At 43.4% G+C, this 72,089-nt stretch overlaps 3 protein-coding genes across 9 annotated transcripts in view; all 3 read right to left on the reverse strand.

The window, feature by feature from the left end:
• Window positions 1-2,612, reverse strand: part of ralbp1 (ralA binding protein 1) — a 23,505-nt gene extending 20,893 nt beyond the window's left edge. The window contains exon 1 of the mRNA XM_029705988.1: window positions 2,258-2,612. Within this exon, the coding sequence (XP_029561848.1) occupies window positions 2,258-2,507 (250 nt within the window). The 5' untranslated portion in view covers window positions 2,508-2,612. The remainder of the gene's footprint in view (window positions 1-2,257) is intronic.
• A 4,243-nt stretch (window positions 2,613-6,855) lies between these two features.
• LOC115157603 (twisted gastrulation protein homolog 1-A-like) lies at window positions 6,856-50,397 on the reverse strand. Of its 2 annotated transcripts, XM_029705990.1 has the most exons (6): window positions 50,086-50,397; window positions 44,824-45,087; window positions 16,995-17,094; window positions 12,280-12,540; window positions 10,564-10,626; window positions 6,856-7,674 (listed from the first exon to the last, which is right to left on the reverse strand). In XM_029705990.1, the coding sequence occupies exons 2-6, from the start codon at window positions 44,974-44,976 to the stop codon at window positions 7,667-7,669; spliced, it is 585 nt and encodes a 194-aa protein (XP_029561850.1). In that variant the 5' UTR covers window positions 44,977-45,087; window positions 50,086-50,397; the 3' UTR covers window positions 6,856-7,666. The 2 variants fall into 2 exon arrangements, with proteins under 2 accessions (XP_029561850.1, XP_029561849.1); XM_029705989.1 differs by lacking the exon at window positions 6,856-7,674 and having other exon boundaries at window positions 9,865-10,626.
• Window positions 50,398-57,807: 7,410 nt separating this feature from the next.
• The window catches only part of LOC115157604 (ankyrin repeat domain-containing protein 12), a 48,930-nt gene continuing 34,648 nt past the window's right edge, over window positions 57,808-72,089 (reverse strand). For all 6 annotated transcript variants that reach the window (XM_029705995.1, XM_029705991.1, XM_029705993.1 and 3 more), the window contains 6 exons: window positions 67,335-71,866; window positions 66,751-66,984; window positions 66,256-66,354; window positions 61,682-61,858; window positions 61,017-61,115; window positions 57,808-58,104 (listed from right to left, as the gene is read on the reverse strand). In XM_029705995.1, coding sequence (XP_029561855.1) covers window positions 57,919-58,104; window positions 61,017-61,115; window positions 61,682-61,858; window positions 66,256-66,354; window positions 66,751-66,984; window positions 67,335-71,866 — 5,327 coding nt within the window. In that variant the 3' untranslated portion in view covers window positions 57,808-57,918. The remainder of the gene's footprint in view (window positions 58,105-61,016; window positions 61,116-61,681; window positions 61,859-66,255; window positions 66,355-66,750; window positions 66,985-67,334; window positions 71,867-72,089) is intronic.

A 72,089-nucleotide genomic window follows, 5' to 3' on the forward strand; every position in this document is an offset into this window, starting at 1 on the left:
CTCTCCCTCTCCAATGAGATGTTTGATCTAATCCTTCCTAGGATAGCTCTCCCTCTCCAATGAGATGTTTGATCTAATCCTTCCTAGGATAGCTCTACCCCTCCAAAAGAGATATTTGATCTAATTTACATTTACATTTTAGTCATTTAGCAGACGCTCTTATCCAGAGCAACTTACAGTAGTGAATGCATACATTTCATACATTTTCATTTCATTTCATGCATTTTTTTTTTGTACTGGCCCCCCGTGGGAATCGAACCCACAACCCTGGCGTTGCAAACACCATGCTCTACCAACTGAGCCACAGGGAAGACTTAGGATAGCTCTCCCTCTCCAAAAGAGATATTTGATCTAATCCTTCCTAGGATAGCTCTCCCTCTCCAAAAGAGATGTTTGATCTAACCCTTCCTAGGATAGCTCTCCCTCTCCAAAATAGATGTTTGATCTAACCCTTCCTAGGATAGCTCTCCCTCTCCAATGATGTTTGATCTAACCCTTCCTAGGATAGCTCTCACTCTCCAAAAGAGATGTTTGATCTAACCCTTCCTAGGATAGCTCTCTCTCTCCAAAAGAGATGTTTGATCTAACCCTTCCTAGGATAGCTCTCATTCTCGAATCTTAAAAGTCGACTTTAGGTACAAAAAAAAAAAAACAGTCTAACTCAATTGTTCATTCAAACAGAAATGGGATGTACTTTTGGTGGTTCATCAATGTGTCATTCTAGTCATGTGCATCGTGAATGATATAGCTAGTTCGTTAGCTAACTGAGCCCACTGTAGCTAGTTCGTTAGCTAACTGTAGCCCACTGTAGCTAGTTCGTTAGCTAACTGAGCCCACTGTAGCTAGTTCGTTAGCTAACTGTAGCCCACTGTAGCTAGTTCGTTAGCTAACTGAGCCCACTGTAGCTAGTTCGTTAGCTAACTGAGCCCACTGTAGCTAGTTCGTTAGCTAACTGTAGCCCACTGTAGCTAGTTCGTTAGCTAACTGTAGCCCACTGTAGCTAGTTCGTTAGCTAACTGTAGCCCACTGTAGCTAGATCGTTAGCTAACTGTAGCCCACTGTAGCTAGTTCGTTAGCTAACTGTAGCCCACTGTAGCTAGTTCGTTAGCTAACTGTAGCCCACTGTAGCTAGATCGTTAGCTAACTGTAGCCCACTGTAGCTAGTTCGTTAGCTAACTGTAGCCCACTGTAGCTAGATCGTTAGCTAACTGTAGCCCACTGTAGCTAAATCGTTAGCTAACTGTAGCCCACTGTAGCTAGATCGTTAGCTAACTGTAGCCCACTGTAGCTAGATCGTTAGCTAACTGTAGCCCACTGTAGCTAGTTCGTTAGCTAACTGTAGCCCACTGTAGCTAGTTCGTTAGCTAACTGTAGCCCACTGTAGCTAGTTCGTTAGCTAACTGTAGCCCACTGTAGCTAGTTCGTTAGCTAACTGTAGCCCACTGTAGCTAGATCGTTAGCTAACTGTAGCCCACTGTAGCTAGTTCGTTAGCTAACTGTAGCCCACTGTAGCTAGATCATTAGCTAACTGTAGCCCACTGTAGCTAGTTCATTAGCTAACTGTAGCCCACTGTAGCTAGATCATTAGCTAACTGTAGCCCACTGTAGCTAGTTCATTAGCTAACTGTAGCCCACTGTATCCCACTGTAGCTAGTTCATTAGCTAACTGTAGCCCACTGTAGCTAGTTCGTTAGCTAACTGTAGCCCACTGTAGCTAGTTCGTTAGCTAACTGTAGCCCACTGTAGCTAGTTCGTTAGCTAACTGTAGCCCACTGTAGCTAGATCGTTAGCTAACTGTAGCCCACTGTAGCTAGTTCGTTAGCTAACTGTAGCCCACTGTAGCTAGTTCGTTAGCTAACTGTAGCCCACTGTAGCTAGTTCGTTAGCTAACTGTAGCCCACTGTAGCTAGATCATTAGCTAACTGTATCCCACTGTAGCTAGTTCATTAGCTAACTGTAGCCCACTGTAGCTAGCCAGTAACTCCTCCAATATGTGTTGACGTCATTTCACAGGATTTGTTTTTGGACGGAAGCTGTAGAGATTGTCAAGAAATGGCACTTCTGTAGACAGATATCTTATTCAGCCATCTTGTTTTGTTTTTAAGTATTAAATGACCTGGTATGATGGTGCTTTGATCAGTTATACAGTTTAAAGTTAGTTTTTTTTAACGTTTTTTTTTGCCTAAAGTCGACTTTTAATAAGAACGACTTGTATAAATCCCAGATAAATAAACAGTAATAAGGTATCGTCTCTTACTCCTCTTCTCCTTCTTCTTGAACTTGTTCTTCTTCTTCCCGTGTTCTTTATCATCATCCGACACGGCGTCGATGACCTCATGGTGGTGGTGTCCGTCATGGGGGGGCGAGGGCTCGCCCGTCCTGTACAGTCCGGGGAACTTGGTGGGGCTGATCTCCTCCGAGCTGGGGGTACGAGCCACCCCTCCTGGGTGCTCTGCCCGACGAACCTCCGCTGGGCTGCAACTGGGGGGCAGGAAGCACTCTGTCATGGCTGGGCTAGGTCTCTCTGCCCTGGGTCTCTCTCTGCCCTGGGTCTCTCTCTGCCCTGGGTCTCTCTCTGCCCTGGGTCTCTCTCTGCCCTGGGTCTCTCTCTGCCCTGGGTCTCTCTCTGCCCTGGGTCTCTCTCTGCCCTGGGCACAGAGTCCTGGGTCTCTCTGCCCTGGGTCTCTCTGCCCTGGGTCTCTCTGCCCTGGGCACTGCTCTTGACACAGAGTCCTGGGTGTCTCTTCACTCCTCGGGTCAGGGACACATCACCGGGCCATTACACCTACAGGGGGGGGGACACGCACACACTTAGTTCATACTTAGTCAAACATTACATTCACATTATCGGATCGTTTTAGTGTACAGCTGCTGCATCAATTTGTAACCAGCAGATGGGGCTCTGTTATAGTAGATATCTCTTGGAGTCCAGCTCAACCCAGCTATACTACTGCAGAGGGGGATTATTAGACGTAGGAAACAGAGGACTGTTAGACGTAGGAAACAGAGAGGGACTACTAGACGTAGGAAACAGAGTAGGACTACTAGACGTAGGAAACAGAGTAGGACTGTTAGACGTAGGAAACAGAGTAGGACTGTTAGACGTAGGAAACAGAGGACTGTTAGACGTAGGAAACAGAGGACTGTTAGACGTAGGAAACAGAGGACTGTTAGACGTAGGAAACAGAGGACTGTTAGACGTAGGAAACAGAGGACTGTTAGACGTAGGAAACAGAGGACTGTTAGACGTAGGAAACAGAGGACTGTTAGACGTAGGAAACAGAGGACTGTTAGACGTAGGAAACAGAGAGGGACTACTAGACGTGATGGCAGTACACACACATTTAGTTAAACGGTAATGTTCTGTCTCCGTCTTAATGAGTAACTAGACGGACTGAATTAAATCATTAATTAATTAAATAAGACACAGACAGACCACATGACTGCATGGCACACAATGTACACATTTTCCATAGTCCCAGAATATAACTCATTAAAATAGTAACGGCATACGTTAAGGATGCCCACAGGGGTCAAATCCAAACCCAGTACATGACTACAGACTACAGCTGGACTAATCCAAGCCACCAGATGGGGCTCAAAAAATATTTTGGACCTCGTCAACTCATCCACGCAAAACCCATACCAGCCCGCAGAAACAGAAAAACAGTCACACAGACACCAATAAATGAATCTCAAAATCACCTAAGCAGGTTGTTCTCTCCTACAGTTTGATAATGCTACCTAACCATTTAAAGATCACTTTTTGGTCACTTTTTTAAAAAAAATTGTTTTATTAAACTTAACTATAAAAAGGTGATGAACTGGATCTACTGGTGCCTTCTCCCTTTGACTGACACACCTCCAGCTCCACACATTTCTAATATCTAAAATTGTTAGATACCTAGTCCAATGTATTGTTTAAAAAATAAACTCACATTAACTCATACAGGCTTTAAACACTAGATGTGCATCAAGATACAGGCCTTAGCAAAATAATAATAATAATAATAATAATAATATGTAGATAAAAATCGAATGTGGTTCCTTCCCCAACTATCAGTGGGGTCAGTCTGTGATCTTTATCATGGCTGTCCTATGGCGATAAACCGTGTCGATGATAAAGCGTTATGACTCCCGTTCAATACAACTACCACAAGTAGTTGACCTAAGGCACAGCCAGGAGCAAGCGAACGGAAAACAACCGACTCAAACGGATGTGTACAAACTACCAAAGTTGTAGTTAGCCACTAGGCTTTGAATGGAGGCCCAGATGCTAACTGCTGTTGTTACTGTACAGCTGATTCGTTAGCTAGCTAGCCACATAGCTACCTAGCTAGCTTACGTTAGCTATAAGCCACCCGCGGGTAATATTGCTCACAGATTCATGAGAATAAATCGATACGAGGCAGCTATAAGTACTTCAACTTATATAACCGCATTTTTTAAAATTAAAATTCGACTTTGAGATAGGATCAGATATATTACTTTGCCAACTAACCTGTTCTGGTCAATTCCTTAACGGAGCTTCCTGCTAGCTGTTTGAGTACCAAATAAACAGACCTGAGTGTGCGCAGTGAGGCCACAGGTGCTTTATGGGAGTTGTAGTTTAGAGTGCAATCCTATGGAAACTTCAACTACAAGTCCAGTTTGACCAACTTTATCAACTTAAAAAATAGTATTCAACTATATACGTATGAATAGCTAAAAACATTTATATTTGATCAGATACATTATGAAATGATGGACAACTTTCACACAAAGGTTGTCGTCATTGTGTTTTCTGTTGTCTGTTTGGCACTACTTCCACAGATCTAACAGCCTCTACCAGCTGTAACAGGGTCGTGTGACTCAATAACAATAAAGATGAACAAATCGTCATTGTTTTGTTGGCAGATTCACAGACTACTGTTTGTTCCTCGCCAATTGGGCACAGCATCAGTGGCAGGCAGGCAGGACACTCAACCATCTGCAAACATCACTGGTGCTAAAAATAGAAGATGGAAAGGGAGAGAGAGGAGGAGAAAGAGAAAAAGACAGAGAGAGGGTGTGTGTTTGGTTTTACTATCCTTGTAGAGACAAGAAGTCCTCACAAGGATAGTAAAAACAAAGACAATTCTGACAAGTGGGAACATTTCGCCAGTCCCCACAAGGAAAGGGGCTATTTTAAATTTAGGGGTTAGGGTTAAGGTTTAAGGTTTAGGGTTAGGTTTAAGGTTTAGGGTTAGGTTTAAGGTTTAGGGGTTAGGATTAAGGTTTAGGGTTAGGATTAAGGTTTAGGGGTTAGGATTAAGGTTTAGGGTTAGGTTGAGGGTTTAGGGAAAATAGGATTTTAAAGGTGAATTGTTTGGTCCCTACAACAATAGTCAAACAAACGCGCGCGTGTGTGTGTGTGTGTGTGTAGTTAAGTGCAGCGGTAAAAACATTGGCATCAGTCAGTTAAACCCCTACCCCTCTTTCCCTCTCTCCCCTAGAAAGACTCAGTACACCCTGGTTCACTTACTGAAACACCTGTGTATCAGAATGCTGTAATAAGAACTGTTTCTCGAGGAACTGATGTGCTTCCAGTCACAGTAAAACTCAGATTAGATTAGCAGACTGGATTCCTGTCACAGTAAAACTCAGATTAGATTAGCAGACTGGATTCCTGTCACAGTAAAACTCAGATTAGAGTGGGAGACTGGATTTCCTGTCACAATTAAACTAAAATTAGATTAGCAGACTGGATTCCTGTCACAGTTAAACTCAGATTAGAATGGGAGACTGGATTCCTGTCACAATTAAACTAAAATTAGATTAGCAGACTGGATTCCTGTCACAGTTAAACTCAGATTAGAGTGGGAGACTGGATTCCTGTCACAGTTAAACTAAGATTAGATTACATTAGAGTGGGAGACTGGATTCCTGTCACAATTAAACTAAAATTAGATTAGCAGACTGGATTCCTGTCACAGTTAAACTAAGATTAGATTACATTAGAGTGGGAGGCTGGATGTCCAAGCAGGGACACTATAGTCTACTACGATAGCTAGTCAGTCCCCAGCCTTTCCCAGTCATGCTACACACATTTTAGGACTGTTAGACGTAGGAAACAGAGGACTACTAGACGTATGAAACAGGAGGACTATTAGACGTAGGAAACAGAGGAGGACTATTAGACGTAGGAAACAGAGTAGGATTATTAGACGTAGGAAACAGAGGAGGACTATTAGACGTAGGAAACAGAGGAAGATTATTAGACGTAGGAAACAGGAGGACTACTAGACGTAGGAAACAGAGTAGGACTATTAGACGTAGGAAACAGGGGACTATTAGACGTAGGAAACAGGGGACTATTAGACGTAGGAAACAGGGGACTATTAGACGTAGGAAACAGAGAGGGACTATTAGACGTAGGAAACAGAGGGGCATTATTAGACATAGGCAGCAGGTGTTGATGAGATGTCATTTTAAGTGATTGGAGCGCCCTTCGTGATGCTGATAGGACAGCGCCAGGATGGCGCAATGATGTTACAGAAGTTGAACCAACTTGTGGTGCTGACGGATGGCTGAAGGATGGCTGAAGGATGGTTCTGCCATTCGGACAGTTCAGGAACAAACAACAATAATTTGCAGTAGGCCTATAATCTAATAAACCCAAGACTATGGGATATAGATATTTTGTTAACTATAGCCTAGTGTATATACTAATACATATGCTGTAGTTTAACTATGGCCCTGTTTGCGAGGATTGTGAGAAGGTATTTCATTGCATTGTGTAGTTTACACATAAATACAGTTTTGAGTTGATTAGCTTCAACACATGGTTACAATATACCCTATTACAGAATCAAAGAAAACAGAGGTGAACTATTCATCGATTTCATATCATTTATTTGCATAGATCAAAACATGCTATCAAATCAATTGATCAAGTAGTGGACATAAATCATGACAACATAAAATTGCAGGTAATTCGTTTTAAAACAGCCATTAAAAAAAAAAAAAATCAAGCTTTTGGTGATGTATATTCATGCATGTCAATATTAACTATAACTTTACATGCATTATTACCTCCAACTTGGCCCAATTCACATTTCCAATTTCCCACCCCGACATACCAAGCTAGAACGGGCACTGCGTCTCAACCAATAGCCAATATAGGATAAATATCCCAAGCAAGGCTACAGAAACTTCCAGAGAGGGTCAGGTTCCCTGGGTGCTTTGTGGTGACCACTCTGGATTTGGGTGTCCTCGGCAGAACTGTCGCCGTACCAAATGGTCACATGTCGTTCTGGGTTCCACTGTGCAACAGGGGATTCTGTGGAATTTTTATGAACATCAAGGAAGACACAGGGTGAATTTTACTTCACATAGCCTATAGTTGTTTATCATTCTGTCCCCCACCAGGGAGAAGACAGGCAAGAAACCACCATTTATTTATTTATTTATTTATCTATAGACTGCTGCTATACATATTGATTTGGTTTGTCATTCTATCATTTTTTTCCCCCATGGAATTTTAGTAGTAATTAAATATAATTTACTTAGAAGTTATCAGAATGAATTTTTCATAAATAGTTTTTATCAGATCTGTGTATTCTCCTCCGTGCTCCTGCAGCTCCGTGCTCCTGCAGCTCCGTGCTCCTGCAGCTCCGTGCTCCTGCAGCTCCGTGCTCCGGCAGAACTACATCCCTAATTATAGGTGTCGTGTCATTTGGTGAGAAGTAGAAGTGACACTTAAAATGTTGAAAGTAGACTGTGTACAAAAGCTTTGTTCTGACAATTCCAAACAACTCCATTTTGGTTACTAGTGTATTATAAATGTATAAATGTTTCATATTGTCAGAATAGAAAGGGTTCACTTAACCACAAGACAACAAATATGATGGGAAGTGGACCATTATTGTAAAAAAATACATTATCATTATAAAGTACATATGTAAATATGAAACTTACAGTAGCAACACAATATAATAATACAAAATAATCCGTGGGAAGAAAATATTTTACATTCAGAGACACATGAAAGAGATCAGTGATAGTCAGATAGATTCCTCTCAGTCAGCTACGCACAATCATTAACATATAGGTCCAACTAGTCAGTCAGGTTTGGTCAGTGATGACACCAGAAACGTTTCACTGAGGTGGCTAAGGGGTAGGTTGTTGTGTACTGGTGCTTGTAATATACAGAGCATTTGGAAAGTATTCAGACCCCTTGACTTTTTCTACATTTTGTTACGTTACAGCCTTATTCTAAAATGTATTACATAGTTTTTCCCCCCATCAATCTACACGCAATACCCCATAATGACATCACAATACCCCATAATGACGTCACAATACCCCATAATGACGTCACAATACCCCATAATGACATCACAATAGCCCATAATGACATCACAATACCCCATAATGACAGGTTTTTAGCCATTTTTGCAAACTTCAATATTACATTTCCATAAGTATTCAGATCCTTTACTCAGTACTTTGTTGAAGCACCTTTGGCAGTGATTACAGCCTCAAGTCTTCTTGGGTATGACGCTAAAAGCTTGGCACACCTGTATTTGGGGAGTTTCTCCCATTCTTCTCTGCAGATCCTCTCAAGCTCTGTCAGGTTGGATGGGGAGCATCGCTGCACTGCTATTTTCAGGTCTCTCTAGAGATGTTCGATCGGGTTCAAGTCCGGGTTCTGGCTGGGCCATTCAAGGACATTCAGAGACTTGTCCCGAAGCCACTCCTGTGTTGTCTTGGCTGTGTGCTTAGGATCGTTGTCCTGTTAGAAGGTGAACCTTCGACCCAGTCTGAGGTCCTGAGCGCTCTGGAGCAGGTTTTCATGTTTAGCATTGGTATTGCTATCATTTTATTTTACGGATTTAAATTGAAAATAAGTGATACAAAATTGTATCACATTACATTTTTTGTCATCTTTGAATATGTTTTAGTTTACTTTGCTCTGTTCATCTTTCCCTTGATCCGGACTAATCTCCCAGTCCCTGCCGCTGAAAAAATACCAACAGCATGATGCTGCAACCACCATGCTTCACCGTAGGGATGGTGCCAGGTTTCCTCCAGAAGAGTTCAATCTTGGTTTCATCAGACCAAAGAATCTTGTTTCTCATGGTCTGAGTCCTTTAGGTGTCTTTTGGTAAACTCCAAGCAGGCTGTCATGTGCCTTTTACTGAGGAGTGGCTTCCGTCTGGCCACTCTACCATAAAGGCCTGATTGGTGGAGTGCTGCAGAGATATTTGTCCTTCTGGAAGGTTCTCCCATCTCCACAGAGGAACTCTGGAGCTCTGTCAGAGTGACCATCAGGTCCTTGCTCACCTCCCTGACCAAGGCACTTCTCCCCCGATTACTCAGTTTGTCCGGTCAGCCAGCTCTAGGAAGAGTCTTGGTGGTTCCAAACTTCGTCCATTTAAAAATAATGGAGGCCACTGTGTTCTTGGGGATCATCAATGCTGCAGAAATGTTTTGGTACCCTTCCCCAGATCTGTGCCTCGGCACAATCCTGTCTCTGAGCTCTACGGACAATTCCTTTGACCTCATGGCTTGGTTTTTACTCTGACATGCACTGTCAACTGTGGGACCTTATATAGACAGGTGTGTGCCTTTCCAAATCATGTCCAATCAATTGAATTTACCACAGGTGGACTCCAATCAAGTTGTAGAAACATCTCAAGAATGATCAATGGAAACAGGATAAACCTGAGCTCAATTTTGAGTCTCATAGTAAAGGGTCTGAATACTTACGTAAATAAGGTATTTCTATTTTATGTTTTTGCAAAAATGTATAGAAACCTGTTTTTCGCTTTGTCATTATGGGGTATTGTGTGTAGATTGATGTGGGGAAAAAAATATTTAATCAATTTTAGAATAAGTCTGTAACGTAACAAAATGTGGAAAAAGTGAAGGGGTCTGAATACTTTCCGATGGGCGCTGTATGGGGTAAATGCGTTCATATATTAATCAAATATTTATTGGGGTTACTAATGGGGTGATAGGCTATTGTTGAGAAAAGGCTTCCGCATCGTCTAGCCCCTCCCTCGAGCCGCCCATGGGTTCGGTCGATATATATGGTACCAGTCTCCACCCCCATGGAGACGTCAGTCTTCAACAACAGACAGTTCATGGATCCATCCACCGTCAGTCTTCAGAACAAACAGTTCATGGATCCATCCACCGTCAGTCTTCAGAACAGACAGTTCATGGATCCATCCACCGTCAGTCTTCAGAACAAACAGTTCATGGATCCATCCACCGTCAGTCTTCAGAACAAACAGTTCATGGATCCATCCACCGTCAGTCTTCAGAACAGACAGTTCATGGATCCATCCACCGTCAGTCTTCAGAACAGACAGTTCATGGATCCATCCACCGTCAGTCTTCAGAACAGACAGTTCATGGATCCATCCACCGTCAGTCTTCAGAACAAACAGTTCATGGATCCATCCACCGTCAGTCTTCAGAACAAACAGTTCATGCACTTAACAGCCTTGCTGCCGTAGTCCAGACACTCCGGGCCGATGCACTGACAACAGGCGTTGTGAAACCAGCGGTACTTCGACCCTCCCATCGACTCACAGTATAGTTTACACTGGCGGATGGATACGCAGTCGTCAAAGTAGACCACCGTACACATGTTTTCTGGGGGAGAAGGGGAGGAGGGATACAGAGAGAAAATAGGACACAGGTCAGTTATCTTAGTAACTGCATCTTTAACACAGAACTAGTATTCCTGTAATCCCATGTAGACATATTTAAAGCCGTTCCAGTAATCCCATGTAGACATATTTAAAGCCGTTCCAGTAATCCCATGTAGACATATTTAAAGCCGTTCCAGTAATCCCATGTAGACATATTTAAAGCCGTTCCAGTAATCCCATGTAGACATATTTAAAGCCGTTCCAGTAATCCCATGTAGACATATTTAAAGCCGTTCCAGTAATCCCATGTAGACATATTTAAAGCCGTTCCAGTAATCCCATGTAGACATATTTAAAGCCGTTCCAGTAATCCCATGTAGACATATTTAAAGCCGTTCCAGTAATCCCATGTAGACATATTTAACGTCGTAGTTAGTAGCTACCTGCAAAAAGCAGTCATATTTAACCCTCAATGTTTTCATTACTGAGGACAATGGGTGTTCTGGGGTACATCCCACATGGCACCCACTCTGGTGTATATATATATATATATATATATATATATATATATATATATATATATATATATATATATATATATATATATATATATATATATATATAGATATATATATAGATATATGTGTGTAGGTAGGTAGATATGTGTGTGTAGGTAGGTAGGTAGGTAGGTAGGTAGGTAGGTAGGTAGGTAGGTAGGTAGGTAGATAGGTAGATAGGTAGATAGGTAGATAGGTAGATAGGTAGATAGATAGATAGATAGATAGATACTGTAGATACTGTAGAGAGACACAGAGATAGATAGATACTGTAGATACTGTAGAGAGAGATAGATAGATAGATAGATAGATAGATAGATAGATAGATAGATAGATAGATAGATAGATACTGTAGATACTGTAGATACTGTAGAGAGAGAGAAGGTCAAGCGTTTAGCATCACCACAGACTGAACACACCATCCTCTCAGATGTATCAGACATGGTGTTTGTTCTATAGTGGGAACTAACAGCTCTTCTATTTTGCCTTCGTGTGTTTTACTAGCACAGTTACAACGTGGTCTAAACAGACAGTTGTACTTTGACATACATGTCTCTCCTTGGATCTACCACTGAAAGGAACACCAGCAGTCTCTGTTACGTCATACTGTTCACAGTCTAATCTTTCTATTTCTATGGTTCTACAGTCTAATTAATATATTTATGTGGTTCTACAGTCTAATTAATATATTTCTGTGGTTCTACAGTCTAATTAATATATTTCTATGGTTCCACAGTCTAATTAATATATTTCTATGGTTCCACAGTCTAATCTTTCTATTTCTATGGTTCTACAGTCTAATTAATATATTTCTATGGTTCCACAGTCTAATTAATACATTTCTGTGGTTCCACAGTCTAATCTTTCTATTTCTATGGTGCCACAGTCTAATTAATATATTTCTATGGTTCCACAGTCTAATTAATATATTTCTATGGTTCCACAGTCTAATCTTTCTATTTCTATGGTTCCACAGTCTAATTAATATATTTCTGTGGTTCTACAGTCTAATTAATATATTTCTGTGGTTCTAAAGTCTAATTAATATATTTCTGTGGTTCCACAGTCTAATCAATCTATTTCTACGGTTCCTCTACCGTGAGTGTCGTATCTTGCGTGAATGCTGTTGCCAGGGATTGACATGTTCTGATGCTGGTCTTCAAGCGTCTCCAGCAAGGAGACCAGGTTCTCGTGGTGAGATAGTTCCTCGGCAACGGGGAAGGACACCACCATCATGTTGATAGGGGCGTCACCCTCCGTGAGGGCTCGGAACAACGAGGGGATTGGTCGATGGAGTTCCTCCACTGTGCTCTTAGAGGTGGCTGGAGTATCACTGTAGTTCTTAGGGTTACACATCCCTGAGGGAGGGAGGGAGGGAGGGAGGGAGGGAGGGAGGGAGGGAGCGAAAGAGGGAGGGGAGAGAGACACAGAGAGAGAGAGAGAGAGAGAGAGAGAGAGAGAGAGAGTGTGAGAGAGAGAGTGTGAGAGGGAGGGAGGGAGGGAGGGAGGGAGGGAGGGAGGGAGGGAGAAAGAGGGAGGGAGGGGAGAAAGACAGAGAGAGAGAAAGATGGAGGAGTGAAAAAAAAGAGAGAAAGGGAGGGAGGTAGAGAAAGACAGACAGAGAGAGAGAGAGAATGATAATACATTTTAAAAGGTTTAGTGGTTTCTATGCAAGTAGTTCTGACCAAAATGATTTGATTAAAATTACAATTGTTTTATCTTTATGATATAGAGTAGCTGTTACTTCAGAGAAGCATCAGATATGATTAGCCTAACATTGTAATGAGTCTAAGTGAATTAGATAAATCATTCAATGAGCAGCAGAGTTTGATGGAGGAATATTGGATTACAAACCAACCAATGCTAAAGACAGAGCCAAGACAGCTGTTTCAGAAAAACCACCAAACACATTACCTCCCTCCCTCCCTTCCTCCCTCCACTCTCTCTCCTTCCCTCTCTCCACTCCTCCATCCCTCAATCCCTCTACTCCTCCCTCCCTCCCTCTACTCCTCCCTCCCTCCCTCCACTCCTCCCTCCCTCCCTCCACTCCTCCCTCCCTCCACTCCTCCCTCCCTCCACTCCTCCCTCCACTCCTCCCTCCCTCCCTCCCTCCACTCCTCCCTCCCTCCACTCCTCCCTCCCTCCCTCCACTCCTCCCTCCCTCCCTCCACTCCTCCCTCCACTCCTCCCTCCCTCCACTCCTCCCTCCCTCCCTCCCTCCCTCCCTCCACTCCTCCCTCCCTCCCTCCCTCCCTCCACTCCTCCCTCCCTCCCTCCACTCCTCCCTCCACTCCTCCCTCCCTCCACTCCTCCCTCCCTCCACTCCTCCCTCCCTCCCTCCACTCCTCCCTCTCTCCCTCCACTCCTCCCTCCCTCCACTCCTCCCTCCCTCCCTCCCTCCACTCCACTCCTCCCTCCCTCCCTCCCTCCCTCCCTCCACTCCTCCCTCCCTCCCTCCCTCCCTCGCTCCACTCCTCCCTCCCTCCACTCTCCCTCTCTCCCTCCACTCCTCCCTCCCTCCCTCCACTCCTCCCTCCCTCCACTCTCCCTCTCTCCCTCCACTCCTCCCTCCCTCCCTCCCTCCCTCCACTCCTCCCTCCCTCCCTCCACCCCAAATACAAACTTTGCTTCCCCTCTACCTCACCCTCGTCAGTCAGCCCAAACCACTCACAGACACTGTCACACGCACACAGAATTACACCCACATCAAAAACAGGTGCTGTTTTCGCACTAGACTGGAAACATATTGGGAATGGACTCTCTCTCTCCATCCCTCCAAGGGGTTTTATCTATTAGCATGGGAAACATATGTAAACATTGCCAAAGCAAGTGAAACCATCATAATCTCTCTCTCACACAGCAATGCTCTCACAGGACTAAGATCAAATCGTATTACACCGGCTCTGATGCTCGTTGGATGTGGAAGGGCCTGCAAACTATTACAGACTACAAAGGGAAGCACAGCCAAGAGCTGCCCAGTGACACGAGCCTACCAGATGAGCTAAACTACTTCTATGCTCGCTTCGAGGCAAATAACACTGAAACATGCATGAGAGCACCAGCTGTTCCGGAAGACTGTGTGATCACGCTCTCCGCAGCCGATGTGAGTAAGACCTTTAAACAGGTCAACATTCACAAGGCCGCAGGGCCAGACGGATTACCAAAAGACAAAACAGTTCTCTATGGGAGTACATGGCAGTATATCTAGTTTACTTTATCAGAGTGGCTGCGGATTTGACTTTTTCGGGATATTTAGTCCACCACACTAAACAATGCGTATTCTCTACTTTACTCGCGGAGAACAGGCTACTCAGGCCAATGGTTGTCGTTTAGTAAAATGTGATTAAAGCTCAATTAATGTCGGCAAGATCACATTATGATCACAATATTCTACATAACACAACATCAAAGAATACTGTAAGACAAAACAACACCGCATCCAATCGTCTGTGATCGTTCTTCAAAAACAAATGAACCATCTGATGTCAGTCAGTTTCATGGATATGAATTCAGACGTTGTTGAGCTACACAGTGTCCAAGTAGCCTACAGTGTCGAAGTAGCCTACAGTGTCGAAGTATCCTACAATGTTGAAGTAGCCTACAATGTTGTGTCCAAGTATCCTACAGTGTTGAAGTAGCCTACAATGTTGAAGTAGCCTACAGTGTTGATTCAACAGTGTCCACGTATCCTACAGTGTTGAAGTAGCCTAAGGTGTCGAAGTATCCTACAGTGTCCAAGTAGCCTACAATGTTGAAGTAGCCTACAATGTTGAAGTAGCCTACAATGTTGTGTTGAAGTATCCTACAGTGTTGAAGTAGGCTACAGTGTTGAAGTATCCTACAGTGTTGAAGTAGCCTACAATGTTGTGTCCAAGTAGACTACAGTGTTGAAGTATCCTACAGTGTCGAAGTAGCCTACAGTGTTGAAGTATCCTACAGTGTTGAAGGATTTTACAGTATTGTGTTGAAGTATCTTTCAGTGTTGTGTTGAAGAATAGTACAGTCTTGTGTTAAAGTAGCCTACAGTGTTGTGTTGAAGGATCCTACAGTGTTGTGTTGAAGGATCCTACAGTGTTGTGTTGAAGAATACTACAGTCTTGTGTTAAAGTAGCCAACAGTGTTTTGTTGAAGTATCTTACAGTGTTGTGTTGAAGTAGCCTACAGTGTTGAAGTATCTTTCAGTGTTGTGTTGAAGGATCCTACAGTGTTGTGTTGAAGGACCCTACGGTGTTGTGTTGAAGGATCCTACAGTGTTGTGTTGAAGGATCCTACAGTGTTGTGTTGAAGGACCCTACGGTGTTGTGTTGAAGGATCCTACAGTGTTGTGTTGAAGGACCCTACGGTGTTGTGTTGAAGGATCCTAGTGTTGTGTTGAAGGATCCTACAGTGTTGTGTTGAAGGATGGAGTGAACGAATATTAGAGCAGATGGTCTTAGCCTAGCTGTGTATTTTTCCAAGTGGCACGCGCTGTTGAGTTTTGGCCACATGAGAAAAAACAATGTGCTGTCTTACAGTAACATTATACTATGCCATTATATTCGGTTCTGTTATGTAGAATACTGAGATCATTATGTGATCTTTGATTCAGCTATGATCTAACTTTATTGCAATGTGAATAGAAAATATCCAAGCAATCTCAGTACAGTATAATTCAGCTCAGTGCAATAGATAGTGTGAACAGGTAGAACTCCATTCATTTTCAGAGTCCAGTAACGAGTCTTCAGTCATTGGGTACCAGAGTAGAGACATCAGAGTAGAGACATCAGAGTAGAGACACCAGAGTAGAGACATCAGAGTAGAGACACCAGAGTAGAGACACCAGAGTAGAGACACCAGAGTAGAGACACCATAGACACTAGAGTAGAGACATCAGAGTAGAGACATCAGAGTAGAGACACCAGAGTAGAGACATCAGAGTAGAGACACCGTAGACACCAGAGTAGAGACACCAGAGTAGAGACACCAGAGTAGAGACATATTTTTTTAATTATCAAGGAAGGTCAAATGCTTGTTTGGCATCAACCAATCAAATGGGGCGGCAGGTGGTTACAGCGTTGGACTCGTAACTGAAAGGTTGCAAGTTCAAATCCCTGAGTTGACAAGTTAAAAATCTGTCCTTCGGCACATGAACAAGGCAGTTAACCCACTGTTCCCTGGTAGGCTGTCATTGTAAATAAGAATTTGTTCTTAACCGACTTGCCTAGTTAAATAAAGGTTAAAAAAAAGAACGCTACGGTAGCAACATGTAATACTCTTCTGGTCCACACAGCATCAGATACACAGACTACACATAGAGAGACAGAGGGGCGCTGTTTCCCTCTCTCTGATGATTTCTCTGGTGAGATTCAGCCACTTGCGAATTGACTGAAAATTATGAAAAACACAGAGTGACGAAAGATCAATTATTTTAGTATTGTAAAAAAATAAAAATAATAATATTGGTCAAATATTTGGGGACGCCTGGCTTCTATGAACACACACCGCTGTTTATGAACGACACACATATTGTACTGTGAGATGTGACTTACCGACACAGTCACAGCATACACACCTTACAGCTGAAACACACACACACACACACACACACACACACACACACACACGGTACTCACCGACACCGACACAGCATACACACCTTACAGCAGAAACACACACACACACACACACACACACACACACACACACGGCTCATCTTTAACCATCGTGTACATGGTACTCACCGACACAGTCACAGCATACACACCTTACAGCTGAAACACACACACACACACACACACGGCTCATCTTTAACCATCATGTACATGGTACTCACCGACACAGTCACAGCATTCCTCCCACAGTGTCCCCAGACAGAGCATACACTCTTTACAACACGAACAGTTCCCATCGGATGGACGACACTGACACAGCTCCTGCAACACACACACAACACACACACACACACAACACACACACACACACACACACACACACACACACACACAAAATCAACTCAATTGAATAGACTAGCTACAAGATATACTGGCCTCAGAGGTTTTCCTAGCTTGGTTATGTAGGACTGGAGATACGGTGACCTGTTTCTGTGTGTTGTTTACTGTGCTTACAGTCTGTCACTACAGAGACCAGGCGAGACTAGGCAAGACCAGGCGAGACCAGGCAAGACCAGGCGAGACCAGGCGAGACCAGGCGAGACCAGGCAAGACCAGGAGAGACCAGGAGAGACCAGGCGAGCCCAGTGTAGGCAGAACACATCAACACACACAGGAAACAGCATTACGGTCAATCACACAGACATACTGGTTATAATTACTATGTTACAGCCATACATACTGGTTACAATGACTATGTTACAGTCATACATACTGGTTATAATTACTATGTTACAGTCGCCTGGTCTCTCCTGGTCTTATCCACGCGGCACAGCCAGAAGAGGACTGGCCACCCCTCATAGCCTGGTTCCTCTCTAGGTTTCTTCCTAGGTTTTTGGCCTTTCTAGGGAGTTTTTCCTAGGGAGTTTTTCCTAGCCACCGTGCCTTTTTCACATGCATTGCTTGCTGTTTGGGGTTTTAGGCTGGGTTTCTGTACAGCACTTTGAGATTTCAGCTGATATACGAAGGGCTATATAAATACATTTGATTTGATTTGATACATACTGGTTATAATTACTATGTTACAGTCATACATACATACTGGTTATAATTACTATGTTACAGTCATACATACATACTGGTTATAATTACTATGTTACAGTCATACATACTGGTTATAATTACTATGTTACAGTCATACATACTGGTTATAATTACTATGTTACAGTCATACATACATACTGGTTATAATTACTATGTTACAGTCATACATACTGGTTATAATTACTATGTTAGTCATACATACTGGTTATAATTACTATGTTACAGTCATACATACATACTGGTTACAATGACTATGTTACAGTCATACATACATACTGGTTATAATTACTATGTTACAGTCATACATACTGGTTATAATGACTATGTTACAGTCACACATACATACTGGTTATAATGACTATGTTACAGTCACACATACATACTGGTTATAATTACTATGTTACAGTCACACATACATACTGGTTATAATTACTATGTTACAGTCATACATACTGGTTACAATGACTATGTTACAGTCATACATACATACTGGTTATAATTACTATGTTACAGCCATACATACATACTGGTTATAATTACTATGTTACAGTCATACATACATACATACTGGTTATAATTACTATGTTACAGTCATACATACTGGTTATAATTACTATGTTACAGTCATACATACATACTGGTTACAATTACTATGTTACAGTCATACATACATACTGGTTATAATTACTATGTTACAGTCATACATACATACTGGTTACAATTACTATGTTACAGTCATACATACATACTGGTTACAATTACTATGTTACAGTCATACATACATACTGGTTACAATTACTATGTTACAGTCATACATACATACTGGTTATAATTACTATGTTACAGTCATACATACATACTGGTTACAATGACTATGTTACAGTCATACATACATACTGGTTATAATTACTATGTTACAGTCATACATACTGGTTATAATTACTATGTTACAGTCATACATACATACTGGTTACAATTACTATGTTACAGTCATACATACTGGTTATAATTACTATGTTACAGTCATACATACATACTGGTTACAATTACTATGTTACAGTCATACATACATACTGGTTACAATTACTATGTTACAGTCATACATACATTCTGGTTATAATTACTATGTTACAGTCATACATACATACTGGTTACAATTACTATGTTACAGTCATACATACATACTGGTTATAATTACTATGTTACAGTCATACATACTGGTTATAATTACTATGTTACAGTCATACATACATACTGGTTATAATTACTATGTTACAGTCATACATACATACTGGTTATAATTACTATGTTACAGTCATACATACTGGTTATAATTACTATGTTACAGTCATACATACTGGTTATAATTACTATGTTACAGTCATACATACTGGTTACAATTACTATGTTACAGTCATACATACTGGTTACAATTACTATGTTACAGTCATACATACATACTGGTTATAATTACTATGTTACAGCCATACATACATACTGGTTATAATTACTATGTTACAGTCATACATACTGGTTATAATTACTATGTTACAGTCATACATACATACTGGTTACAATTACTATGTTACAGTCATACATACTGGTTCTAATTACTACAGAGCTTTCAGAAAGTATTCACACCTCTTGACTTTTCCAGTTACGGCCTGAATTTAAAATGGATTAAATTTAGATTTTGTGTCACTGGCCTACACACACACACACACACACACACACACACACACACACACACACACACAATACCCCATAATGTCAAAGTGGAATTATATTTTTTAGAAATGTTTACAAATTAATAAAAATGAAAAGCTGAAATGTCTTGAGTCAATAAATATTCAACCCCCTTTGTTATGTGGAGCCTAAATAAGTTGAAGAGTAAAAATGGTTCATAACAAGTCACATGATAAGTTGCATGGACTCACTCTGTGTACAATAATAGAGTTTAACATGATTTTTGAATGACTACCTCATCTCTGTACCCCACACATACAAAAATTGTCTATAAGGTCCCTCAGTCCAGCAGTGAATTTCAAACACAGATTCAACCACTAAGAACAGGGAGGTTTATAAATGCCTTGCAGAGAAGGGCATCTATTGGTTGATGGGTGAAAATAAATAAAAAGCAGACATTGAATAACCCTTTGAGCATTGTGAAGTTATTCATTACACTTTTGGATGGTGTATCAATACACCCAGTCACTACAAAGATACAGGCGTCCTTCCTAACTCAGTTGCCAGAGAGGAAGGAAACCGCTTAGACAATTCACCAGGAGGCCAATGGTGACTTTAAAACAGTTACTGAGTTGAATGGATGTGAAAGGAGAAAACTGAGGATAGATCAACAACATTGTAGTTACTCCACAATACTAACCTAAATGACAGAGTGAATAGAAGGAAGCCTGTACAGAACAAAAAATTTTCCAAAACATGCATCCTGTTTGCAATAAGGCACAATAAAGTAAAACTGCAATAAATGTTGCAAAGAAATTTACTTTTTGTCCTGAATACAAAGCGTTATGTTTGGGGCAAATCCAACACAACACATCATTGAGTACCACTCTTCATATGTTCAAGCATGGTGGTGGCTGCATCATGTTATGGGTATGCTTGTCATCGACAAGGACTAAGGAGTTTTTTTTATTGGATAAAAAGAAACGGAATAGTCTAGGCAAAATCCTGGAGGAAAACCTGGTTCAGTCTGCTTTCCAACAGACACTGGGAGACAAATTCCCCTTTCAGCAGGACAATAACCTAAATCACAAAGCCAAATATACACTGGAGTTGCTTACCAAGATGATGTTGAATTTGGCCTAGTTACAGTTGTCTTAAATCGGCTTGACAATCTATGGCAAGAGTTGGAAATGGCTGTCTAGCAAAGATCAACAATGAACTTGACAGAGGTTGATGAATTTTTTAAATAATAATGTGCAAATATTGTACAATCCAGATGTGCAAAGTTCTTAGAAACTTACCCAGAAAGACCCACAGCTCTTAGAGACTTACCCAGAAAGACTCACAGCTCTTAGAGACTTACCCAGAAAGACTCACAGCTCTTAGAGACTTACCCAGAAAGACTCACAGCTGAAATCACTGCTAAAGATGATTCAGAACATGTATTGACTCAGGGGTGTGAATACTTATATAAATGAGACATTTCTGTGTTTCATTTTCAATACATTTGTAAAAATGTCTAAAAACATGTTTTCACTTTGTCATTATGGGGTATTGTGTGTAGATGGGTGAGAAAAAACATAAATTTAATTCATTTTGAATTCAGGCTGTAAAACAACATTCAAAAGGCACATCTGAGCAATCTTAATGCAGGTGCATGACAACAGTTGAAACAGGATGAAGGAAAAAGGAAACCGCACACTGCTCTTGATAGTATCACTGATATTTAATAAGCTTTACGTATCGGCCTCACGGTCTTCGTCAGAGCTCTGTGCGGTTTCCTTTTTCCTTCAGGCTGTAAAACAACAAAATGTGGAATAGGTCAAGGGGTATGAATACTTTCTGAAGGCACTGTATGTTACAGCCATACTACCGGATACAATTCCTATGTTACACACACACACACACACACACACACACACACACACACACACACACACACACACACACACACACACACACACACACACACACACACACACACACACACACACACACACTCAGCCTTCGGAAAGTATTCAGACCCCTTGACTGTTTCCATACTTTGTTACGTTACAGCCTTATTCTAAAATTGAATAAAATATTTTATTTAAAATCAGCAATCTACACACAATACCCCATAATGACAGAGATACTTTTGTAACCCTTTCCAGCTTTATGCAAGAAAACAATTCTTAATCTCAGGTCTTCTGAGATCTCTTTTGTTCGAGGCGTGGTTCACATCAGGCAATGCTTCTTGTGAATAGCAAACTCAAATTTGGTGAGTGTTTTTTTATGGGGCAGGGCAGCTCTAACCAACATCTCCAATCTCGTCTCATTGATTGGACTCCAGGTCAGCTGACTCCTGACTCCAATTAGCTTTTGGAGAAGTCACTAGCCTAGGTGGTTCACATACTTTTTCCAACCTACACTGTGAATGTTTAAATGCTGTATTCAATATAGACAAGAAAAATACAATAATTTGTGTATTAAGCACACTGTGTTTGTCTATTGTTGTGACTTAGATGAAGATCAGATCAAATTTTATGTAAAATGTATGCAGTAATTCCAAAGGCTTCACATTCTTATGATATACAGATAAAAGTATGTAGCCACAGTAGGACATGGAAGGTTTATTTCTGGGAACAGAGACACGTGATACTGTATGTATGTACATGTTCAGACATGTATGAAGTTCAGAACACACAAGCAAATTATTATTTATTTTTAAATTTTTTACATGAAACCAAACTCGATTGTGAACCAGAAGAATGTTCACTGTATGAGATAGTTCAGTCTAATAAAGTTTCGGAATGTACCAACAATCAAAAGGCAGAAATTGAAACAAAACCTAAAGAGACATTCACATTCTTTCAACAAAGTGAAAACACATTTTGGCAGCACACTAAACTCCCCATGGTGGGGTACAGAGTGAGGACGGAGAGGGGAGACTAAGGAGTTTGGTCGACGGGAGTTGGACTGGCATGGTGTTTTGCTCTGGATATTACCTTCTCTTTCTCGCTCTGTTTCTCCCTCTCTCTCTCTGTCTTCTCCTGACACACAACAGAACAGAGAGCACATTCCACAAAGTCAAGGTCAAAGCCGTGAAGGAGGGGAGAGCGGGAGAGAGAGAGAGAGAGAGAGAGAGAGAGAGAGAGAAGAACAGGGAGAGAGAGAGAGAGAGAGAGAGAGAGAGAGAGAGAGAGAGAGAGAGAGAGAGAGAGAGAGAGAGAAGAACAGGGAGAGTGAGAGAGAGAGAGAGAGCGAGAGAGATGGAGAGAAGAACAGGGAGAGAGAGAGAGACAAAGAGAGAAAGAAAGTGAAAGAGAGAGCAAGATGGAGAGAAAGAGTGAGGTGCTTCTGTCCCCAACCAAGGAGGGCCTACAGCAGCACCTAGATATTCTACACAGATTCTGTCAGACCTGGGCCCTGACAGACCTGGGCCCTGACAGACCTGGGCCCTGACAGACCTGGGCCCTGACAGACCTGGGCCCTGACAGACCTGGGCCTTGACAGACCTGGGCCCTGACAGACCTGGGCCCTGACAGACCTGGGCCTTGACAGTAAATCTCAGTAACACAAAAATGACTGTGTTCCAAAAAAGGTCCAGTTGCCAGGACCACGAATACAAATTCCATCTAGACACCGTTGCCCTAGAGCACACAAACTATACATACCTCGGCCTAAACATCAGCGCCACAGGTATTTTCCACAAAGCTGTGAACGATCTGAGAGACAAGGCAAGAAGGGCATTCTACGCCATCAAAAGGAACATACAATTTCATACCAATTAGGATCTGGCAAAACATTATTGAATCAGTTATAGGACCCATTGACCTTTATGGTTGTGAGGTCTGGGGTCCGCTCACCGACGAAGAATTCACAAAATGGGACAAACACCAAATTGAGACTCCGCATGCGGAATTCTGCAAAATATCCTCTGTGAACAACGTAAAACACCAAATAACGCAGGCAGACTCTCAGATCATGAGAAACAAGATTCTCTGGTCTGATGAAACCAAGATTCAACTCTTTGGCCTGAATTCCAAGCGTCACGTCTGGAGGAAACCTGGCACCATCCCTATGGTGAAGCATGGTGGTGGCAGCATCATGCTGTGGGGATGTTTTTCAGCGGCAGGGACTGGGAGACTAGTCAGGATCGAGGCAAAGATGAATGGAGTACAGAGAGATCCTTGATGAAAACCTGCTCCAGAGCGCTCAGGACCTCAGACAGTGGCGAAGGTTCACCTTCCAACAGGACAACGACCCTAAGAACACAGCCAAGACACTGAAGGAGTGGCCTCTGAATGTCCTTGAGTGACCCAGCCAGAGCCCAGACTTGAACCCGATTTAACATCTCTGGAGAGACCTGAAAATAGCTGGGCAGCGATGCTCCCCATCCAACTTGACAGAGCTTGAGAGGATCTGCAGAGAAGAATGGGAGAAACTCCCCAAATACAGGTATGCCAAGCTTGTAGGGTCATACCCTAGAAAACTTGATGCTGTAATCGCTGCCAAAGGTGCTTCAACAAAGTACTGAGTAAAGGGTCTGAATACTTATGTAAATGTGATATTGAAGTTTTTTTATTTATTTTTGCTTCGTAATTATGGGGTATTATGTGTAAAAAAAAAAAGTATTTAGTTAATTTTAGAATAAGGCTGTAATGTAACAAAATATGGAAAAAGTCAAAGGGTCTGAATACTTTCCGAAGGCGCTGTATATTTCCCATGCCGAGAGAGAGGGAACAAAGAATGTTCTGTGCTTTAATTACCCCCCTTTCCTCTCTCAATTCAACACAACACTGTAAAGGGCTTTATTGGCCTAGGAGAAATATATGTTCATGCAAGTGAAATAGATAATAAACAAAAGTGAAATAAACTTAAAACTTAAAAAATGTACAGTAAACATCACACTCACAAAAAATATATATGTATAAATATGTGTTGTATTTACAATGGTGTCTGTTCTTCACTGGTTGCCCTTTTCTTGTGTCATCAGGTCACAAATCTTGCAGCTATAATGGCACACTGTGGTATTTCACCCAGTAGATATGGGAGTTTATCAGAATTGGATTTGTTACTAATGGCACTGCCTACTCCAGATTACTTGTTTTTTAAATCATATAAAACAAAACATTTATTTTAAAAAAAAATGGAATGCTAATCCAGACAAAATTAAAACGTTCCTATTTATATAATGAATATGAGTTTGGGGGGTAAAAATGATTAAATATTAAACCTTTAAACCTAAAAGCTTCACTCATATATGAGTTATACAATAAAGGGTCCAGTAGATTATTGAGAAAAGCTCATCCTTTGTTCAAAAATAGCTTTTTTTGTGCCTTCGTACAAATTACAACTTCTCATTTCCAACTAATTGAAAATGAAATTTTGTTTAAAGTATCACCCTTTTCTTAAACAAGCCGTTACAAAGCTGGTTACAATTTCAGTTTTATCCACCAGGAAATACAGAACTAATATAAACAACAAATGTTATGGTTAAATTCAAATATATTGATTAATTTAAAAAAATAACATACTTTATGGATTTCTATATTTTTTTATTTTTATTGTATTATATTTATTAATTATATTATGAATATAAATTGAGGAGTTATGTCACATGTGCCGTTATCGAAAAGATATGGGAATATTTGCTCAATCCGAAAACTTACAACCAACATATTGCAGCACTACCACAAAAATGAAGGAGACAAGTGGACAAGGGAGGAGGTAAGGAACTTGTTTTCCTGCCATATATTAAAGAAACAAATTGGCTGAAAGGAACTGGCATGAACAGAAATTCTTGCCACCAACAGAATGCTATATATATATACATACATACAACAATCTCAGCTCTGTAGATTTTCCTGCAAAGATATAGAATCAATAGATCATTTATTTTGTTATTGTAGTTGGTCAGGATGTGGCAGAGGTGTGTTTGTTTTGTGTGTTTCGGGGTTTATGTTCTATGTTTTCTATTTCTATGTGGGTTTTCTAGTTGTTCTATTTCTATGTTCAGGGTTTTGGTTTGGCCTTCAATTGGAGGCAGCTGTTCTTCGTTGCTTCTAATTGGAGGCCATATTTAAGTAGGGGTTTTTTCTTCATGGGTTTTGTGGGTAGTTGTTTTTTCGTATAGTCCTTGTGTCCTTACGGAACTGTTGGTTGACGTCGATTTATTTCGTTTAAGTGGGATGGGCTGAGAGGGTGGTCTATGGTGATAGGTGGGATGGGCTGAGAGGGTGGTCTATGGTGATAGGCTGAGAGGGTGGTCTATGGTGATAGGAGGGATGGGCTGAGAGGGTGGTCTATGGTGATAGGTGGGATGGGCTGAGAGGGTGGTCTATGGTGATAGGTGGGATGGGCTGAGAGGGTGGTCTATGGTGATAGGCTGAGAGGGTGGTCTATGGTGATAGGAGGGATGGGCTGAGAGGGTGGTCTATGGTGATAGAGGGTGGTCTATGGTGATAGGCTGAGAGGGTGGTCTATGGTGATAGGAGGGATGGGCTGAGAGGGTGGTCTATGGTGATAGAGGGTGGTCTATGGTGATAGGTGGGATGGCTGAGAGTGGCTGAGGGTTGGGATTAAAGAGTTTGTTTGGTAATGTATTATTGTTATGAGACTGCTTTATATATATATATATATGTGTGTGTGTAGCAAAAAAAGCGGTAAAAAAAACGAAGATATTTGTCCTCCGACGAGGGGGGGTTCATTTTTAAAATAATAAAATAGTTTTCTTATTCTTTGTGGATCTGTGTAATCTGAGGGAAATATGTGTCTCTAATATAGTCATACATTTGGCAGGAGGTTAGGAAGTGCAGCTCAGTTTCCACCTCATTTTGTGGGCAGTACTGTGCACATAGCCTGTCTTCTCTTGAGAGCCAGGTCTGCCCATGGTGGCCTTTCTCAATAGCAAGGCTATGCTCTCTGAGTCTGTACATAGTCAAAGCTTTCCTTAAATTTGGGTCAGTCACAGTGGTCAGGTATTCTGCCACTGTGGACTCTCTGTTTAGGGCCAAACAGCATTCTAACTCGCTCTGTGTTTTTGTTCATTCTTTTCTATCATTTCATTAAGGATACCATCAACACCAGGGTTTGGAGGGTTTGTATTTTGTCCTGTAATTCATTCAAGGTAATTGGAGAATCCAGTGGGTTCTGGTAGTCTTTAATAGTTGATTTGTATTTGATCATGTATATGTTTTTGCTGTTTGTTCTTTGTTATAGGGACAAAAAGATTGGAGGTGGTTTATCCACAAATCTCCATTTTGGATAGATAACTCTTCATGTTGTTGTTTGTTTAGAGTTTTCCAATTTTCCCAGAAGTGGTTAGAGTCTATGGATTCTTCAATTACATTGAGCTGATTCCTGACGTTCTGTTCCATCTTTTCCCGTAGTGTATTTCTGTATTGTTTTAGTGATTCACCATAGTGAAGGTATAGGCTCAGGTTTTCTGGGTCTCTGTGTTTTTGGTTGGATAGGTTTCTCAATTTCTTTCTTAGGTTTTTGCATTCTTCATCAAACCATTTGTCATTGTTGTTAATTTTCTTAGGTTTTTTAGATTTGATAGGGAAGCTGAGAGGTCAAATATACTGTTTAGGTTTTCTACTGCCAAGTTTACACCTTAACTATTACAGTGAAACATTTTCTCTCCCTCCTTTTTCTTTCTCTCTATGTGTTTCTCTCTCTCTCCCTTTGTGTCCTGTCCTCAGAGGAGAAGAAACCATCTCTCCTGTTTCTCTCTCTCTCCCTTTGTGTCCTGTCCTCAGAGGAGAAGAAACCATCTCTCCTGTTTCTCTCTCTCTCCCTTTGTGTCCTGTCCTCAGAGGAGAATCCATCTCTCCTGTTTCTCTCTCTCTCCCTTTGTGTCCTGTCCTCAGAGAAGAATCCATCTCTCCTGTTTCTCTCTCTCTCCCTTTGTGTCCTGTCCTCAGAGGAGAATCCATCTCTCCTGTTTCTCTCTCTCTCCCTTTGTGTCCTGTCCTCAGAGGAGAAGAATCCATCTCTCCTGTTTCTCTCTCTCTCCCTTTGTGTCCTGTCCTCAGAGGAGAATCCATCTCTCCTGTTTCTCTCTCTCTCCCTTTGTGTCCTGTCCTCAGAGGAGAAGAATCCATCTCTCCTGTTTCTCTCTCTCTCCCTTTGTGTCCTGTCCTCAGAGGAGAATCCATCTCTCCTGTTTCTCTCTCTCTCCCTTTGTGTCCTGTCCTCAGAGGAGAATCCATCTCTCCTGTTTCTCTCTCTCTCCCTTTGTGTCCTGTCCTCAGAGGAGAATCCATCTCTCCTGCCAAGTATAAACAGAGAAAAGCCACAAAGGTCTATCTCTGACTCAACAGTGTGACATTGTACAGCGTTAACACACTGTTGTTTACACACACACTGTACCCCCCCCCCCCCCCCCGCCTACACACACACCACTCCTCTCTCCACCTCCGGGACTCTGATAGTGATCTCATCATGTGAGCGTTTGTTACGACTATGTCCAGTAAACACACATGGAGCCACTTGGGAGGAAAATGATTCTATCTAATGAAATACAGTAAGTCTCAATGTGTAATAACTAAAGCAATATTCTCTGGTGAAATACAGTAAGTCTCAATGTGTAATGACTAAAGCACTATTCTCTGGTGAAATACAGTAAGTCTCAATGTGTAATGACTAAAGCAATATTTATTACCAGCTAGACAGGCTACAGAAAGACACTGTATAATGAAGGTGTTGCCTCTCATAATGAAAATCACTGCAATCAGTGGGAAAATGAATGCTTGTATGTCCAGTAAACATGTGAAGCCATTGAGGAGGAATAGATGAACAGTTGCTGAGTCTCTTCTTAAACTGGAAAATATAGTAAACTCTCAGTGTGACCAACTCTTACTGTTGCTGTTGGGGGCAGCAGGTAGCCTAGTGGTTAGAGTGTAGGGGCGGCGGGTAGCCTAGTGGTTAGAGTGTAGGGGCGGCAGGTAGCCTAGTGGTTAGAGTGTAGGGGCGGCAGGTAGCCTAGTGGTTAGAGTGGAGGGGCGGCAGGTAGCCTAGTGGTTAGAGTGTAGGGGCGGCAGGTAGCCTAGTGGTTAGAGTGTAGGGGCGGCAGGTAGCCTAGTGGTTAGAGTGTAGGGGGAGCAGGTAGCCTAGTGGTTAGAGTGTAGGGGCGGCAGGTAGTCTAGTGGTTAGAGTGGAGGGACGGCAGGTAACCTAGTGGTTAGAGTGTAGGGTCGGCAGGTAGCCTAGTTGTTAGAGTGTAGGGGCGGCAGGTAGCCTAGTGGTTAGAGGGTAGGGGCGGCAGGTAGCCTAGTGGTTAGAGTGTAGGGTCGGCAGGGTAGCCTAGTGGTTAGAGTGTAGGGGGGTGGCAGGTAGCCTAGTGGTTAGAGTGTAGGGGCGGCAGGTAGCCTAGTGGTTAGAGGGGAGGGGCGGCAGGTAGCCTAGTGGTTAGAGTGTAGGGAAGGCAGGTAGCCTAGTGGTTAGAGTGTAGGGGCGGCAGGTAGCCTAGTGGTTAGAGTGTAGGGTCGGCAGGGTAGCCTAGTGGTTAGAGTGTAGGGGGGTGGCAGGTAGCCTAGTGGTTAGAGTGTAGGGGCGGCAGGTAGCCTAGTGGTTAGAGTGGAGGGACGGCAGGTAGCCTAGTGGTTAGAGTGGAGGGGCGGCAGGTAGCCTAGTGGTTAGAGTGTAGGGGAGGCAGGTAGCCTAGTGGTTAGAGTGTAGGGGGGTGGCAGGTAGCCTAGTGGTTAGAGTGGAGGGACGGCAGGTAGCCTAGTGGTTAGAGTGGAGGGACGGCAGGTAGCCTAGTGGTTAGAGTGGAGGGGCGGCAGGTAGCCTAGTGGTTAGAGTGTAGGGGCGGCAGGTAGCCTAGTGGTTAGAGTGTAGGGGAGGCAGGTAGCCTAGTGGTTAGAGTGTAGGGGTGGCAGGTAGCCTAGTGGTTAGAGTGTAGGGGGGCGGCAGGTAGCCTAGTGGTTAGAGTGGAGGGGCGGTAGGTAGCCTAGTGGTTAGAGTGTAGGGGCGGCAGGTAGCCTAGTGGTTAGAGTGTAGGGGCGGCAGGTAGCCTAGTGGTTAGAGTGTAGGGGCGGTACACATCAACAACTGACCCCCACCGAAGCATCGTTACCCATCGTGCCACAAAAGCCGCGGCCCTTGCGACGCAAGGGGAACAACCACTTCAGGTCTCAGAGCGAGTGACGTCACTGATTGAAACGCTATTTGCGCGCACCACCGCTAACTAACTAGCCATTTCACATCGGTTACACTGAACAATTCAACCCTATTTTGTTAGCGTCACTGATTTATGGAAATTCACATACAATATTCAGTTGATGAGCACTGACTAATGCCTTTAGGACAGGGGTTGTTCACCCGGGTCCTGGAGTGTCGCAGGCACTTAATGTTTTTGATTTAACCGACCTGGAATACCAGGTGTGTTGAATTTAGGCGATCACTCAACTGATCAATTAGTTAGGGCTGCGTTCACAAAAACGGAAATGGTGCTGTACTGAACCACTAGATGAAAAAAATGGGGATGGGTTGTGGGCTTAAAATGCACTTTCAATTCTTCACTTATTACTCTATAGTCCTGTGGTGAAAGGACTGCTGTGCAAGGTATTGGGAAATAGCTTTCTTCCAGGGCCCATATTAACAAAGTGTTCTCAGAGTAGGGATGGTGATCTAGGATGACCTCCCCCTTATCAATATAATTGTACTCGGTGTGAAGGCAAAACTTATCCACAAAAAAATCTATACTACACTAAGATTCTTTGTGAATATGGGCCCTGGCCTGTCCGCACGCTAGCCTGTCCGCAATGCCACTCCACTTGAAACGCAACAAAAACAAGAATAAGCTTAGTCAGTCAGTAACTTAGTTAACCTGCTACTGAAACTAATGTAAATGTGCACAAGCCCTCTAAATCAGCCAAATTATAGGGAAAAATTCACAGTAAAATGTATGCGTGGCATTTTTCTTGTCAACTTTTAGTCACAAAAGGATCAATAAACAGGCAGGGGAACAAAGCAGTTTGACAAAAACTGTCCAAATAGTAAGTAAATAGCTACCAATATAGCTACCAATTATATAGCTAGTTATTTTCTAGAAACCTAGCTAGAGTCCACTTAGCTAGCTAGCTAAGGTGAACTGTTGGTGGAGGTTAGCTAGCTAGCTAAGGTGAACTGTTGGTGGAGGTTAGCTAGCTAGCTAAGGTGAACTGTTGGTGGAGGTTAGCTAGCTAGCTAAATTGAACCCTGTTGTTGGGAGTTTTCAGTCCAACCCTCTTCCTGGAGATCTACTGTCCTGTAGGTTTTCAGTCCAACCCTCTTCCTGGAGATCTACTGTCCTGTAGGTTTTCAGTCCAACCCTCTTCCTAGAGATCTACTGTCCTGTAGGTTTTCAGTCCAACCCTCTTCCCGGAGATCTACTGTCCTGTAGGGACACAGTCCAACCCTCTTCCTGGAGATCTACTGTCCTGTGGGTTTTCAGTCCAACCCTAATTTAACACACCTGATTCTACTAATTAGCTGCTCAACAAGACCTTAACTAGCTGAATCAGATATGCTAATATAGGGTTGGAATGAAAACCTACAGGACAGTAGATTTCCAGGAAGAGGGTTGGACTGAAAACCTACAGGACAGTAGATCTCCAGGAAGAGGGTTGGACTGTGTCCCTACAGGACAGTAGATCTCCAGGAAGAGGGTTGGACTGAAAACCTACAGGACAGTAGATCTCCAGGAAGAGGGTTGGACTGTGTCCCTACAGGACAGTAGATCTCTAGGAAGAGGGTTGGGCTGTGTCCCTACAGGACAGTAGATCTCTAGGAAGAGGGTTGGGCTGTGTCCCTACAGGACAGTAGATCTCCAGGAAGAGGGTTGGGCTGTGTCCCTACAGGACAGTAGATCTCCAGGAAGAGGGTTGGGCAGCCCTGGTCTACAGGACAGTAGATCTCCAGGAAGAGGGTTGGACTGTGTCCCTACAGGACAGTAGATCTCCAGGAAGAGGGTTGGGCAGCCCTGGTCTACAGGACAGTAGATCTCCAGGAAGAGGGTTGGACTGTGTCCCTACAGGACAGTAGATCTCCAGGAAGAGGGTTGGGCAGCCCTGGTCTACAGGACAGTAGATCTCCAGGAAGAGGGTTGGACTGTGTCCCTACAGGACAGTAGATCTCCAGGAAGAGGGTTGGGCAGCCCTGGTCTACAGGACAGTAGATCTCCAGGAAGAGGGTTGGGCTGTGTCCCTACAGGACAGTAGATCTCCAGGAAGAGGGTTGGGCTGTGTCCCTACAGGACAGTAGATCTCCAGGAAGAGGGTTGGGCAGCCCTGGTCTACAGGACAGTAGATCTCCAGGAAGAGGGTTGGGCTGCCCTGGTCTACAGGACAGTAGATCTCCAGGAAGAGGGTTGGGCTGTGTCCCTACAGGACAGTAGATCTCCAGGAAGAGGGTTGGGCAGCCCTGGTCTACAGGACAGTAGATCTCTAGGAAGAGGGTTGGGCAGCCCTGGTCTACAGGACAGTAGATCTCCAGGAAGAGGGTTGGGCAGCCCTGGTCTACAGGCTGTCTGGCTACAACAGATGCTTCTTACTCCAGGACTTTCATTATCTTCATCACCCCCACATACTATAGTGTTCAAACTAGCACAGACATCTTCAGTTCACCATATAATTGATTAAAAGGAAGTAAAAGGTGAACACACCCTGTTCTGTTCTCCTCAGCCACAACTAAGAGGCCAAGGTAGGTAGCAAGGGGGCACCCTCACCAAGGTAGGTAGCAAGGGGGCACCCTCACCAAGGTAGGTAGCAAGGGGGCACCCTCACCAAGGTAGGTAGCAAGGGGGGCACCCTCACCAAGGTAGGTAGCAAGGGGGGCACCCTCACCAAGGTAGGTAGCAAGGGGGGCACCCTCACCAAGGTAGGTAGCAAGGGGGGCACCCTCACCAAGGTAGTTAGCAAGGGGGGCACCCTCACCAAGGTAGTTAGCAAGGGGGGCACCCTCACCAAGGTAGGTAGCAAGGGGGGCACCCTCACCAAGGTAGGTAGCAAGGGGGGCACCCTCACCAAGGTAGTTAGCAAGGGGGGCACCCTCACCAAGGTAGTTAGCAAGGGGGGCACCCTCACCAAGGTAGGTAGCAAGGGGGCACCCTCACCAAGGTAGGTAGCAAGGGGGCAACATCACCAAGGTAGGTAGCAAGGGGGCAACATCACCAAGGTAGGTAGCAAGGGGGCAACATCACCAAGGTAGGTTGCAAGGGGGGCACCCTCACCAAGGTAGTTAGCAAGGGGGGCACCCTCACCAAGGTAGGTTGCAAGGGGGGCACCCTCACCAAGGTAGGTAGCAAGGGGGGCACCCTCACCAAGGTAGGTAGCAAGGGGGGCACCCTCACCAAGGTAGGTAGCAAGGGGGGCACCCTCACCAAGGTAGGTAGCAAGGGGGGCACCATCACCAAGGTAGGTCGCAAGGGGGCACCCTCACCAAGGTAGGTAGCAAGGGGGGCACCCTCACCAAGGTAGGTAGCAAGGGGGGCACCCTCACCAAGGTAGGTAGCAAGGGGGGCACCCTCACCAAGGTAGGTAGCAAGGGGGAACCATCACCAAGAAAGGAATCCTGGTCTTGGGCTGTGCAAAATTATATAGCTTACATATAAACATTACATTGCACAAGCACAATTTAGTAACTTTGACATTATTTTCAACATTTCAAATCAAGTTAGTTGAATCAGATCAGTTCTTTGTATTTTATGAGCTTGTAGTTTTAAATGCTACTCTTTCTCATAAAGCAGGGATATATTTTTTATTTATTTAATTTCACCTTTATTTAACCAGGTAGGCCAGTTGAGAACAAGTTCTCATTTACAACTGCGACCTGGCCAAGATAAAGCAAAGCAGTGTGACAAAAACAACAACACAGAGTTACACATAAACAAACGTACAGTCAATAACACAATAGAAAGGAAAAATAGAAAGATCTATGTACAGTGTGTGCAAATGTAGAAAAGTAGGGAGGTAAGGCAATAAATAGGCCATAGAGGCGAAAATAATTACAATTTAGCATTAATACTGGAGTGATAGATGTGCAGATGATGATGTGCAAGTAGAGATACTGGGATGCAACAGAGCAAGAGGTTAAGTAATAATATGGGGATGAGGTAGTTGGGTGGGCTATTTACAGATGGGCTGTGTACAGGTGCAATGATCGGTAAGCTGCTCTGACAACTGATGCTTAAAGTTAGTGAGAGAGATATAAGACTCCAGCTTCAGAGATTTTTGAAATTCGTTCCAGTCATTGACAGCAGAGAACTAAAAGGAAAGGTGGCCAAAGGAGGAATTGGCTTTGGGGGTGACTGGTGAAATATACCTGCTGGAGCGTGTGCTACGGGTGGGTGTTGCTATGGTAACCAGTGAGCTGAGATAAGGCGGGGCTTACCTAGCAAAGACTTATAGATGACCTGGAGCCAGTGGGTTTGGCGACAGATATGTAGTGAGGGCCAGCCAACGAGAGCATACAGGTCACAGTGGTGGGTAGTAGATGGGGCTTTGGTGACAAAACAGATGGCTCTGTGGTCGACTACATCCAGTTTGCTGAGTAGAGTGTTGGGGGCTATTTTGTAAATGACATCGCTGAAGTCGAGGACCTGTAGGATAGTCAGTTTTACGAGGGTATGTTTGGCGGCATGAGTGAAGGAGGCTTTGTTGCGAAATAGGAAGCCGATTCTAGATGTCATTTTGGATTGGAGATGTTTAATATGAGTCTGGAAGAAGAGTTTACAGTCTAACCAGACACCCAGGTATTTGTAGTTGTCCACATATTCTAAGTCAGAACCGTCGACAGTAGTGATGCTGGACGGGCGGGCAGGTGCGGGCAGTGATCAGTTGAGGAGCATGCACTTAGTTTTACTAGAATTTAAAAGCAGTTGGAGGCCACGGAAGGAGTGTTGTGTGGCATTGAAGCTCGTTTGGAGGTTTGTTAGCACAGTGTCCAAAGAAGGGACAGATGTATACAGAATGGTGTCGTCTGCGTAGATGTGGATCAGAGAATCACCAGCAGCAAGAGTGACATCATTGATATATACAGAGAAAAGAGTCGGCCCGAGAATTGAACCCTGTGGCACCCCCATAGAGACTGCCAGAAGTCCGGACAACAGGCCCCCCGATTTGACACACTGAACTCTATCAGAGAAGTAGTTGGTAAACCAGGCGAGGCAGTCATTTGAGAAACCAAGGCTGTTGAGTCTGCCAATAAGAATGCAGTGATTGACAGAGTCGAAAGCCTTGGCCAGATCGATGAAGACGGCTGCACAGTACTGTCTTTTATCGATGGCGGTTATGATATCGTTTAGGACCTTGAGCGTGGCTGAGGTGCACCCATGACCAGCTCGGAAACCAGATTGCATAGTGGAGAAGGTACGGTGGGATTCAAAATGGTCGGTAATCTGTTTGTTAACTTGGCTTTCGAAGACCTTAGAATTGGCAGGGTAGGATAGATATAGGTCTATAACAGTCTGGGTCTAGAGTGTCTCCCCCTTTAAAGACGGGGATGACCGCGGCAGCTTTCCAATCTTTGGGGATCTCAGACGATACGAGGTTGAATAGGCTAGTAATAGGGGTTGCAACAATTTCAGCGGATCATTTTAGAAAGAAAGGGTCTAGATTTTCTAGCCCGGCTGATTTGTAGGGATCAAGATTTTGCAGCTTTTTCAGAACATCAGCTGTCTGCATTTGGGTGAAGGAAAAGCAGGGGGGCTTGTGCAAGTTGCTGCAGGGGGTGCAGAGATGTTGGCCAGGGTAGGGGTAGCCAGGTGGAAAGCATGGCCAGCCGTAGAAAAATGATTCTTGAAATTCTCGATTATCGTAGATTTATCGGTGGTGACAGTGTTTCCTAGCCTCAGAGTAGTGGGCAGGTGGGAGGAGGTGCTCTTATTCTCCATGGACTTTACAGTGTCACAAAACTTTTTGGAATTAGTGCTACAGGAAGCAAATTTCTGTTTGAAAAAGCTAGCCTTAGCTTTCCTAACTGACTGTGTATATTAGTTCCTGACTCCCTGAAAAGTTGCATATCACGGGGGCTGTTCGATGCTAATGCAGAACGCCACATGATGTTTTTGTGCTGGTCAAGGGCAGTGATGTCTGGGGTGAACCAAGGGCTATATCTGTTCTTAGTTCTACATTTTTAGTTCTACAAAGATGAAGGTGTACTAGACGAGACAGACAGAGAGAGAGAATTCACAAAATGGGACAAACGGCAAATTGAGGCTGCATGCAGAATCCTGCAAAAAACATCCTCCATGTACGACGTAAAACACCAAATAATGCAGATTAAAATTAGGCCGATTCCCGCTAATTATCAAAATCCAGAAAAGAGACGTTAAATTCTACAACCAAGTAATAGGAAGTGATTCCCAAACCTTCCATAACAAAGCCATCACCTACAGAGAGATGAACCTGGAGAAGAGTCCCCTAAGCAAACTGGTCCTGGGCCTCTGTTCACAAACACAAACAGACCCCACAGAGCCCCAGGACAGCAACACAGTTAGACCCAACCAAATCATGAGAAAACAAAAGATAATTACTTGAAACATTGGAAAGAATTAACCAAAAAACTGAGCAAACTATTTGGCCCTAAACAGAAAGTACACAGTGGCAGAATACCTGACCCAAATTTAAGGAAAGCTTTGACTATGTACAGACTCAGTGAGCATAGCCTTTCAATTGAGAAAGGCCACCGTGGGCAGACCTGGCTCTCCAGAGAAGACAGCCTATGTGCAACACTGCCCACAAAATGAGGTGGAAACTATGCTGCACTTCCTAACTTCCTGCCAAATGTATGACCATATGTGACTCACCACCTGGATTTGGTAGCCATTTGAATTATTATTATTTTTTTTTACATTGGATAAAAGTAGAGACTCAGAGATACAACATGGTATATCATACACAATGGGAAAAGTTGATAAACTTGTAAACTCAGTTTTGAGAAAATGTGCTTCTTTCACATGCATTGCTTGCTGTTTGGGGTTTTAGGCTGGGTTTCTGTACAGCACTTTGAGATATCAGCTGATGTACGAAGGGCTATATAAATAAATTTGATTTGATATAAGAATTTATCAACTCTACAAGCAACACTAGACTCTATTATTATGGTGGGAGATTTTAATACTGTCTTAAATACCTCTATGGACCGGAAAGGAAATCACACTACAAACTATCACCCTCAGGCACTTAAGGAAATCATGAATGTCATGGATATATTGGAATTAGTGGATATATGGAGACTTAAATACCCTGACCTAGTGAGATATACATGGAGGAGGTTTAATACCCTGACCTAGTGAGATATACATGGAGGAGGTTTAATACCCTGACCTAGTGAGATATACATGGAGGAGGTTTAATATCCTGACCTAGTGAGATATACATGGAGGAGGTTTAATATCCTGACCTAGTGAGATATACATGGCGGAGGTTTAATATCCTGACCTAGTGAGATATACATGGAGGTTTAATACCCTGACCTAGTGAGATATACATGGAGGAGGTTTAATACCCTGACCTAGTGAGATATACATGGAGGAGGTTTAATATCCTGACCTAGTGAGATATACATGGAGGAGGTTTAATATCCTGACCTAGTGAGATATACATGGAGGAGGTTTAATATCCTGACCTAGTGAGATATACATGGAGGAGGTTTAATATCCTGACCTAGTGAGATATACATGGAGGAGGTTTAATATCCTGACCTAGTGAGATATACATGGAGGAGGTTTAATATCCTGACCTAGTGAGATATACATGGAGGAGGTTTAATATCCTGACCTAGTGAGATATACATGGAGGAGGTTTAATATCCTGACCTAGTGAGATATACATGGAGGAGGTTTAATATCCTGACCTAGTGAGATATACATGGAGGAGGTTTAATATCCTGACCTAGTGAGATATACATGGAGGAGGTTTAATATCCTGACCTAGTGAGATATACATGGAGGAGGTTTAATATCCTGACCTAGTGAGATATACATGGAGGAGGTTTAATATCCTGACCTAGTGAGATATACATGGAGGAGGTTTAATATCCTGACCTAGTGAGATATACATGGAGGAGGTTTAATATCCTGACCTAGTGAGATATACATGGAGGAGGTTTAATATCCTGACCTAGTGAGATATACATGGAGGAGGTTTAATATCCTGACCTAGTGAGATATACATGGAGGAGGTTTAATATCCTGACCTAGTGAGATATACATGGAGGAGGTTTAATATCCTGACCTAGGGAGATATACGTGGAGGAGGTTTAATATCCTGACCTAGTGAGATATACATGGAGGAGGTTTAATATCCTGACCTAGTGAGATATACATGGAGGAGGTTTAATATCCTGACCTAGTGAGATATACATGGAGGAGGTTTAATATCCTGACCTAGTGAGATATACATGGAGGAGGTTTAATATCCTGACCTAGTGAGATATACATGGAGGAGGTTTAATATCCTGACCTAGTGAGATATACATGGAGGAGGTTTAATATCCTGACCTAGTGAGATATACATGGAGGAGGTTTAATATCCTGACCTAGTGAGATATACATGGCGGAGGCTTAATCAAGCTAGTCGTCTTGACTACTTTCTTATGCCATTCTCTCTGGCACCAAAAGTTTAAAAAGTGTTGATAGGGGACAGAATGCGGTCGGATCATCACATAATTGGCATGTATATTACTCTTACAGAATTTCCACGTGGGCGAGGATATTGGAAATTTAATCAAAACCTACTAGATGATAAATTGTTTAGAACGAGGACAGAAGAATTTATAACTGACTTTTTCAGACATAACATAGGTACAGCAGATCCCCTTATTGTATGGGACACTTTTAAATGTGCTTTTAGAGGCCATGCAATTCAGTACTCATCTATAAAACAAAAGCAATTTAGATCAAGAGTCCATATTAACAAGGAGGACTAACAGTACAGTTAGATAGCAATAAAAACGGTACCGTAGAGGCACAGAATAAGTTAGAGGAAAAACAAAAAGAAATGGAGGAACTTAGTAAAGAAAGATCCAGTGTAAAATATTATAAAAATAAAGTGAACTGGATGGAATATGGGGAAAAATGCACCAAATTGTTTTTCAATCTTCAATATAGAAATGCAACCAAAAAAAATAAATAATTTTTTTTTTTTAACTTGTTACAAATGATGGAGTCACGCATGATTCACCAAATGATATTTTGAAAGAGGAAGTAAAGTACTTTAAGAATATGTTTTCGTTTCAGTCTCCTCCATCTCCACTAACTGAAACTAATTGTATGGATTTTTTCCCTAATAATAATGTAAAATTAACATCTGTACAGAAAGACTCATGTGAGGCCAAATTACAGAGGAGGAACTTCTAGATGCAATTAAAGCCTTTAAGGATGGGAAAACTCCAGGGCTGGAGGGCATACCAGTGGAGGTATACAAAACTTTTTTTATATACTCAGAGGACCATTATTAGCATGTTTTAACCACTCCTATATAAATGGTAGATTATCAGACACGCAACAAGAAGGTCTGATATCATTATTACTGAAACAGGACCCAAGTGGTATATATAAAGATCCAGTCCATTTAAAAATTGGAGACCTCTTACACTTCAGTGTTGTGATGCAAAAATCCTAGCAAAATGCTTGGCGCATAGAATTAAAAAAATATTGTCAGATATTATTCATCCTAATCAGACAGGTTTTTTACATGGACGATACATTGGAGATAATATAAGACAAGCACTGGAAACAATAGAACACTATGAAATATCGGGGACACCAGGCCTGGTTTTCATAGCTGATTTTGGAAAGGCTTTTGATAAAGTACGACTGGAGTTTATATATAAATGCCTAGACTATTTCAATTTTGGGGAATCTCTTATAAAAATGGGTTAAAGTTATGTATAGTAACCCTAGGTGTAAAATAGTAAATAATGGCTACATCTAAGAAAGTTTTAAACTATCTAGAGGAGTAAAACAAGGTTGTCCACTATCGGCATATTTATTTATTATTGCCATCGAAATGTTAGCTGTTATGATTAGATCAAACAATAATATTAAGGGATTAGAAATCCGTGGATTAAAAACTAAGGTGTCATTGTACACCGATGATTCATGTTTTCTTTTAAAACCACAATTAGAGTCTCTCCACAGCCTCATAGAGGATCTAGAGACTTTTGCTATCCTCTTTGGTTTTATTATGATCAATATTACGTATTGGATCACAAAAAAATGCACATTTTACATTACCATGTAGTTTACCAATTAAATGGTCTGACGGAGATGTGGACATACTCGGTATACAAATCCCAAAAGAAAGAAATGATCTCACTCCAATAAATGTTTATAGAAAGTTAGCAAAAATAGATAAGATCTTGCTACCATGGAAAGGAAAATACCTGTCTATTTATATAATGAATATGAATTCGGAGGGCAGAAATGATTAAATATTAAAGCATTAGACCTCTCACTAAAGGCATCAGTCATACCAAAGTTATATTTCAATCCAAACTGTTTTTTTAGTAAATTGGTACAAATGTCTCATCCTATGTTCAAAAAGGGCCTTTTTCCCTATATTCAGATTACACCTGCCCACTTTTGGTTGTTTGAAAAGGAAATAATCTCCAAAATATCTTTATTTTTTAAACAAGCCTTAGAAAGTTGGTTGCATTTTCAGTTTAATCCACCTGAAAAGACAGAACAAATAATACAACAAATATTGTGGTTAAATTCAAATGTAGTAATTGATTAAAAAAAACGGTATTTTTCGAAGAAATATTTAAAAAAGGTATAATTTTTGTGAATGATATTATAAATAGGACTGGTGGAGTGATGTCACACATGCAGCTAACACAGACATATGGAAATGTCTACTCTACCCAAAATTACAACCAATTAATTGCAGCATTACAGCAAAAAAATGGAAGAGGCAAGTAGAAGGGGAAAAAAGTAAGGAACTTGTATGTCGGCCCTGTATTAAAGAACATAAATTGTTAAAGAAAAATGTGATAAATAAAAACATATACCAATTTCATTTAAGGACCAAAAAACTGATAGCTGTGTCAAATAAATTGCAAAATAGTTGGGAAGAGATTTTCGATGTGCCCATTCCATATTCCATGGCACATGGTTTATGAATTGATACGCAAAACAACGCCGGATTCAAAACGTAGAATTTTTCAATTTTAATGACTATACAAAATTCTTGCAACCAATAGAATGTTATATATATATGGGGGATACAATCTTCCCAGCTCTGCAGATTCTGCTGTGAGGAGGCAGAGTCATTAGATAATTTATTCTGGTACTGTCCATATGTAGCTCGTTTTTGGTCAGTCCAGGAATGGCTGAAGTATTGCAACATTTGCCTAGAACTAACGCTGCAGATAGCAATACTGGGTGATTTGAAAAGCCATAGTCAATCAATCAATAATATAATTATTATTTTAGCAAAAATGTTTATTTTTAATTTACAATCTGTAGAAGCTATGAGAATAAAAAGGTTCAGTATTTTTGTGAAGCATCACAGCACAGTTGAAAAATATATGGCAAATAGAAATCTGAAATGGATGATGTTGAGAGAGATGGGAGGGGTTGAATGGAGCTGAAGGGTGGGACTAATAACAAGATAACCAATGTAAAACATACAGGGTCTGTAAAATGTATATAGGTTCAGAACTTTTGTGAAATAGCACAGTTACAAATATAAATCAAACTGGATGGACATCAGAAATAGAGGAAGGACTAAAAACAAACAAAAAATAACTATTGTAAAATAGACTGTGTCTGTAAAATGTGTATAAAATGAATAAATTGAAGGTAAAAGCCGAAGTGTTTCTTAGTTTACTCCAATTGGGGGATCGGTGGTAGGGTTTGCGGGGAATAATAATAAAGGTATATTCTTTAAAAAAGTATGTATGTCTATATAGGTATGTGTATGTATATATGTATATATGTGTATATGTATACATGCGTCATGTATGGATATATATATTTACCCAAAAAATAAATGGGGGATTGGAAATGATGCAGACAATTACATTGATGGAAGCAACAATCTTTCCACAATATTAAGCTGATCCACATAAATAAAATAAAAAAAAACAGTACACTTTAGCTTGAAATGAAACCACTTTCTATCAAAATAATATGTGAAAATGTAGCTAGCTAACGCCAGACTATCTCACCTGTATACATCATCATGCATGATGGACTCATCTAATACTGTTAGAGACATATTTCCCTCAGATTACACAGACCCACAAATAATTTGTGATCTGTTGCCACAAGAAAAAGGCAACAAGTGAAGAACAAACACCATTGTAAATACAACCCATATTTATGTTTATTTATTTTCCCTTTTGTACTTTAACTATTTGTACATTGTTACAACACTGTATATAGACATAATTTGACATTTGAAATGTTGCTATTCCTTTGGAACTGTAATGTTTACTGTTAATTTTGTACATTTTTTTATTGTCCATTTCACATTTGTTTATTATCTATTTCACTTGCTTTGGCAATGTTAACATACTGTGCATTCGTAAGGTATTCAGACCCCTTGACTTTTTCCACATTTTGTTACGTAACAGCCTTATTCTAAAATTGATTAAATCTGAAACTTAAATATCACATTTCCATAAGTATTCAGACCCTTTACTCAGTACTTTGTTGAAGCACCTTTGGCAGTGATTACAGCCTCGAGTCTTCTTGGGTATGACGCTACAAGCTTGGCACACCTGTATTTGGGGAGTTTCTCCCATTCTTCTCTGCAGATCCTCTCAAGCTCTGTCAGGTTGGATGGGGAGTGTTGCTGCACAGCTATTTTCAGGTCTCTCCAGAGATGTTAGATCGGGTTCAAGTCCGGGCTCTGGCTGGGCCACTCAAGAACATTCAGAGACTTGTCCCGAAGCCACTCCTGCATTGTCTTGGCTATGTGCTTAGGGTCATTGTCCTGTTGGAAGGTGAACCTTCGCCTCAGTCTGAGGTCCTGAGCGCTCTGGAGCAGGTTTTCACCAAGGATCTCTCTGTACTTTGCTCTGTTCATCTTTCCCTCGATCCTGACTAGTCTTCAGTCCCTGCCGCTGAAAAACATCAGCACAGCATGATGCTGCCACCACCATGATTCACTGTAGGGATGGTGCCAGGTTTCCTCCAGACGTGATGCTTGGTTTCATCAGACCAGAGAATCTTGTTTCTCATGGTCTGAGAGACTTTAGGTGCCTTTTGGAAAACTCCAAGCGGGCTGTCATGTGCCTTTTACTGAGGAGTGGCTTCCATCTGTCCACTCTACCATAAAGGCCTGATTGGTGGAGTGCTGCAGAGATGGTTGTCCTTCTGGAAGGTTCTCCCATCTCCCCAGAGGACCTCTGGAGCTCTATCAGAGTGACCATCAGGTTCTTGGTCACCTCCCTGACCAAGGCCCTTCTCCCCCGATTGCTCAGTTTGGCCGGGCGGCCAGCTCTAGGAAGAGTGTTTGTGGTTCCAAACTTCGTCCATTTAAGAATGATGGAGGCCACTTTGTTCTTGGGGACCTTCGATGGTGCAGAAATGTTTTGGTACCCTTCCCCAGATCTGTGCCTCGACACAATCCTGTCTCGGAGCTCTACGGACAATTCCTTCGACATCATGGCTTGGTATTTTCTCTGACATGCACTGTCAACTTGTGGACCTTTATTATAGAGAGCTGTGTGCCTTTCCAAATCATGTCTAGTTAATTGAATTTACCACAGGTGAACTCCACTTTGGGCTCCTGAGTGGCGCAGCGGTCTATGGCACTGCATCTCAGTGCTAGAGGCGTCACTACAGACCCTGATTCGATTCCAGGCTATATCACATCCAGCCGTGATTGGGCGTCCCACAGGGCGGCCCACAATTGCCCCAGCGTCGTCCTGGTTTGGCCAGAGTATGCCATCATTGTAAATAAGAATTTGTTCTTAACTGACTTGCCTAGTTAGATAAAGGTTAAATAAAATAAATAAATAAAAATTGTAGAAACATCTCAAGGTTAATCAATGGAAACAAGATCAATTTCGAGCCTCATATCAAAGGCTTCACTTTGTCATTATGGGGTATTGTGTGTAGATGAATGAGAAAAAAAAGATTTAATTAATTTTAGAATAAGGCTGTAACGTAACAAAATGTGGAAAAAGTGAAGGGGTCTGAATACTTTCCGAATCCACTCTATGAGGGAGTACTTAACACTAGGGTAGAGAGGAATACTTCATATGTAGTAGTACTTAACACTAGGGTAGAGAGGAATACTTCATATGTAGTAGTACTTAACACTAGGGTAGAGAGGAATACTTCATATGTAGTAGTACTTAACACTAGGGTAGAGGGGAATACTTCATATGTAGTAGTACTTAACACTAGGGTAGAGGGGAATACTTCATATGTAGTAGTACTTAACACTAGGGTAGAGAGGAATACTTCATATGTAGTAGTACTTAACACTAGGGTAGAGGGGAATACTTCATATGTAGTAGTACTTAACACTAGGGTAGAGAGGAATACTTCATATGTAGTAGTACTTAACACTAGGGTAGAGAGGAATACTTCATATGTAGTAGTACTTAACACTAGGGTAGAGAGGAATACTTCATATGTAGTAGTACTTAACACTAGGGTAGAGAGGAATACTTCATATGTAGTAGTACTTAACAATAGGGTAGAGGGGAATACTTCATATGTAGTAGTACTTAACACTAGGGTAGAGAGGAATACTTCATATGTAGTAGTACTTAACACTAGGGTAGAGAGGAATACTTCATATGTAGTAGTACTTAACACTAGGGTAGAGAGGAATACTTCATATGTAGTAGTACTTAACACTAGGGTAGAGGGGAATACTTCATATGTAGTAGTACTTAACACTAGGGTAGAGGGGAATACTTCATATGTAGTAGTACTTAACACTAGGGTAGAGAGGAATACTTCATATGTAGTAGTACTTAACACTAGGGTAGAGAGGAATACTTCATATGTAGTAGTACTTAACACTAGGGTAGAGAGGAATACTTCATATGTAGTAGTACTTAACACTAGGGTAGAGAGGAATACTTCATATGTAGTAGTACTTAACACTAGGGTAGAGGGGAATACTTCATATGTAGTAGTACTTAACACTAGGGTAGAGAGGAATACTTCATATGACAATAATCTTCATGCTGTCTACATGTAGACATCTTTAAGGCAGCTTGGGATGTTGGTTGGTGTGGCTAAAATGTCAGGGCAGAATTTTTGTCCCAGTCCGCCCCTGCGCGCGCGCACACACACACACACACACACACACACTTCACCTGTATGAGACACTTGCTGACATCCGAGGCGCAGAGGGCCTTGTTGCAGGCGCTGGTCTGAGACGGTTCTGATAGGACCAGGAGGAGGAGGAGGAGGAGGAGGAGGGGGGCAGCGGAGGCTGAAACCAGAACATACAGCTGACCAGGCCTCATCCTGACGGTCAGCTAGTAGGCTGTACTCACACGCCTGGAGGTCCGGTTGTCTCCACACACACACACAGCAACACACTGTCCGTATGTCTGTCTGTCTGTCTGTCCGTCCACCTGGGTAAACATAAGAAAAATGGTGTCAGTGCTGGGAGGTGGGATGCCTGTGTGTGTGTGTGTGTGTGCTTAAATCAATAAACACAAGCAGGTCTACAGACATTTACCAGACAGACAGACAGACAGACAGACAGACAGACAGACATTTACCAGACAGACAGACAGACAGACAGACAGACAGACAGACAGACAGACAGACAGACAGACAGACAGACAGACAGACAGACAGACAGACAGACAGACAGACAGACAGACAGACAGACAGACAGGGAGGTCTATAGACATATACCTACAGACAAGGAGGTCTATAGACATATACCTACAGACAAGGATACATTTGATTTGAGAACAGACAGAACACAGACAGAACTTAGGCTGGGTTTCTGTACAGCACTTTGTACTTTATAAATTTGATTTGAGAACAGACAGAAGACAGCTTTGAATGTGCTCATAAAATAATATGTTGAATTTGAATTTTCTATAACAAGAGACAAAAAAATGATATATGACAACCTTTATAGGGAAAGATAAATGTTATATAAGTTCAATAACTCAAAGAGGATTGATTTGAAATACAATCGTGCTGCAACACATGGATAATAATGAAGTCTATATTTGATGTAACAAATAACAATTTCTTAGCTGTGATGACTTGAAATATGTTGTGTTTTTCATCATTTCAATATATTGTAGTTGCCTGCAGGAAAACATCTGTCCTGAATTGACATGCATTATTTTATAACAGGAGTTGTTTGACCAACGTTAGTCATTTTTCACAACGGACAGAGGAAAAGACCGTTGTTGAAAACCACAAGTTAGTAATTTCGTTAATTTCACTGAAACCCACAAGTTAGTAATTTCGTTAATTACACTGAAACCCACAAGTTAGAGTCGTTTTGTTAATTACACTGAAACCCACAAGTTAGAGTCGTTTTGTTAATTACACTGAAACCCACAAGTTAGAGTCGTTTTGTTAATTACACTGAAACCCACAAGTTAGAGTCGTTTTGTTAATTACACTGAAACCCACAATTAGTTTGTTAATTACACTGAAACCCACAAGTTAGAGTCGTTTGTTAATTACACTGAAACCCACAAGTTAGAGTCGTTTGTTAATTACACTGAAACCCACAAGTTAGAGTCGTTTTGTTAATTACACTGAAACCCACAAGTTAGAGTCGTTTTGTTAATTACACTGAAACCCACAAGTTAGAGTCGTTTTGTTAATTACACTGAAACCCACAAGTTAGAGTCGTTTTGTTAATTACACTGAAACCCACAAGTTAGAGTCGTTTTGTTAATTACACTGAAACCCACAAGTTAGAGTCGTTTTGTTAATTACACTGAAACCCACAAGTTAGAGTCGTTTTGTTAATTACACTGAAACCCACAAGTTAGAGTCGTTTTGTTAATTACACTGAAACCCACAAGTTAGAGTCGTTTTGTTAATTACACTGAAACCCACAAGTTAGAGTCGTTTTGTTAATTACACTGAAACCCACAAGTTAGAGTCGTTTTGTTAATTACACTGAAACCCACAAGTTAGAGTCGTTTTGTTAATTACACTGAAACCCACAAGTTAGAGTCGTTTTGTTAATTACACTGAAACCCACAAGTTAGAGTCGTTTTGTTAATTACACTGAAACCCACAAGTTAGAGTCGTTTTGTTAATTACACTGAAACCCACAAGTTAGAGTCGTTTTGTTAATTACACTGAAACCCACAAGTTAGAGTCGTTTGTTAATTACACTGAAACCCACAAGTTAGAGTCGTTTTGTTAATTACACTGAAACCCACAAGTTAGAGTCGTTTTGTTAATTACACTGAAACCCACAAGTTAGAGTCGTTTTGTTAATTACACTGAAACCCACAAGTTAGAGTCGTTTTGTTAATTACACTGAAACCCACAAGTTAGAGTCGTTTGTTAATTACACTGAAACCCACAAGTTAGAGTCGTTTTGTTAATTACACTGAAACCCACAAGTTAGAGTCGTTTTGTTAATTACACTGAAACCCACAAGTTAGAGTCGTTTTGTTAATTACACTGAAACCCACAAGTTAGAGTCGTTTTGTTAATTACACTGAAACCCACAAGTTAGAGTCGTTTTGTTAATTACACTGAAACCCACAAGTTAGAGTCGTTTTGTTAATTACACTGAAACCCACAAGTTAGAGTCGTTTTGTTAATTACACTGAACCCACAAGTTAGAGTCGTTTTGTTAATTACACTGAAACCCACAAGTTAGAGTCGTTTTGTTAATTACACTGAAACCCACAAGTTAGAGTCGTTTTGTTAATTACACTGAAACCCACAAGTTAGAGTCGTTTTGTTAATTACACTGAAACCCACAAGTTAGAGTCGTTTTGTTAATTACACTGAAACCCACAAGTTAGAGTCGTTTTGTTAATTACACTGAAACCCACAAGTTAGAGTCGTTTTGTTAATTACACTGAAACCCACAAGTTAGAGTCGTTTTGTTAATTACACTGAAACCCACAAGTTAGAGTCGTTTTGTTAATTACACTGAAACCCACAAGTTAGAGTCGTTTTGTTAATTACACTGAAACCCACAAGTTAGAGTCGTTTTGTTAATTACACTGAAACCCACAAGTTAGAGTCGTTTTGTTAATTACACTGAAACCCACAAGTTAGAGTCGTTTGTTAATTACACTGAAACCCACAAGTTAGAGTCGTTTTGTTAATTACACTGAAACCCACAAGTTAGAGTCGTTTTGTTAATTACACTGAAACCCACAAGTTAGAGTCGTTTTGTTAATTACACTGAAACCCACAAGTTAGAGTCGTTTTGTTAATTACACTGAAACCCACAAGTTAGAGTCGTTTTGTTAATTACACTGAAACCCACAAGTTAGAGTCGTTTTGTTAATTACACTGAAACCCACAAGTTAGAGTCGTTTTGTTAATTACACTGAAACCCACAAGTTAGAGTCGTTTTGTTAATTACACTGAAACCCACAAGTTAGAGTCGTTTTGTTAATTACACTGAAACCCACAAGTTAGAGTCGTTTTGTTAATTACACTGAAACCCACAAGTTAGAGTCGTTTTGTTAATTACACTGAAACCCACAAGTTAGAGTCGTTTTGTTAATTACACTGAAACCCACAAGTTAGAGTCGTTTTGTTAATTACACTGAAACCCACAAGTTAGAGTCGTTTTGTTAATTACACTGAAACCCACAAGTTAGAGTCGTTTTGTTAATTACACTGAAACCCACAAGTTAGAGTCGTTTTGTTAATTACACTGAAACCCACAAGTTAGAGTCGTTTTGTTAATTACACTGAAACCCACAAGTTAGAGTCGTTTTGTTAATTACACTGAAACCCACAAGTTAGAGTCGTTTTGTTAATTACACTGAAACCCACAAGTTAGAGTCGTTTTGTTAATTACACTGAAACCCACAAGTTAGAGTCGTTTTGTTAATTACACTGAAACCCACAAGTTAGAGTCGTTTTGTTAATTACACTGAAACCCACAAGTTAGAGTCGTTTTGTTAATTACACTGAAACCCACAAGTTAGAGTCGTTTTGTTAATTACACTGAAACCCACAAGTTAGAGTCGTTTTGTTAATTACACTGAAACCACAAGTTAGAGTCGTTTTGTTAATTACACTGAAACCCACAAGTTAGAGTCGTTTTGTTAATTACACTGAAACCCACAAGTTAGAGTCGTTTTGTTAATTACACTGAAACCCACAAGTTAGAGTCGTTTTGTTAATTACACTGAAACCCACAAGTTAGAGTCGTTTTGTTAATTACACTGAAACCCACAAGTTAGAGTCGTTTTGTTAATTACACTGAAACCCACAAGTTAGAGTCGTTTTGTTAATTACACTGAAACCCACAAGTTAGAGTCGTTTTGTTAATTACACTGAAACCCACAAGTTAGAGTCGTTTTGTTAATTACACTGAAACCCACAAGTTAGAGTCGTTTTGTTAATTACACTGAAACCCACAAGTTAGAGTCGTTTTGTTAATTACACTGAAACCCACAAGTTAGAGTCGTTTTGTTAATTACACTGAAACCCACAAGTTAGAGTCGTTTTGTTAATTACACTGAAACCCACAAGTTAGAGTCGTTTTGTTAATTACACTGAAACCCACAAGTTAGAGTCGTTTTGTTAATTACACTGAAACCCACAAGTTAGAGTCGTTTTGTTAATTACACTGAAACCCACAAGTTAGAGTCGTTTTGTTAATTACACTGAAACCCACAAGTCAAGTTAGAGTCGTTTTGTTAATTACACTGAAACCCACAAGTTAGAGTCGTTTTGTTAATTACACTGAAACCCACAAGTTAGAGTCGTTTTGTTAATTACACTGAAACCCACAAGTTAGAGTCGTTTTGTTAATTACACTGAAACCCACAAGTTAGAGTCGTTTTGTTAATTACACTGAAACCCACAAGTTAGAGTCGTTTTGTTAATTACACTGAAACCCACAAGTTAGAGTCGTTTTGTTAATTACACTGAACCCACAAGTTAGAGTCGTTTTGTTAATTACACTGAAACCCACAAGTTAGAGTCGTTTTGTTAATTACACTGAAACCCACAAGTTAGAGTCGTTTTGTTAATTACACTGAAACCCACAAGTTAGAGTCGTTTTGTTAATTACACTGAAACCCACAAGTTAGAGTCGTTTTGTTAATTACACTGAAACCCACAAGTTAGAGTCGTTTTGTTAATTACACTGCACTAACAGTAGATTTAGCCTACCTTTCTTTTTTCTTTTTTTTCCCTTCTCTGCCTTTTCTCTACCTCTTTCTACCTCTACCTTTCCTCTACCTCTACCTTTCTTTACCTTTTCTTTACCTCTCTCTACCTCTCTCTACCTCTCTCTACCTCTACCTCTACCTTTCTCTACCTCGGGACAAAACGCTCCCTAGAACCCCTACCTAACGTTTTCCTCGCACGCACAACACCGATTCATCAAGTAGCAGACGCCACAAAAGAGTCAAAACGAGATGATTCATATTTACCGTTACAATGGTTTCCAATCCTTCGTTTGTCCTTCCGTTTGATTGACGGCTGTATCCCGTTTAAATCCAACACAACGTCCAAGGATGAAACTATGCCGTCTATAATATTAATAATAACGATGCAGTCGGAGGGCGTCCGTTTCTCAGCCACAACGCCGCAGAGAGTCGGGCGTCTTAAAGATACAGCGTCCGTTTTAACGCGTTGCAGAGTAGACCAGGAACTAAGCAGTTAGTTGGACTGGAGACGGCTGGCAGGACCAGTAGTTCAGGCAAAACGAAGAGACACAAATCAGTGTGGCGTGGACGGGGCAGCTCTTCAAGATAACAGAAACCAGCCACTCAGGGGCCAGGAGGAGAATAAATATAAACGAATTTTACTATAAAAAAAAAAAACGATGCATGTGTTCAAAACACTCGTGTCTCGTTTCACAATATTGTCAAGTCAGAGTCCAGATAATATGGGCAACTTTGAATTGATAAAATAATAATTCCCCAATGTGCTCACTGACTTGTAATTTATAGAAACTAAACCACTGAGTCAAACCTTTCCCCCAGCCATACAACTCTCCACTGGGCAGCTATTTGTTATTGTAGTCATTATCGGGAGCAGTTCCAGCTTAAGGTGCTCTTTAGGTGTGAAAGGGGCCAGAAGCCATCAAGTAGCGGTATGACAGCCTAGACCGGCCAAACCCGGACAACGCTAGGCCAATTATGCACCGCCCTATGGGACTCCCAATCACAGCCAGTTGTGATACAGCCTGGATTCGAACCAGGGTTTCTATTGTAGAGGAAGGTAGGCTATCTAACAACTCAGTATGTGACAGATCCATCCAGGCATAATGTCTGGTTGAACCCACTTATAACAGATTCATCCAGGAGTCGGTATAATGTCTGGTTGAACCCACTTATAACAGCAATCAACTTGTTCTCCAACTGGCCTTGCTGGTTAAATAAAGGTGAATAAAACATACCTTAACATAATTTAAAACAGGAGATGATTGTGGACTACAGGAAAAGGAGGACCGAGCACCACATTCTCATCGACGGGGCTGTAGTGGAGCAGGTTGAGAGCTTCAAATTCCTTGGTGTCCACATCACCAACAAACTATCATGGTCCAAACACACCAAGACAGTCGTGAAGAGGGCACGACAAAACCTATTCCCCCTCAGGAGACTGAAAATATTTGGCATGGGTCCTCAGATCCTCAAGAGGTTCAACAGCTGCACCATCGAGAGCATCCTGACTGGTTGCATCACTGCCTGGTATTGCAACTGCTTGGCCTCCGACCGCAAGGCACTACAGAGGGTGGTGCATACGGCCCAGTACATCACCGGGGCCAAGCTTCCGGCCATTCAGGACCTCTATACCAGGCGGTGTCAGAGGAAGGCCCTAAAGGAGGAAGGCGGTGTCGAGGAAGGCCCCCCCACCCACCCTACACTGCTACTACTATCTGTTATTATCTATGCATAGCCACATTAACAACCCTAAGTGCATGTACATATCTCAATTACCTCGACTAACCGGTGCCCCCACACATTGACTCTGTACCGGTATCCCCTGTATATAGCTTCCACATTGACTCTGTACCGGTACCCCCTGTATATAGCCTCCCCATTGACTCTGTACCAGTACCCCCTGTATATAGCCTCCACATTGACTCTGTACCGGTACCCCCTGTATATAGCCTCCACATTGACTCTGTACCGGTACCCCCTGTATATAGCCTCCACATTGACTCTGTACCGTAACACCACAGTTGGTGGTTGGAGATATCCCTCCAGTGGTATGGGGGCTGTGCTTTGGCAATGTGGGTGGGGTTGTATCCTGCCTGTTTGGCCCTGTCCGGGGGTATCATCGGATGGGGCCACAGTGTCTCCTGACCCCTCCTGTCTCAGCCTCCAGTATTTAGGCTGCAGTAGTTTATGTGTCGGGGGGCTAGGGTCAGTCTGTTACATCTGGAGTATTTCTCCCATCTTATCCAGTGTCCTGTGTGAATTTAAGTATGCTCTCTCTAATTCTCTTTCTTTCTCTCGGAGGACCTGAGCCCTAGGACCATGCCTCAGGACTACCTGGCATGATGACTCCTTGCTGTCCCCAGTCCACCTGGCCATGCTGCTGCTCCAGTTTCAACTGTTCTGCCTGGAACCCCGACCTGTTCACTGTGATTACTATTACTTGACCATGCTGGTCATTTATGAACATTTGAACATCTTGGCCATGTGCTGTTATAATCTCCACCCGGCACAGCCAGAAGAGGACTGGCCACCACTCATAGCCTGGTTCCTCTCTAGGTTTCTTCCTAGGTTCTTGGCCTTTCTAGGGAGTTTTTCCTAGCCACCGTGCTTCTACACCTGCATTGCTTGCTGTTTGGGGTTTTAGGCTGGGTTTCTGTACAGCACTTTGAGATATCAGCTGATGTAAGAAGGGCTATATAAATACATTTGATTTGATATAGCCCCGCTATTGTTATTTACTGCTGCTCTTTAATTATTAGTTTTTCTTATCTCTTATATATAAAAAAAAAGTATATATTTTTTAGGTATTTTCTTAAAACCGCATTATTGGTTAAGGACTGGTAAGTAAGCACTTCACTGTAAGGTCTACACCTGTTGTATACCAATTTGTAAGTCGCTCTGGATAAGAGCGTCTGCTAAATGACTTAAATGTAAATGTTGTATTTGGGCACATGTAACAAATAGAATTTGATTTGAACAGCAGCTAGATTTTGGGAAGTCATTACTGGAATGATGTGTGTAAAAGTCGCCACCTACTGGAAGGATACAGTTGTGCCATCGGAAGAGATTTTGCTCAAAAGAATAAACACTCCCTTCCTGAACACATAAAAACACCAGCCGGACTTCTCATCAACATCGCTGCGGCCAAACGCCACACCCACTAGCGTTTATTGTATGGAGATTTTAGGGTTTATTTATTCGCAGCAACAACAACAGAAGAAGAAGCAAAAGACAAAACAGCACAGATATGTGGTATAACAGCAAGTTGGAAGACCAAAAGGGCTGATATGAAAAATCACACCACAAATATAAGTAGAAATAAAAACAAAAGGTTTGTTCAAATCAGTTAAATAAATCATATTCGTTATAAATTGTACATTGCTTAGTACGCAAGAAAAAAAACATGTTTGATTATGTGTGTGTGTGTGGGAGTGTGTGTGTGTAAGAGTCAGGCTATATGGAGGGGATTATTAGGTAGTTTGGCTCATCAGGCTGACCCCCAGTCTTCATGGAGGAGATTACTGAGTAGTTTGGTTCATCAGGCTGACCTCCAGACTTCATGGAGGAGATTACTGAGTAGTTTGGTTCATCAGGCTGACCCCCAGGTCTTCATTGAGGAGATTACTGAGTAGTTTGGTTCATCAGGCTGACCTCCAGGTCTTCATGGAGGAGATTACTGAGTAGTGTGGTTCATCAGGCTGACCCCCAGTCTTCATGGAGGAGATTACTGAGTAGTTTGGTTCATCAGGCTGACCCCCAGTCTTCATGGAGGAGATTACTGAGTAGTTTGGTTCATCAGGCTGACCTCCAGTCTTTGCTTGAAGTTATTAAAGGGATGATGATGATGATGATTTGGCAATGCGAAGATAATTCCAGAGTAAGGTACCTCTGTATCTGATAGAGATTTGACAATGTTGAGGTGCAGCAGTGGGGAGGGTGAAGGTTTTCACAGTGTCTTGAGGTTATATAGATGGATTTCAGAATTAACCTGGAAGAATCCATTGAAGGGTAAATTGCCTGGGTGGTATAAGTATTTGTAGATGAAAGTGCATAATTGGCAAAATGTGGCAATTAATAAAACGCTATATAAACAACGGTTTGGCAAAAAGACACTAGAAAAGGTTGAGATCACACCAAAAAATTATCAAGACAATATTTTAATTCACAACCAATAAAATTTATTCAATTATATATTACAAATATGTACATGTCATGTAACAAGTAAATATTAAAATAGACATTTTTAGAACTATCGTTCAAAAGGCATTATGTTGAAAAAATAGGTTTTGTTGTGATCTCACATCGAAACTGTAAAAGTTTTGTCCCCCCCCCAATCTCCTATTTCTATAGAAGAATTTTGCCACAACAAAATGGTTCTTCTTTTAACGTGTGCGAGACACCACCTAAAAAGGACAACACACAGGAAGGTTGAGGAACTGTACAGTGATGTGTCCAAAATGGTACCCTAGTCCCTATATCGTTTAGACCAGGGCCCCTTATAGTTCACTACAACCTTGAATATTTTTTATGTTTTCTTTAATGGAGTACCACTTCAGCGCTGTGGCGGTACTCCAGACCCCACAACGGCACGCGTGCGGGCACCCACACTGCTCAAAACATAGACCTAACTAACAAAAATCTATTTTTAGCCTAATAATGATGTTGAATGCCTCAAGAGGAATGGTAGGCTATAGCCAGCTATGGGTACTTGGTAATTAGCTGTTTTTCTATCACTAGCTAACTAGAAATACATTTAAAAATGTACAAAATCAGGGCTCTCCCTAGGATTTTCTGACAAGGTGGTGCTGATGTAGGACTAAGGTTAGGTAGTGGTGGTGGGGGGGGGGGGGGTCAGCCAACTTCCCCCTCAGGAAATTGGAGTATTTAAAAAAAACCTGTAACTGTCATCTCCTGAAAATGTAGGAGTAATGACTATTCTTGTATTTGTAAATCTAATTTTCTTTTTCTCCCCCTCCCCAATTTCGTGGTATCCAATTGGTAGTTACAGTCTTGTCTCATCACTGCAACTCCCGTACGGACTCGGGAGAGGCAAAGGTCGAGAGCCATCCGTCCTCCGAAACACAACCAAGCCGCCGCACTGCTTCTTGACACAATGCCCACTTGGCCCTGCCGGCCAAACCCTCCCTAACGCAGACGACGCTGGGCCAATTGTGCGCCGCCCCATGGGTCTCCCGGTCACGGGCTGCTGCGACAGTCTGGATTGGAACCAGAATCTCTAGTGGCACAGCCTTAGACCATTGCGCCACTCGGGAGGCCGGTAATTACTATTTTAACAAATAACTGTCTTTATGTCAATAGTCAGTCAAATGTAAACTGGCTTCTTCATTTTGTTCGTAGAATTTTTTTAAAAAAAAATTAAAATTACTAGTTGCAATGTAGTCATTAACATAATGCCTGCTAATATTTAACAGTCTGACATAACTTCCTGTGAAGGAAGGTATCAGCGGGAAACAGCTCTTCGCCATGTCTGTTTCCATCCACACAGCGACGCGCACCGAACTTCAGCAACACCGCACGTTTCCTTTTGCTCGTTAATGCGCTCCCCGTCTACTACCATTACGGAAATCAAAATGTGCAGGCCAGTCAATGCAGACCCCTTAGCGAGGGAGCTAACTACCGTAGTGACCCCTTAGCGAAGGAGCTAACTACCGTAGTGACCCCTTAGCGAAGGAGCTAACTACCGTAGTGACCCCTTAGCGAAGGAGCTAACTACCGTAGTGACCCCTTAGCGAAGGCGCTAACTACCGTAGTGACCCCTTAGCGAGGGAGCTAACTACCGTAGTGACCCCTTAGCGAGGGAGCTAACTACCGTAGTGACCCCTTAGCGAAGGAGCTAACTACCGTAGTGACCCCTTAGCGAGGGAGCTAACTACCGTAGTGACCCCTTAGCGAAGGAGCTAACTACGAAATAATAGTTAAGTGCGTGACTAACGCCATACAATTTCGGAAAACGTTCCTCTACCGTTATTCCTCATCCATCAGTGATATCAACAGACAAAGTGGAGAGCTGCCATCTTGCTGGAGGGAGGAAAACACCAGTATGACTACAGGGGGAGAAGCTAAAGATTTGTTCTATTCGCCCAAGTCCCCTGATTGGCTCAGCTCCAACTTCAGACACTCAATCTGCCAATTAGAAGCCTGTTCATACGTATTTTAAGGTTGTTTTTCGTACCAGAGAACTTTGACTATGTTACGCAAACTGCACGCAGGTTGGCAGGTCTGCAATACTTTTGACAAGAGCCTACATAGGGTCCTGGTCAAAAGTAGTTCACTACATTAGGTTACAGGATCCCATTTGGGGGTCAAAAGTAGTGCACTATATAGGGAAAAAGGGTGCCATTTCAGATACAAACTTTGTGAAAGGACAGAACAAAACGAAAAGGGAAAGAGCTGAGTGACTTCAGTTAAACCTCAAATCACATCAGTCCACGGTACAGCTTCTTCTGAGATCAGGAAATAAGAGCTACAACGGCAACAGCATGCACAGCATCCAAATCACCAGTCAAAGATACAACACGATGATGTGGTGCGTGGATCCAACTCCAGTCCAGATGGGAATAAAAAGCACAAAAATACAAATAAAAAAAAACAGAACCAAAAGGAACAGAATCCGATATCCTCAAAAGATTTACGCCAACAACATTGATTTCAACAACAGTAACAACAACTAGGACCTTGACAGAGAGAAAGAGTACAACGGACTCAATAAAAAAAATTAACTTTGGTCAATTAAAACAGACAAAAACGAAACAAACAAAAAGTTTTACAATCAAAATATCTCTTAGTTATTTTTTCTGTACAAGTTTCAAACCATCATTACATGGGTTATTTACAAATGCACAATCTGTCTGTAGAAAATAAGTTAAAAAAAAAAACAAGTCTGTGTACGATGTAATAAACACTTAAAAACAAAAGCTGAATTTAAAATGTTTTTATTTTTCCTTCTCCCGTTGTTTTGTAACCCTGCTCGATGAGGGAGGTGCAGTGGGCAGAGAGATGGTCGACTCCACAGGGAACATCAGGAGGAGCAGAGAGATGGTCGACTCCACAGGGAACATCAGGAGGGGCAGAGGGACGGTCGACTCCACAGGGAACATCAGGAGGGGCAGAGGGATGGTCGACTCCACAGGGAACATCAGGAGGGGCAGAGGGATGGTCGACTCCACAGGGAACATCAGGAGGGGCAGAGGGACGGTCGACTCCACAGGGAACATCAGGAGGGGCAGAGGGACGGTCGACTCCACAGGGAACATCAGGAGGAGCAGAGAGATGGTCGACTCCACAGGGAACATCAGGAGGGGCAGAGGGACGGTCGACTCCACAGGGAACATCAGGAGGGGCAGAGGGACAGTCGACTCCACAGGGAACATCAGGAGGGGCAGAGGGACGGTTGACTCCACAGGGAACATCAGGAGGGGCAGAGGGACGGTCGACTCCACAGGGAACATCAGGAGGAGCAGAGAGATGGTCGACTCCACAGGGAACATCAGGAGGGGCAGAGGGACGGTCGACTCCACAGGGAACATCAGGAGGAGCAGAGGGATGGTCGACTCCACAGGGAACATCAGAAATGGCACCCTATTTTCTAGACTTCACATAGTGCCCTATATAGGGAATAGTGTCCATGCTTGGTCTCTCTCTGGAGCTCTCTCCTCTCAGCAGACAGCAGCACCTGGCGCTGCCCTAACCCTTACCCAGCCTCGGGCCCTGGAGTAAGTGTGTGGTCTGGGCCCCTGAGCCCTGGTGGAGCTCCAGGCCTGTCCAGAACAGAATAAGCAGTCAGTTTGCCACTAGTTGGGAGGATAAGGCCAGTCCTCTTGGTGTAGGAGGAAGGAAGGTCTGTGGTGTCTTTGTTGTCTACCATAGGAGCTCAGTAGTAAAAGAGCCACATTTAGAGAAGTGCTGCTCACACACACACGGTCTCTCTACACACATCCATGTTCCTCACGTTTTAATCCCTTCATCTCTTTATTCCCGTTGAGAGGTAGATGGGCCACTAGATGATCCGCCCTAGTCATCGGTCCTCTGCCTGACCCCTGACTGCCGGTCCGAGCCTAAAGGTCAAGGGGTCACAGGTCATATGGGCGTGAGGTCAAAGTCGTCGTTGACCTCTACCAGGGGGATGTAGAACTCGGATATCTCGAAGATGGAGGTGGACTTGTACATCACTGGATCCAGCTCCTGGAGTTTCAGCTGCCAATGGAGACGCTGGACAGCATTAAGAGCTGCTGCCTCGTGCTGCTGCCGCATCAGAAGACACGTCTGGAGACAGCGAGAGAGAGAGAGACAGCGCGAGAGAGAGAGACAGCGCGAGAGACAGCGCGAGAGAGAGAGACAGCGCGAGAGACAGCGCGAGAGAGAGAGACAGCGCGAGAGAGAGAGACAGCGCGAGAGAGAGAGACAGCGCGAGAGAGAGAGACAGCGCGAGAGAGAGAGACAGCGCGAGAGAGAGAGACAGCGCGAGAGAGAGAGACAGCGCGAGAGAGAGAGAGAGAGAGAGAGACAGCGCGAGAGAGAGAGACAGCGCGAGAGAGAGAGAGAGAGACAGCGCGAGAGAGAGAGAGAGAGACAGCGCGAGAGAGAGAGAGAGAGACAGCGCGAGAGAGAGAGAGAGAGACAGCGCGAGAGAGAGAGAGAGAGACAGCGCGAGAGAGAGAGAGAGACAGCGCGAGAGAGAGAGAGAGACAGCGCGAGAGAGAGAGAGAGAGACAGCGCGAGAGAGAGAGAGAGAGACAGCGCGAGAGAGAGAGAGAGACAGCGCGAGAGAGAGAGAGAGACAGCGCGAGAGAGAGAGAGAGACAGCGCGAGAGAGAGAGAGAGACAGCGCGAGAGAGAGAGAGAGACAGCGCGAGAGAGAGAGAGAGACAGCGCGAGAGAGAGAGAGAGACAGCGCGAGAGAGAGAGAGAGACAGCGCGAGAGAGAGAGAGAGACAGCGCGAGAGAGAGAGAGAGACAGCGCGAGAGAGAGAGAGAGACAGCGCGAGAGAGAGAGAGAGACAGCGCGAGAGAGAGAGAGAGACAGCGCGAGAGAGAGAGAGAGAGACAGCGCGAGAGAGAGAGAGAGAGAGAGCGCGAGAGAGAGAGAGAGAGAGACAGAGCGAGAGAGACAGAGCGAGAGAGAGAGAGAGACAGAGCGAGAGCGAGAGAGAGAGAGACAGAGCGAGAGAGAGAGAGACAGAGCGAGAGAGAGAGGACAGAGCGAGAGAGAGAGAGACAGAGCGAGAGAGAGAGAGACAGAGCGAGAGAGAGAGAGACAGAGCGAGAGAGGAGAGACAGAGCGAGAGAGAGAGAGACAGAGCGAGAGAGAGAGAGAGACAGAGCGAGAGAGAGAGAGACAGAGCGAGAGAGAGAGAGACGGAGCGAGAGAGAGAGAGACGGAGCGAGAGAGAGAGAGACAGAGCGAGAGAGAGAGAGACAGAGCGAGAGAGAGAGAGACAGAGCGAGAGAGAGAGAGACAGAGCGAGAGAGAGAGAGACAGAGCGAGAGAGAGCGAGAGAAGAGAGAGACAGAGCGAGAGAAGAGAACGAGCGAGCGAGAGAGAGACAGAGCGAGAGAGAGAGAGACAGAGGCGAGAGAGAGAGAGACAGAGGAGAGAGACAGCGAGAGAGAGACAGCGAGAGAGAGACAGCGAGAGAGAGCAGCGAGAGAGACACGAGAGAGAGACAGCGAGAGAGAGACAGCGAGAGAGAGACACGAGAGAGACAGCGAGAGAGACAGCGAGAGAGACAGCGAGAGAGAGACAGCGAGAGAGAGACAGCGAGAGAGACAGCGAGAGAGAGACAGCGAGAGAGAGACAGCGAGAGAGAGACAGCGAGAGAGAGACAGCGAGAGAGACAGCGAGAGAGAGACAGCGAGACAGCGAGAGAGAGACAGCGAGACAGCGAGAGAGAGACAGCGAGACAGCGAGAGAGAGACACGAGACAGCGAGAGAGAGACAGCGAGAGAGAGACAGCGAGACAGCGAGAGAGAGACAGCGAGACAGCGAGAGAGAGACAGCGAGACAGCGAGAGAGAGACAGCGAGAGAGAGACAGCGAGAGAGAGACAGCGAGACAGCGAGAGAGAGACAGCGAGACAGCGAGAGAGAGACAGCGAAACAGCGAGAGAGAGAGAGACAGCGAGAGAGAGAGAGACAGCGAGACAGAGAGAGACAGCGAGAGAGACAGCGAGACAGAGACAGCGAGAGAGAGAGAGACAGCGAGACAGCAAGAGAGAGACAGCGAGAGAGAGAGAGACAGCGAGACAGCAAGAGACAGCGAGAGAGAGAGAGACACGAGAGAGAGAGAGAGACAGCGAGAGAGAGAGAGAGAGAGAGAGAGACCAGCGAGAGAGAGAGAGAGACAGCTGAGAGACAGCGAGAGAGAGAGGAGGACAGCGAGAGAGAGAGAGAGAGACAGCGAGAGAGAGGACCGCGAGAGAGAGAGACAGCGAGAGAGAGAGAGATAGACAGCGAGAGAGCAGAGACAGAGAGAAGGAGAGAGAGAGAGACAAGCGAGAGAGAGAGAGAGAGACCAGCGAGAGAGAGAGAGAGAGACAGCGAGAGAGAGAGAGAGAGACAGCGAGAGAGAGAGAGAGAGACAGCGAGAGAGAGAGAGAGACAGCGAGAGAGAGAGAGAGAGACAGCGAGAGAGAGAGAGAGAGACAGCGAGAGAGAGAGAGAGAGACAGCGAGAGAGAGAGAGAGACAGCGAGAGAGAGAGAGAGACAGCGAGAGAGAGAGAGACAGCGAGAGAGAGAGAGACAGCGAGAGAGAGAGAGACAGCGAGAGAGAGAGAGACAGCGAGAGAGAGAGACAGCGAGAGAGAGTGACAGCGAGAGAGAGAGTGACAGCGAGAGAGAGAGTGACAGCGAGAGAGAGAGTGACAGCGAGAGAGAGAGTGACAGCGAGAGAGAGAGTGACAGCGAGAGAGAGAGTGACAGCGAGAGAGAGAGTGACAGCGAGAGAGAGAGAGACACATCAAATATTAAACAATTGGATATGTTTGATTCGCTAAAGGAATACATATCAAATTTGAGGTTGTCTCTGAAATATTGATCGTTCAAATCATCTTAAAACTCATGTGGCTATATAGGATGAATTAAACTCATGAACATCCATGCCATTGGCTACATGCTCAAAAAAAAAAATATTTCCAGATTGCAGGTGCTACCGATATTATTTTTCAGAGAAATCTTACCTTGAGTTTATCAAACTTGTCGTCCACGTCTTGTAACCAGGACATAAACTGACGGGCGTTGAAACGATCCCTCACCGACGTCTTGCCATCTTGGTCACCCTGGAAACCGAAACAAAACACACAAACGTAAACATCGTTAGTGCGACGTTACTCAGAACTGTATTAAAGTTGAGTTCTGTTAAAACCATCACGGTTTAAAAACACTTGTTGGAAAAATGCACTTCGCGTCAACAAGTAAGTCTCTCTGGGTAAAAGCGGAATGACTCAAGTGGAAACGTAACTGCTGTTGTAAAAAGGATTTACAAATACATTTACATTTTACATTTAAGTCATTTAGCAGACGCTCTTATCCAGAGCGACTTACAAATACATTTGATTAGTTGATTGAGTCCAACTTATCCATTCTACAGTACCATGATCAATTCGAAATAAATGTGATTAGTTGATTGAGAATCATCTAGTCTTCCCTGTGGCTCAGTTGGTAGAGCATGGTGTGTGCAACGCCAGGGTTGTGGGTTCGATTCCCACGGGGGGGGCCAGTACAAAAAACTTTTTTTTTTTAAATGCATGAAATGAAATGTATGAATTCACTACTGTAAGTCGCTCTGGATAAGAGCGTCTGCTAAATGACCCAAAATGTAAAATGTGATTGATGCCAAACTTACTGATTCTACAGTGCGTGACATCATGCCACTTGCCTGGGCATCCTGAGGCATGTTATACACTTCGGCGTCCAATAGCACGGTGCACGCACTGAACGGGAGCGTCTGATTGGCTAGCGTTCTGGCGGCCCGGTAGTGGACTCGTAACACCTCCTGCTCGTTGGAAACAATCAACTTCTCCTGGAAGGAAAGAAAAAAAAGGGGCATTTGAGTTAAACTAGAATAATGAATGAATGAGTTGGGTTTAAATAGTTGAGACAGAACAAAGCAGAGAAAATGATGAGACTAAAGCATCTCCTTGTATTTGTAATGAGAAACAATATTCAAAGTAACTGTTTATAAAATAACTAAATACAGCTGGGTCCAACATTATTGACCCTAGATAACGATGACGGTCAAATTACCTAGCTAGCTAGAGAGATAGATACAAATAAATATATATCGTATCAGTCAAAAGTTTGGACACACCTATTCTTATTTTACCATTTTCTACATTGTAGAATAATAGTGAAGACATCAAAACTATGAAATAACACATTTGGAATCATGTAGTGACCAAGTGTTAAACAAATCAAAATAGATTGTAGATTCTTCAAAGTAGCCACCCTTTGCCTTGATGACAGCTTTGGACACTCTTGGCATTCTCTCAACCAGCTTCATCTGGAATGCTTTTCCAACAGTCTTGAAGGAGTTCCCACATATGCTGAGCACTTGTTGGCTGCTTTTCCTTCTTTCTGCGGTCCAACTCATCCTAAACCATCTTAATTGGGTTTAGGTCGGGTGATTGTGGAGGCCAGGTCATCTGATGCAGCACTCCATCACTCTCCTTCTTGGTCAAATAGCCCTTACACAGCCTGGAGGTGTGTTGGGTCATTGTCCTGTTGAAAAACAAAAGATAGTCCCACTAAGTGCAAACCAGATGGGATGGCGTATCGCTGCAGAATGCTGTGGTAGTCATGCTGGTTAAGTGTGCCTTGAATTCGAAATAAATCACTGACAGTGTCACCAGCAAAGCACCCCCACACCATCACACCTCCTCCTCCATGCTTCACGGTGGGAACCACACATGCGGAGATCATCCGTTCACCTAGTCTGCATCTCACAAAGACACAGCGGTCGGAACCAAAAATCTCATATTTGGACTCATCAGACCAAAGGACAGATTTCCACCTGTCTAATGTCCATTGCTCGTGTTTCTTGGCCCAAGCAAGTCTCTTCTTCTTATTGGCGTCCTTTAGTAGTGGTTTCCTTGCAGCAATTCGACCATGAAGGCCTGATTCACGCAGTCTTCTCTGAACAATTCATGTTGATGTTACTTTAACTCTGTGAAGCATTTATTTGGGCTGCAATTTCTACTGAACGTATCCTCTGCAGCAGAGGTAACTCTGGGTCTTCCTTTCCTGTGGCGGTCCTCATGAGAGCTAGTTTCATCACAGCGCTTGATGGTTTTTGCAACTGTACTTGAAGAATCTTTCAAAGTTCTTGACATTTTCTGCATTGACTGACATTCATATCGTAAAGTAATGATGGAATGTTGTTTATCTTTGCTTATTTGAGCTGTTCTTGCCATAATATGGACTTGGTATTTTACCAAATAGGGCTATCTTCTGTATACCACCCCTACCTTGTCACAACACAACTGATTTGCTCAAACACATTAATAAGGAAATAAATTCCACAAATTAACTTTCAACAAGGCACACCTGTTAATTGAAATGCATTCCAGGTGACTACCTCATGAAGCTGGTTGAGAGAATGCCAAGAGTGTGCAAAGCTGTCATCAAGGAAAAGCGTAGCTACTTTGAAGAATCTCAAATGTAAAATATATTTTGATTTGTTTAACACTTTTTTTTGGTTATTACATGATTCCAAATGTGTTATTTTATAGTTGATGTCTTCAATATTATTCTACAATGTAGAAAATAGTAAAAATAAAGAAAAACCCTTGAATGAGTAGGTGTCCAAACTTTTGACTGGTACTGTATGTATGCATGTATGTATACACATTTTGTTTAAAAATGGAATCAAACTAATCTAAAGAGACAGTTTAATACTCCAGCATCCTTCCCTTTGTGAGGATAGCATGGCCTTTTTCTAAAACGTTTTATGAGATTGAAGAACACATTGGGAGAAATTTTAGACCATTTCTCCATACAGATTCTTTCCAAATCGCTTACGGACTTGGCCCCCCGCTTCAATTCAAACCACATGTTTTCAACGGGGTTTCAGTCCGGAGACTGTAAACACACTGGGATTTGAACCGGTGCTCAGATGACATGAAAATAGAGATCTTTGGTCACGGACACCAGTGGTGGTTTGGGAGTCTAAAGAAAGATGCATATGCAGAAAAGAACCCCGTCCCTTCTGTTAAATACGGTGGTGGATCTTTGATGTTATGGGACCATCTTTCTTCTACTGGTCCTGGGCCCTTGTTAAGGTCAACGGCATCATGAACTTTACCCAGTACCAGGACTTTTTAACCAAAAAACCTGGTCGCCTCTGCCTGGAGGCTGACACTTGGCTGCAAGTGTCTCTTCCATCAAGACGATAGCCACAGCACATCAAAATCCACAGAAACAGTTAATTGACCAGGTTATTATATATATATTTTTTAAAAATCACAAAAAGGGTGGCAGGTAGCCTAGCGGTTTAGAATGTTGGGAAAGTAACTGAAAGGTTGCTGGTTTGAACCCCCCCCCCCTTGATGAAAAATCTAGTCTATGTGCCCTTGAGCAAGGCACTTAACCCTAATTGCACCTGTAAGTCGCTGTAGATAAGAGCGTCTGCTAAATGACAAATATAGAAATGTACAAATCAACATTCTGCAATGGAATTAAAGAGGGTAGTTCCTAAGTGCAGACGAAGGAAATCAAGGATCTGTTACGATCCGGTATGGTCCAAGATCCCTCCCAATGGGTTGTACAAAAAAAGGTTCAGTGTTGTTATCCTTGCAAGGGGAGGGCGCTGGAGCACAGACAACACAGGAGAGGGCGGTGCTGGAGCACAGACAATACAGGAGAGGGCGGTGCTGGAGCACAGACAACACAGGAGAGGGCGGTGCTGGAGCACAGACAGCACAGGGCGCTGGAGCACAGACAACACAGGGCGCTGGAGCACAGACAACACAGGAGCCAGTCATTTTGACTATCTATTTTTCAGATATTTGTCTATTACTTGTTAAACAAAATCAATTGTATTAGTATAAAATGTTTGTTTTTTTTAGCATACAATACACACTATATACACAGAAGTATGTGGACACACCTTCAAATTAGTTGCTGACAGGTGTATAAAAATCGAACAAACAGCCATTCAATCTCCATAGCCAAACATCGGCAGTAGAACAGCCTTCTTGAAGAACTCAGTGACTTTCAACGTGGCGCCGTCATAGGATGCCACCTTTCCAACAAGTCAGTTCATCAAATGTCTGCCCTGTTAGAGCTGCCCCCCGGTCAACTGTAAGTGCTGTTATTGTGAAGTGATAGGCCACACAAGCTCACAGAACAGGACCTTTTCGAGTACTGAATCGTGTAAAAATTGTCGTCTGACCTCGGTTACAACACTCACTACAGGGTTTCTAGCTGCCTCTGGAAGCAACGTCAGGACAAGAACTGTTCGCCGGGAGCTTCATGAAATAGGTTTCCAAGGCTGAGCAGCCACTCACAAGCCTAAGATCCCGGATACCAGGAGAACGCTACCTGCCTCAATGCATAGTGCCAACTGTAAAGTTTGGAGGAGGAGGAATACTGGTCTGGGGCTGTTTTTCATGGTTCGGGCCCCTTAGTTCCAGTGAAAGGAAATCCTAACACTACAGCATACAATGACATTGTAGATGATTCTGCTCTTCCAACTTTGTGGCAACAGTTTGGGAAAGGCCCTTTCCTTTTTCAGCATGACAATGCCTCCACGCACAAAGCAAGGTCGATACAGAAATGGTTTGTCGAGATCAGTGTGGAAGAACTTGACTGGTCTGCAACAGAGCCCTGACCTCCACTCCATCACCCAACATCAGTGCACAACCTCACTAACACTCGTGGCTGAATGGAACCAAGTTCCCGCAGCAATGTTCCAACATCTAGTGGAAAGCCTTCCCAGAAGAGTGGAGGCTGTTATAGCAGCAATGTACCAACATCTAGTGGAAAGCCTTCCCAGAAGAGTGGAGGCTGTTATAGCAGCAATGTTCCAACATCTAGTGGAAAGCCTTCCCAGAAGAGTGGAGGCTGTTATAGCAGCAATGTCCCAACATCTAGTGGAAAGCCTTCCCAGAAGAGTGGAGGCTGTTATAGCAGCAATGTCCCAACATCTAGTGGAAAGCCTTCCCAGAAGAGTGGAGGCTGTTATAGCAGCAAAGGGGGGGAAACCAACTCCATATTAATGCCTATGATTTTGGAATGAGAAGTTTGACGTGCAGATGTCCATATACTTTTGACCATGTAGAGTAGCTCAGTATGTGTCTTAAGTCTTTTTTGCTCATTTAATTTAAAAAAAAAAATAATCAAGGAACCCAATCATTTTGGACCTGACTGTAGATCAAGCTATAAAGGAAGATTGAATTTGAATTTAATTACTCCACATACCCGTTCAATGCTGTGTTGCAAACGTAGTTTCATACGAACAACTTCCTGTTGTTTAAACATCTCCTTCAGTTGGTCCGGTAGAGACGGAGGGGGAGTGATCTGTTAATAGAGACAAATAAAACATTACAAACAAGTTCAACATCATGAAACTTTAAGATTTGTTTAATAAAGACCCTTTTTAAATGCTGGTGTCTTAAGTCGAGGACTTTTAGCAATAAAAATAAAATATTTCCCAGAACCATACTAGAAATCACTTTCTTTTATAGAAAGGAAACAAGGAGTCACAGGGAACGGGGAAAGAGAAGAGAAACAAAGGGGACATTAAAAGAAAAAAGGACAAAAGACTGGAGACACACTCAAGTGTCAGACCTTTTTAATCTCGTTTTTTTTTAGTGCAAAACGAATGAGTCTTGGAGACTGAACCCTATGAATAAACAGACGGACTCATCTGTCCCTAAACAAAAATGTAAATAAAAAAAAATACTCCAGACTCACAGTTGGAATACAGAGTTTGCTGAGCGGGTTCCCGTCTAGCAGGTACGATCCAGTAAACGTCACGTATTCGTCGTAATACTGCGGCGGCTGGGGGATGACGCTCAGCAGCACTTTACGCTTCTCCTCGATCTTCTTGCGGATGTGCAGGAACTCGTAGTAAGGGTTGGCCCTCTCCGTCTGGTACGGCTGAATCTCCTCCAGCTTCAGAGAGTCAACGATGTCCGCCAGAGACTCCTGATAAGGAAGGAGAGAAGAGAAATACGGTAAGATAAGGTAGAGGAGATAAGAAACTTTACTGTCCCCAAAGATAAGATAAGAAATGTTGTCCCGAATGTCCAACCTTACAACTAGACCTACCTCTCCGTATCTCTGTCCCTCCTCCCTTTCACCTACCCACTCTCCCCCTTCTCTTCAAAACATCAATACTCCTTCTCTCCTTCCTATCCCTTCCCTCCTTCCATCCCTCCTTCCCCTTTCCTCTCTTCTTCATATTGTCCTCAATGTCCTCCCCTCCTAAAAACATCTCACCCTTTCCTAGACGTACCCATTCCCTCTCCCTTATCCTATCTACCAGAAGAGCCCACCTGCTGCATGCTGCCTCCAGCCTGGTTGGAGGTAGACAACCTGGGCATCTTCCTCTTCCTGGGGTGAGTCTGCTTTAAGTCCTGGTCCTCTTCCATGGTTAGGGAGAGGACCTTGGCCTTAGCCCCAGAGGAGTCAGAGTCTCTGTCCCCAGACTGGGGCGAAGAACTAGCAGAGACCCCACTGCTGCTGTAACTACCACTACTAACACTCTGGTCTGTCTGGGAGCCCTGCTGGAAGTTACTACTCTGTCCAGAAACACTTTGGGTCTGGTCTGATCCAACAATCGAGAGATTGTGTCCTTCTGGTCTCTCTTCGGAGGTGGGTTCTTGGTATAGCTTTGTGGTGGCAGGCTCTGACTTCAACTCAGGGATGGTGACCATACTACTTCCCTCTGACGAAGACCAACAGCTAGCCTTTTCTGTTGACCTGGCCTCGGGACCTGTCCACTTCTCCAATGTGCGATCAGGAGCGTCAGATGTTTCTCCTTCCTTGTGTTCAGGGCTCGAGCAGCGAGACACAGTGGATGACGTAAGCTGGCTAGTATGATAGTTTTTGTCCGGCTGAGGATCGCTAGGACCCACAACGTCACTGGGGAATCTGGATTTCTTACAGTCTTTACTGTTCACGTCAGTGTCCATCTCCTCTGGAGAGTCCTTGGTTTTGCTAGGGGTCATCATGGAGTCCTCTGAGCTAGCGCTGGTGGAGGCTACTGGGTTGTCCATCCATTCCAGTCTAGACGCTCCTAATGCACTCTGAAGGCTCTCTACAGCTGCTCTGCTTTCAGCGCCGCTAGCTGCACTCTCAACAGGAGTTTTATCTTTAGGATCAAGAGCCAGATCTCCATCAGTCTCTGTCTGCATGGTGTTTGGAAGGATTTCCCATGACTGGCTAGCAGAGATAGAGGTGGTGGGTTCGGTGCTGGAGAAAGGCAGTTGACAGGATAGAGAAGATAATGTCACCAGTGGCGTCACGTCCTCAGAGGGGGGCAGGTCCTTCGTGCTACATTCAGGCGTCGCAGTGAAGGTCTCCACGGGGATACACCGGACGTCCCGTATTAGGAGAGGATCAGTGGTGGAAGAAAACCCTCTCTGTTCAGGTGTAGCTAGCTGTTGGACACTAGCCTGCTGAAGTGTTGAGGAGTCCTTTACGTGAGGATCTCTGTTGTTGGACGCTTGAGATGGGAGATAGACACCTGAAGTGGTGTTCCCTTTACACTCAGTGTTGAGATCTGCATCTGTTATTGCATTAGGAAGATTCGGAAGCATCTGAATTGGATCACTTTGACTCTGGCTCTCCTCTGGATCTGCACAGGTTTCTAAAGGCTGAACACTTGTGGACTCTACACTGGGTTGAGCAGAAGGCACCACGGTGGCCTTGGACAGAGTTGCGAACGGTTTGCCCTCAGACGCCGTCGCACAGTTAGCGTCTTCGTCCAGAATAGCCCTAAGGCAAGGGGAAGCGTGTCTGCTCTGCAGCGGAGTCTGGTCATCTTGCCCCTCGTCATCTAGAAGACTGTTGTCGTGAACGGCAGGATATGAGAGGAAGGAAGACAGGAGGAAAGGCAGCTGAAAGTCCTGGGAGGCTTCCAGGGTCATATCCGAGTCATACTCAATAGGTCTCGGCGTCAGCAATGTAGCCTGACAGGAGTCTTCAGAGCTGGCCACAGAGACCATAGACACTGACCTGGACATGAGACCCGACCGCTCGCTTTCTGGCCTGGGTGACCTGCTCAAGCTGTTCTCCATACCAGCCATCAGCTTCCCACTAAGGCAGGAGAGTGTCTTCCCGTCCAGAGACACGGTCCTGGAGCTGGTGCTGTCCTTAAGGGGTTTGTCTCTGTCCCGACAGTGAACGTCGGAGGAGCCTTCAGAGCTCTTGGAGCGAAGCAATTCTTTGCTCAAGCACGGTTCTCCAGAAGTCGAGGACGTCGTCTTGGCTTTGGCTTTGCTTTTGAGCTTCCCTGGGTCTGTCGTCGTAGAGGAGGGCCGTTGTTTCATCCTCTCCCGCTCTTTCTGTTTGATCTTTTCTAGGTGTTTTCGGTGCCACTGTTCAATCTCCTGGTCCTTCAGACTCAGCATGCGTTCGAAGCTGGTCTGCCTCAGGTCTTCGTTGACCAAACGTTTCTCTTTGGGGCGCTGCTCTTCCCGGGTGGCAGGCGAGGCTTTAGCTTTGGACCTGTTGTCTCGGTCAGCCTCTGTCTCATTGGGTTTGGTCTTACTGGCCTTGCTACCCTCCTTGGAACGATCCTTGGAACGGTCTTTGTCCCGATCTCGGTGCCTGTCAGAGTCTCTGGATTCTCGGTCTCTCCGGTCTCGGTCTTTCTCTGGGGTCTTTAGGAGGTCCTCTGTCTTTAGTAGTTTTGCTGGTAATGTCTTGCCACTTTCAGACACATAGCCCTTCTCCTCCAAGAGGAGCTTCAGGTTAGAGCTGGAGGAAGATGAGGAAGAGCTGTCTTTAGATTTTTCTTTTTTCTTTTTATCGCAGTCTTTCTCCTTTTCCTTAGAGCGATCGGATTTACTGTGGTCCATGGATTTCTCTAACGGTGGTTTTCCTTTCTTATCGGAGCTCGTCCTGTCTTTGTGTTCTCCCGCATTGTACTCCCTCTCCTGCCTCTCCCTGTCACTCCTCTTATCTGGCTTGTCTTTGCTCTTCTTGTCCTTGCTCTCCTCGTGTTTTTTCGTCACGGACAAGGCTCTGAGCTTCTCGATCTCTTTGTGGTTCTTGTCACCAGGGGACACCATCCTTTCCTTTTCTTTCCAGCGATCCATGGAATTCTGCGAATTCTCTGATTTCTCAGGGTGCTCAATCTTGACTTTCTTTTCTTTGTCGGGATGCTTTTTATCCATCTTGTCAGCCTCACGTTCCTTTCCAGAAGACCTCCTGTCGTATTTGTCCCGCTGGCATTTCTCAGAGGCATCCAGCTGATCTGAATCAACCGTAGACGTGGTCCCCGTTATCGGTTTCTCCTCCGGTTCGTCTTTCACACTGGTGGAGTTAAGCTGCGTCTCCTCAGGAACCGAAACCCTTACAGAGCTTAGGCACTCAGTCCTCTCCTCACGCTCACTGAGCTTCCCATCCTTTCCCCCCCTCTCCTCTTTACAGACAGCCGAGGTCTCTTTCCTCTCCTTCTTCAAGCGCTCCTCTTCTCTTCTCGGCCTCTTCTCCTTGCTGCTGATGCTAGAGGGGTGTTTTTCTTTCGTCTCTTTTCTCTCTTCCTTCACAGGAGAGCTGCCCGACGTTGAGGTATTCTGAGGAGATCCGCAGTTCTCCCTCTCCATTTTCCCTGGAGGCAAAGGTTCGTCATCGTTGAAGAAGTTCTCTTTCCAGAACTCCCGGTCGAATTCCAGGTTCCTGTGGCCTTCCTTCCTACTGCCCTCTTTCTGCCGGTGGCGGTTCCTCTCTGGCTCATACTCCCTCCTGGGCTTGTCCTTCTCCTTGTGTTTTAACTTGTGCTTCTTGACCACCTTGCCGTCCTTGTCCGTCTTCCGTAAGGCACCACCTTCAGAGATGTCCACGCTGTTGGCAACGCTGCCATCCTTATTGTACGGACTGGAGCCTCCATCTTCCACCCCAGCACCACCACCAGCGTCCATGGTGACGTCATTCTGGTGGTGCTTGCTCTTCTCCTTGTGCTTGCAGCCTTTACTACTGGAGCTCTCCATGCAGAACTCAGACTCTGGGTTGTAGTGGTTGTACTTGACACCATCTGGCGGACAGGGGCCTTCGGCAATCGAGACACACGTCATCTTGGCGTTCTCCTGTTTGAGAGGGTTGGAGGATGGCTGCTTGTCGGCCAGGCCGTGGTTGAGCTTGGGGGACTTGACGGTGGCAGACAGATGGAAGAGGTGGACGGACGAGTCATCCTTGGGACTGAAGGACATCTTGAACGAGTCTTCGTCCCCACAGAGTCCCCGGCTGTTCTTGTCCGTGTGTGTCTCCGAGACAGACACGGTGGCTACGGAGAACACCAGAGCTTTGCTGTTTTCCTTCCCATCCTCCTGGTTTTCCTTGTTCTTGCTTTTGCTCTTGTTCTTCTTCTTCACTTTGCTGCCTTTGTCTTTCTTTTCGGAAGTCGTGAGGTTCTCTTTCTTAGTCCTGCTGGCGTCCGACGGCTTGTGTCCCTCCGAGCCGTGGGAGCAGGTCGGAGAGCTCCTTCTCTCTGACGGCATCTCCATCTCATCACTGGAACTATCCGAGCTGCAATACAGGACGCGGGACGACGTCTTCGTCTTCTTAGACTTAGAGGACTGGACAGAGCAGCTCCCGTCCCCTTTACCGCTCTGCTTCAAGGCCAAATGATCCTTTTCGTCCTGCCTCAGTTCTCTCCGGAGGATGTGTCTGTCGTTCAGGGCTTTACTCAGGTCTTCTTCCTCCTCGTCTTTGAACTCATACTCGTCCAGGCCGGACATGGAGGGTGAGGCCTTCACGGTGCCCCGTTTGCCTTCAGAGACCTTCTCCACGTCCGAGTCATCCATGTTGTCATCATCCACGTCCACACTTGAGGGGTTTACCGACGGAGGGTCTTCAGACTCTGTAGAGAAAAAAAGAGAAGAATTAAAATCTTGAAAAACAGAATAAATAGCCTTGTTTTTCTAATCAAGTTTGATTACAAGTAGGGACGGGGAGTTGAATTGATTTCACTATTCAAATTAATATAATATTTTTTTCCCAGATATCCAGATAGTTGAAATACATGCATTTTACAGAATGGGGACTTGCTCACGTGGCTCAGGAAAGGCAGTGCACTCTGCTTG

The sequence above is a fragment of the Salmo trutta genome, chromosome 21, assembly GCF_901001165.1.
Source record: "Salmo trutta chromosome 21, fSalTru1.1, whole genome shotgun sequence".
Taxonomy (NCBI): Eukaryota; Metazoa; Chordata; class Actinopteri; order Salmoniformes; family Salmonidae; genus Salmo; species Salmo trutta.

Coding starts and splice junctions, on each gene's coding strand:
- LOC115157603 (XM_029705989.1), bottom strand. CDS start 44,976: ATGAGGCCTGGTCAGCTGTATGTTCTGGTTTCAGCCTCCGCTGCCCCC. Junction 17,095..44,823: donor TCAGCAAGTGTCTCATACAG/GTGAAGTGTGTG, acceptor TGTGTGTTGCAG/GAGCTGTGTCAGTGTCGTCC. Junction 12,541..16,994: donor GGAATGCTGTGACTGTGTCG/GTGAGTACCATG, acceptor TCCCTCCCTCAG/GGATGTGTAACCCTAAGAAC.